The sequence below is a fragment of the Diadema antillarum genome, unplaced genomic scaffold (assembly GCF_040938485.1).
Source record: "Diadema antillarum isolate AM-2024a unplaced genomic scaffold, OU_Dant_1.0 seq00000078_RagTag, whole genome shotgun sequence".
In the NCBI taxonomy this organism is placed as follows: Eukaryota; Metazoa; Echinodermata; class Echinoidea; order Diadematoida; family Diadematidae; genus Diadema; species Diadema antillarum.
The window spans coordinates 93,754-164,180 of NW_027271171.1; the positions used below are offsets into that span (position 1 = coordinate 93,754).

Sequence of the window (70,427 nt, forward strand, 5' to 3'; positions counted from 1 at the left end):
CTCCCCACGAATCAAGAAATTGCAACCTGGCCCGACACTCTTCTTTGAGATGCATTGAGAGTCTCCTGGCATGTCTCCTTGAGTAATGTTCTTTTCTCATCCATGCTGATCGCTTGCCTGATTGTCTATTTCTCAGTAACATAGAGAGATGCAGAGCACGTTTCTTGTACTTTTTCCTGATCAATTCAAGGCGTTCATTCTTTTTCAAAGCTTTTTCAAGCTTCTGTTTTATGTCTGTCAACTTCTCATTTTTTCTTTTCAGTTTCTTTATGGTATCAAGCAGACTTTTTTGCGGACATTCTGACTGCAAAATTTTAAGCTGCCATGTCTTTGTCTTTTTAAGCCACTTACTGAACAGAGCTCGCTGCTTCCCTCCACGTCGTGACTGCTTTATTCGAGAAAAAAGTCCTTTAGGTCTGATTAGATACGATTTTATTGCATTCAGTAGACGAGGAGTTGAAGAAATATTCATAGAATAATGTTGACATATAGAAGAAAACACAATGTTTGAAACCTGTTGTGGACCCTTATGCATATGTAACTTTGTAACTTCAGTAACAAAAGCCAAATCTACATTTAAAAAAAAGTATGCCATAGTTCATGAATGAATCAAACTGCATAAAAAATATGGAAATGACGTGTGAGTGTAAAATGTCTCAATAACTTTGAAACTAAGAAACTGTAAAACTCTTAAACAACCCTGAAACAAAACGTTGTTGTGTCTTGACTTCATTTCTGTTGTTTCCACTCTTCTCGAGTTCCATACGACCTTATGAACCTCAACATCAGATAGTGCCCTCTCTCCAGGTGATGTTCTTGCAGGGTACCACTACGTTCCACAAATTCGGTAATTGGTCTCATTTTCCTGAGCTTTAGGTAAAGGCCCTTTTCTTTCACGTATGCGAAATCCCCTGCCATATTGGTTATTCTTACGTTCCAGTCGGGTCCGAGGATGGCATTCAGCTCATTCATTAGGTTACGGTCTTGAGTATTTTTACAAAGTGCAAATACTTCCTCGAACACCAGTGGATCTACAGGGACACGTGCCACGCACTCCGGATTCTGGTTTATGCTGATTGTAAGTTTTTCCTTTATGGCAAGCCTGAGCGCAGTCTTGACATCACTTGCTGTTCCGCAGCTGCCTGAAAAATCTTCTTTGGTGATGAGATCCGCCTGAAATTAAAAGTCAAGTTCATACAATCTCTCTGTAAATCAAAGATGATAATACTAAGCACCCATCATTTATTAGAGAAGTGGTAAGTATACACACGAAGGATAAGTAGGTAGAAAGGAATCATGTACAATGTATAACTGAATTATAACAATGGCTTTATCCCTTCGGCAGTTTAATGTTAAACATGGGTTACATGATTAGGAATATACGTTTTCCTGTTCAATTTCGTATTAGTGCATGGAAGAGTATAGAGAGTCATTCAATTTCGATATAGGGCAACAAAAAAAAATTCATAATGGGCATTCAGTTTCACATTAGAGCAATCTACAGAGTAAAAACATTATTTAGATTCCATATACCATAGGGCATTCAAGTAAGCACGAAAAGACACGTGACTGAAGATTCCTGATAGATTATTTGAATTATGTTACACAATTAAGAACAAGCATCTCTACCAATTATACATGTTGATTCCTGGTGACGTGCAATACCGCATACATCTCATTTTATTGCGTTACTTGTTCATCTTCACATTGTATACAATGTATGACAAATTTTCTAACATTTTTGTCAATCATATCATTTCCTCAAATCTAAGCTTCCCCCTAAAAACAAAAATATAAATATAAACAACCCTCCAGATCACACTCTATAAGGTGACATCATTTGTCAAACGCAAGTCAGCTAAACTAAATTCTACAATTGACAGTGGAATTTAACTTCCCAAGAGCTTTTGGAGCATAGGACTTTTTTAGGGACTTTGTACAACACATTCACAGTGCCTTCATTTTCCAAGAGATGGACAGCATTTCTGACATAGGAATTCTCTTCTATGCTGGTATTGTATATAATTATGAAGAAGTGATCAGCTCTGGGAAGACAACATTGCAGTATCTATTGTACGTTCCTGTTAGTTGAACTGATTTGTGTTTGGCAAATGATGTCCTCTCCAGACTGTGCTCTGGAGTATTTTTTATCTTTATTTGAGCTTAGGTTTGAGAAAATGAAAAAAATGTTTGAAAATCTATTCAAGTACATGTGAAGATGAATAAGTAGCACAATAAAATGAGATGTATGCAGCATCCATGCACATCAGCAGGAGTCAACAGGCATTTGGCTTTCCATTGACCATAGTTTAAATTTTGGAAAATACATCTTACCTTTTCCAGCCACTGATCCCACTGATCCCCCCATCCGGTATAGTGAACTAAAACCGTGTGATCATCTTCCTCCAGAATCTTTCATGTAAAAATAAACAGAGCATCAATAATTAATTGTAAGAACTAGAGTTTCTATGATAAGTTATCAAATGAAATGATGAAAACGATTTTCTAGAATGAGATGAACAATCTAGACAATATACTTAATAAGCTATCACCTTGTGCTATAAGTATAGTATAATACTCACGGAAATAAGAAAAAAGCTACCCACGCACTACTGTCTCTAAAGTGTTCGATATTATTTTTTTACTGGGACTTTTATTAAATACTGCTGTGCTTCAGTGCTTTAATATGGTTGACAGTTATTAAACACTAACGTCAGATTTACAGTCGATGAAAATGAAAATGAAATGATGAAAAAAAAAATTAATCCAATTTTTTCCATTTTTTCCCCCGGGTCGGGGGGAGGGGGGGGGGGGGGGGGGGGAGACAGGAAGTAACCATGGTGTTACGATTACGTGGTCGAGGACGTGATGCGTTTCATGAAACGGTAAACTTTTTGTCAGTGATATACACTGACAACTGTTGAAAGCTACTGAAATCCTTGCGTCTGATTGGCTGATAGCAAATTTGTCGGTGAAAACCTCCGACGAACTTGTTGATGAAACGCCCCCCAGATGGGCGCTCATATCACCCGCCTTCCTGACAACATGGTCCATGTTGGGGGACCTAATTTACACCCTAAGCCTGAGGCCTGCTCCCGAGACTGTAACTTGGCTAGAACAATTGAGGGACGTTATTTAACTGCCGCTGAATACGCAAGAAAAAGGCTCATTCGTGTTAATTACCGCTCACTGACCCTGGTGGACCGGGTTACGGTTGGTGCTGTTACTACGTTAATACTACGTACTACTAGTTACTATAGCTAGTACACTACAGACTAGAGTGTATACCTTACAGTAAGTGTTACCTTACAGTAAGTGTAAGTGTATACCTTACAGTATACCTTACTGTTAGTGTTACTGACTGTTTTTACTAGTGACTGTTTGATGAATGCATAAATAGTTTTGACTTTTACTAGTTTAATCCCCTCTATAAATTACACTAGTTTGATTCGTTATATTCTACATCGGCGCTAACAGTTACATGAGACAATACTTAAACATGCTTCAAAATATTAGAATGATGTTTAGTAGAGTTTAACGTTAGGCCTACCTCGACATCAAATGCTGACTTTTTGTTCCACTGGCACTGCAGTTGTTTTCTCCTGGGTCTCCGCGGTAGGCCTAATTCTGGAAGTTCTTGAAGTTTTTTGAAATGTCCGATGCAATATGAAGCACATCTTCTCCTTGGTCTTTGGGTTGGGTGTTCATTCATTGGTTCCAGAATGAAGTAGTCTCGTACTTGTAGAATAGAGGTCTAGAGCCCTACTCGATGAAGTCCAAATATGAAATAAGTTCTAACACTTTCTTGTGTTGCATGCATACGTAATATTACGTATACAACTACATCTAGTCACATTAGCTATATTACTAGTATAGCTAGCTAGCTATCCCCTCAGTGCATGCATAATACAGCTAGCTGCGCGCATCGCATGCTGGTATTTCGCGGAGCGCGACCACGCTAGCCAGCCGTCCAGCGCTAGCTCGTGATTGGCTAATATCTTTGACCTGTGTTTGTATGCAAATGAGGTCAACGCGTGATCAATTAATGAATATTCATTATACACTACCAGCAACGGGTTTCAATTGGTTGTATGTTAATGAAAATATGACATCATACCTCATTAAGAGTTTGTCCGCCGACGTGTGTAGACTTTTTGTAATGTGGGACTGTTTCAACTCGTTAAAACATGCAAAAACATGCATCAAATTGAACCATGCATTTACAACATCAAAATGCAAAAAGTTCTTACCGTGGGAGGGGGGACACCCCCTCCCACACCCTCCCCTCCCCCTTCGTTCGCTCCGTTCGCTCGCGTTCAGTCGCGTTCATGATATTCAGTGAAAAGAATTGATACAAGAAGTGTATTTAAATTATACAATTTTACAGGCAAATTGTTCAATAATAATCGACATCAAAATAAACTGCTACCTTAAACAAGTGGGACTGTTTCATGTCGATAAAACGCGCAAAAACATGCATCAAATTGCACCATTTACAACATCAAAATGCAAAAAGTTCTTATCGTGGGAGGGGGGACACCCCCCTCCCACACCCTCCCCCCCCCCCTCGCTCGCTCCGCTCGCTCGGGCTCGGTCGCTTCGCTCCCTCGCAGACTAACCGCCCCCCCCCCCCCCTAAGATGAAATCCTGGCTACGCCGTTGTCGTAACATATATTATGTATTCCAATTAGCTGTTTCTATTAAGCATTTCTATGCGTTTTGTATCTGCGAGCTCACTCAAGAAGTTAAAAAAAAATGACTGAAAAAATTTTCTTAATAACATTCCACCACAAGTGTGCACTATAGACTGATGGTTTTTGATATTGAAAGTGTAAAAAGCTCCCTCGTACGATCGGTGTGAGAGGAGGGACACACCCTCTCCCTTCTGCTCCACCTCCATCAACTTATATAGTATTGAGCACATGCGGATCAAGAGGTGCCAGATTCTATATGATGTCATTTTAGCCATTCCCAATGCATCTGGATATTCAGTTTTCTTACTTTTTTTAACGTAAAGGGAATTGTAAACATTTCGTCAAAGCTTAAACCCGACCGCTGAATTTCAATTCTAAAATAATTATTCAAAGCTCATTCATGTCATTTGCTTGGGAGGGGGACACCCTCTCCAATAGACCTCCCCTTAGGTTGATCCCCATAAAAGATGCATACATGGATCAAAAGGTGACAGCTATAGCTGATTTAGCCATTCACATCGTCTCTGAATAATCTTTTTTCCCTTTTTCTGCTTCTAGGATTGAAAAATTTGCAAGACGTATTCTACAACAACTTAAAAGGCATTATTTACCATTTGCAGAGGAAACCAAAATCTAGATTTAGTGCTCTATATAATAGTTCTAAAATGTGAATTAGGGATAGAAACAACTTATATAAAAATTTGAATCAGTGAGAATGTTAAGTATTGTTAAATATACAAAATGTGAACAATAGCTATGATAATAATGTTTCTATAGACTAAACCGTCCACAGTACGGTTTAGTGAGAAAAATAGTGATATCTCCTTATATTTTATGCTTTATTGCCAAAAAAAAAAATTACATGGTAGGATGTTTTGTGATACACCTGACCTATACGTTATGCATCTAATGTTATATCTTGAACATTTTTTTAAATCACTGCTCTCAGTGGAAACAGTACCTTTAATGTGAACGAGATCGTTCAATTTCAATTCTAAAATTGCAAAAGCCCTTTGATGTGGGAGGGGACACCTCCTCCAACACCCTCCCCCTTCGGTCCATACCTGCCATATGAGATGCATACGTGAATCAAGAGGGGACATCTGCCATGATTTAGCCATTCACATTGTCTCTGCATATATTCATTTCCTATACTATTGGATGGGAAAATGTGTAAATATTCCCCCAAATTGTACGCCAACTCGTTAAATTGTAAGAAATCAAATGCTCATTTTCCCCTTCAGTCCACCTCCATTTAAGATGCATAATAGATATGTAGGGCCTATAATACGCTAATCAAGAGTTGACAAATACCGCTATACTAAACGGCTACGGAGTGTATATTTTACAGTTTGTAATGGCTTATCCAGGGATGACGAGTCCAGTTTTCACATTTCGTCTTCATTTTGAAACTCAACTGCATGATAAAATTTTCTACAAACTAGGCGGGTATTATCGCCGGTGTGAGGGAACATTTAAAAGGACACTATGCCCCAAGGCCCCGAACCCCCCCCCCCCCCTCCTCCAAATTTGCTATGTTCCTCTTAGATATAATAGTAGTCTGCATGCGCGTGAAAGGGAAACTTGCGATGATCAGGTGAGCGCTAGGCCCAGTGAGATGGTCATGATGGGCATTTTTATTTATTCATTTTTTTTAGGCGGTCCTCTTCAGGTTTAACATGTTTCTTTCTAAACTCATAATCAGGTGCCGAACAATTAAAGGGTTTAGGGGCTTTTTCTATCTTTTTCTATTTACTTTCAGCCATACTGTTTGAATAAGTTTGCATTCAAACATGCATACATAAGACAATCATAAATGTATTATGACGAGACATCACGCGAGAATGCGTGGCGAGCGATGTCTTGCATGCTCAGTTTCATGTGGACTTTGATCGAGCCACAGAGATTCTGTATCCTAATAGAGTACGCCCGCGCTCATTGAAGCGGGCCATTTGAACGACCCGCCGCGCCGCCATTTATAATAGCAAAGAGGTCGAAAGACGAAGCTTCCGCGAATGTACCACGTCATGTAGTACCTACCTGCTATCTCCTGGACTTCAGGAACCAAAAATGCCCACAAAATGGGCAGCATTTGGCTGCTAAAACACAAGAGGGAACAAAATTTCCTTGCACAGATAAGATTTGCACTCTATTTGTAGCATTTTGGCAGTTAAACCAGGGAGATGGGACTTAAATCCCATCTCCCTTGTTTAAGTTACTAGAACTAAAAATATTATTGATGCAATCTGAGATAGAGTATGCGTGTTTACATTGTGGGACTCACGTTGTCAGAGACTCCAACTCTCCCACTTTCGACGGGAGTCTCCCGCCGAAAGCCCATTTTTGCAGAATCTCCCGTTCTCCCGCTTGAGATTTAATTTCTCCAGCTTGAAATTATTTTTTACTTAATTTCATTGTATGTTGAAAAATTAGCCTTAGATAGCGCGAGAGAGCATCTAGAACCCTAGACCGCAAGGGATTCGCGCTCGTGATGTACGCTTCGCGCACTTCAAGTTGGAGTCTCCCGTTTGCTAGGGGTTTCAGGCGGGAGAATCTCCAGATCAGAAGGTGCTTGGGGTTGGAGTCTCTGCGTTGTACAAAGTAGTAGATACATGATTGTACAATCTAATCAACTTTATTTGGCTACGTCTTTCCTTATCACCTTGGCCTTTACCACGATGAAAAATTGCCGTATATAATGAGGCCCACGAACAAAGACATATCACATCGGTTAAAAAAAAATAGAGCTCAGTGCGATGGCAAGATGGAATCTTGCGTTTCGTCGATGCACTCGCTGAACTAACTATACACATAGCGCTGTCGCGAAGCGATGTGCCAGCGCTTTTAGATAATTGCATGGAGTGTGTGGGGCCTACATGTGTGTACTGTTTCTAAGTGACACAGAAATCAGTGAAAGTTAGTCATTACTCCATATAATACCAGAGTATTTCTGCAATCTATTCATGCAGTTTCAATCTTCTTTCATTGAAGAATCCAATGTAATTAATATGTGGCGAATACAAATTGAGACAAGAACATTCATGCGCGCGGAAGAGCCTGTGTATTAAGTGTAATAGTATTGTGCCTGTGAGATTGACGTGTGTATGCGTTTGACAATTTTGTTGCTTCACGTTAGGGCTCGTATTTAACACATTAGAACAAGTTTTTTTTTTCATCAAAACACATTGACCATCTCGTGAATGTATCTCTCTAATAAAATCTGGCGGCATGTGGATGAATATTGATTTTCCTTAAAAATCAAAATGATTTTGCTAACCCACCCCAAATTAAAATCTGTGCCTTACATGATATCGTTACCAAAGATGATAGAGAGTCAAGCAAATCTTTGGCATTACTATGTGCACTTCCGGGTTCCGGGTTCGACCAGTCGACCTCGTTCGTGCGTGCGCGCCACTGTTCAAATGGCCCCGTTCTTATTTTTACGTACTGAATACTAGTAGTGTGCGCTTACTCTATTTCATACTATCATAGAACCTCTTTGGATTCAGCTTTCTTCCGTGTCAGCACCGCGGGGACACGTTATACGCTCGACCTAGCCCGACAAGACGCCGTGCAGCGACAAGGGCTGTGTAAAGTTACTCTCGCCTGTGCTTGCTGGTAAAGAATAATTGTATACACACAATTCGATATGGAGCGTGCATTACTCATATTCCCATTACTGGATGGCAGTGTAACAACAGCTCTACGCTCACAGAGCAAAGCTGTCTCTCATCGTGAAAAAGTTAAATTGTAAATACACCTGTAATTCGCACCCCAAGTGCTCTCTCGAATTGTCTGAGGCCAGTCTTATTCCACTAAAACGGCTTGTGTAGGCCCTACGTCGGCCTACACCATAAGTTATCATTTGTTTGTTAGTTTACACATATCCTTTTTAGGCTTTTACTCGATGATTATTCAATACCTAACCAGTCCAGATGTTTACACAACGGTGCTTAATTGATGACATCTCGCACGCAAATAAAAGCTTATTTTACCGACTGATTACTGCAGAGATCAGATCAGAGTGAAGTAGGTCAGCTACAATCACCTCCATGGTCGACTTCCTCGGAACCCTAACGGAGTCCAGTCTCGGACAGGTCAATGGGTTGACCGTCACGTTGACTCTTACAGTCCTTCTGGTCTCCATGGCAATATGGAGCGTCAGCCGACCAAGCAGGTTCCCGCCCGGGCCAAGAGGTCTTCCCATTGTGGGTAGCATCTACGGTGAGTTTACAGCCAATCCGCGATCAATATTGACTGTAACGGAGTCCATAATGCATTATCAATGATAGGGCGAATGATAAATGCTTCACCCCACGATAGAGCAGGAGAGTTATCGCACTACTATACAGGCCTAAATTGTCGGAAAAGCGCATCATCATCAGCTCACAACTCACCCATTGGTTCGCTGACGAACATGAGATACCACAAACACGTTTTTGGGTCAATATCATATATATAGACCGTACAATCTCTTCCGTCACAATGTCATTGCCAAATGTGGAATATTACAACACTACAATTAACAAGGGATGTGCTGGAGAAAGAGTGGAATCTCTTCGCAATTTGTGCAAATGTATGCATAGGTTAAGCTATAGCATGACAATTGAATGCTTAGCACTTCACTGGCTTTGATGTTCCATGCTCCACGTCGCTCTTCCATAGGAAATGAAGGCCAAAGAAGATGTTCTTGTTTTTAACATATCATTAAGCTGTATTTGAGAGGAAATGCTGAAATCCCGAGTGGAACTTGATTGTAATCTTGTGTAGAACACCTATCTTAATTTTTTCTTCATTTTTTTTTTTGTTAGTAATACCCCCGCACTGAAAAAGGAGTATTAGTATCTCCAAAAAAAAAAAAAGTTAACATCTAACCATCTTGCGCATAATTATGTGTGCCTAATATTGTTCGCCAGGTTAAACACTGTATGTTAAATCTTTCGAATTAGGTAATTGGCTAATGTGTGTTTTGGCTTGTTTAGTAGAATTTTACAGGTAAAGAAGAACAATTTTTACAAATTTTCTTCGCATGTCCTATATTCTTTGCACACTTAAACAATTGCTGCCGAAAATATTGAAGGGGACAGCGAATTGCTGCTGGCTGGGTGTGTTGTATTTCAGGAATGATGCATACTTAACAGAAACGCTGTCTTTTATCAAAGCAATTTATTGATTAACACCCGTGAGAGAGGAAGTGTAACTTCTCGGCGGCCTTACGGAGCATGTGTACAATTAAAAGGAGAGATTCTTGTTTCTTCTCCTTCCCTAATACCTCTCTGGATGAACTTGTTTGTTTGTTTGTGTGTGTGTGTGTATATATATATATATATATATATATATATACGTGTGTTTTGTTTTTATGTAGTTTTTTTTTTTCGTTTCCATTTCATCGAAATCAAGAAAAGATGTGAATATTTCTGTGCAGGTTAATAGAGACTCGTGAGGTCATTGTGATACCATGACCTCATCATGCTAATTTGCATACTGTGAGGATATATGACTCACCTCACGCATTCATGAAACCAACTACTCTAGCACCTATGCCAATCAATGATGAATTTGATAAAGCCATACTTCCGGCTCTCTGTCACTATTTTTATATTATGGAAAAATAGATTTTTGCCTCAGCTGCTCCATTTTGTCCTCTCTCTCCTGTTTTTGTCCTCTCTCTCCTGTTAGTTTTTCTTTCTGTTACGGTACATGTGTCATATAGCCTTATACAAATTTCTGTTTGCATTATGTAGGGCCCATGTATATAGGGGTTACATTCATGTACAAATGTGTATATCACTTATTGTTTACTGTTATAACAACAATCCGCATACGTCTACGAAAACCCTTCGTGAAGGCTGTGTGTGTGAGTGTGTGTGTGTGTTTTTTTTTAAGGACTGATTAGTGATTATTCGCGAGCATCATTAAATGTGTCTCATTTACTGGGTTCAATACATTTTATTTTCTCCACCTTTCCTGTTTCTAAGACATGACTGACAGCCCAGAGGTAGTGTTTGGTAAATGGGCCAAGAAGTATGGTGACATCTTTGGCCTCAAGATTGGACAGCGATGGATGGTGGTCTTAAATCGCAAAGACCTCATAAAGGAAGCTATAATCAAGAAGGGTGCGGAGTTCGCCGGACGTCCTGATTTCTACTCAGGTAGAGAAGTAGCCTAGTCGCTGCTTGTTGAAAAACTCTTAGAAACATGGGTCGTTTGAAAGAAGGGCGGAATGTGCATTACAGTGCTGCCAAATTATATCGCCACCTAATCCATATTACCAAACCAGAAACCCTCGTAATGTCCTACAATGTACTACTTGTGAGAAGGGAAAAACAATACGCGCTCTACCGAACTCTGAAGGCGGGAATGCATATTTGTTTATTAAAAGACCTTTGAAAAAAAATAATAATCATTAATCTGATCATTGTATCTATTTCATTAATTTTTCATACATCTAGTGTTATCGTCGCCGTTGTTACAATCATATTTTCGGTTACCGTTTTTACGTTTTCATAATCATCATGATCAGATCATGCAAGAATAAACAAAATTAGTGGTAGATGAATATTAGAAAAATAATCAGTGTTTATTTGTCCTCTTGTTATTTGTGGTTGTTTTCGATTGTACTATGTGAAGTGTAATATAAATACAGTTGTGACGTGATGTTCTTTACTTCTAGAGATGTGCCCCCAGCATGTTCAAATTGATAACATTGTTATCTGTACTTAGGTATATTAATGTTTGCTGAAAATACAACTGAACTGAAGTGAACAGGTGCTACAGCTCGGATTACAGCAAAAAGAAACCAGGGTTATGATTAGCCTTCCGTTTTAATTTCCGGTTCTTCAATGGGGGAAGACACGTGCTGGATTTTTTTTTTTAATGTGTGTGTGTGTGTTTACATTTCATGGCAGCTGAGCTCTTTACTGATGGATTTAAGGATATCATCTTCAGTACTTACTCTGACACGTGGAAGCTTCATCGGAAACTAGGACACACGGCACTCAGGTATGCAGGACGATTGACCGTTTACTATAATAGTATACTCTGTCCAGGCTGAAAAGTACTTTGAGGTGAACCTAATTTCTCCTAAACATCCAAAAATATTCGTATGTCTATATATCTGAAGCTATACGGTATACACAACAAAACATAACCCCCACATGCTAATGAAAATGTCGTAATTTTCTGACAAAAACGCTTCGAGCAAAATGATTTGGCAGGGGTTTATCGTCACTTATTGACTAACTGACTTGTATGTGTGGAAATGAAAATGATCTATGTAGATATGCATGAGTGAGCACACATCAAAGACAAAATGGTCACTTTTCATGTGTATCGGCGTATATTTTACATCAAATTATTCCATTCCTGTTATTAGTATGCAGTTTTCCTGTTACTGGCAATAGTGCGTTTGCATATCATTATGTATATTACTTGTAAATTTCTACATTTTCTACAATTACCATTGATATTACATGTATTTTCATTTTCAATAATAGTAGAAGTTCTACCATTATCATGATTATATAATTACTCATACCATCATCATGATTATTGCTTTCTGTCACAATTTTGTTCATTTTTTTCCGTTCTTATCAAGGCACTTTGCAACCGGCAAGCCCCTACAAAAGCTGGTCTCCAGCGTGTACCCGAAGGTGGAGAAGGAGCTAGCCGAGAATGACGGAAAGCCGATCGACCCTCGACTCCTCCTTACTCTGATCATGTACAATGTCCTCTCACAGATGTGCTTTGGAAAGAGGTATTACACAAATCATTAGCTTTGGATGATCTCAGTATAAACATACACAATGAACACATAAACACTTACATAGCAATGATGTGTGTGTTGACACAAAACATTGAAATTGGGTAAGTATCATATGATTTGATGTATTTTGCCATGTATAATTACCATAGTTATGGGTAAACTCGGCCTAGCGGGTAAAGTCGGCCCCCAGCGCGCACAGTACAACTACTTGTAATGCGCGCGCTGGGGGCCGACTTTACCCGCTAGGCCGAGTTTACCCATAACTACAGTATATATATATATATACAGTGAATGCAGAGTTGAGATAATGTTCAATGAAAAGAGACGCACATACGGACAGAAAAAGGATAAACAAGATAAGACTTTTCCCTTCATTATCTGTGCGTTAATCATAGAGATTTTTTTAAATATTTCCAGGAAAAAGGAAAGAGAAGATATTTCGTCTTTATTTATCCTCTTCGCGCAAGATTTAAATCCCCATATTTTCTTCTTACCCCTATCTAAACGTCGTCAGGATCTTTACTTCTTTATCACATAATAATTTCATGTTTTTTTTAATCATACTGAGTATATCTCGTACTCTCCATCATCAGCTATGCTCTTCATGACCCCAACGTGAAGGAATGGATGCAGTTGAATGACGAGGCCAATACCAAATTTGGTTTTGGTCTTGCAGCCGACTTCTTCTCCTGGGCCAAGTACGTCCCTAGCAGCGGACCCCGTATGATCAAAGATATCACCGCTAAGATGCAGAAGTTCATTAAATCCGAATTGACGCAACACAGACAGAAAACTTACGACCCTGGTAAGCTATGTTCATACAGGCGATTGTTACTATCGCACAAAAGCACAGCGGAAATAGAATTAACACGGTCCTCCGTTCTACTTCGTTATACCAACTTAGTACGTATCAAGGAGTTTTATATGGAGTGGGAGATACCGGGAAATTTCGCGTCCCATTACGAACAACTCAGTGTTTCAAGTGCGGTCAAATTTGTTCAGTTCAGTTCAGTTCAGTTCAGTTCAGTTTTTATTTCTGCATTTCAAAATCGTTCTATTTCAAATCGTTCTGCATTTCAAAATTCGTTCTATTACGGCCTACCAAGTTTCTTATCCTCACCGTGGCTGCCGTGGCGTTTTTTTTTTTTTTTTTTTTTGACATAACAAAAGTTTAATCCAACATCCACGCCAATCACTACCTGTCCCTTTGGCCAATCCCGTCCCCTCGTGTTGTCTCACGTCCATCCCGTTACGGTTTTGTCCACGGTTGCCTGAAAATTATAATGTGATTGCTGTGTACATGTACTTCCATCGCTGGATAAGAAGACTACAATGTACCACAATTAGTGATATCACTGTCGGACAACCTGACACTATAGCGAAAATACACTACATGTATTAAAAAAAAATCCACTATCATTTTTTTTATGTTTTCAGCATAATGAAAGAGCACCTGGCTTACGTTGATCAGATGGAAGGGGAAATAATTTTTCCCTCAACATAATATTTCAGTAACGAACTTAAAGGAATGTGTAAATTTCATTTAATAGGCCAAGAGCATTAGTTAGTTTTAATCTGGACATTGCTGGTTACAAGGTGATTTTTCTTTAAGGATAGCTCCAGGAATATGTGTCATCTAATATACTAAAAGTCCTCATAAATCCTTCTTGAGCGTTTTCCGCAATCCAAGATGGCGTCCAAAATGGCGTCCTGTTTTCCTCATAACTTTGCAATTAGGTTTCACCTATACATACTTAAAATGTCGAAATATACGTTTTGAGACACAAGGAACCAAATCATATACTTATTCAGAGATTCTGAAGCACACAAAAAAAAAAACCTAATAAAAGCGCATAATATGCTCTTTCAGAAATCCAAACTGGCGCCCAAAATGGCCGCCATTTCCGGTTTTCTCATAATTTTACAAATAGGTATACTCCAATACGCACTTTATGTCTCAGTTATGTTTTTGGTCTAGAGGAACTAAATAAAGTACTTACTCAGAGATTTTGAAACGCACAAGTACTAATAAAACCACTTGAGCTCTTTCCAAAATCCAAAATGGTGCCCAAAATGGCCGTCATTTCCTGTTTTTTATCATAACCCCGCAACTAAGTAACCCCAACATGCACTTTAAATGTCTAAATATATGCTTTGAAACATAAAGAATCCAATAGAATACTTATTCAGAGATTTTTAAGCACATAAGTACCAATAAAACCGCGCGAGCTCTTCCCGAAAACCAAATGATGCCCAAAATGGCCGCCATTTGTTTTATCAACACATTGCTGTTTTTAGCCTGTTTCAAGAGACAAAGAAATTGAAAAAAAAAATGATATTAGAAATTAAAAAACTCAGAAATCCATCTGAAAGTTCCAGCACACCTGCAATATGCATAACATGGGTGTGAATCCCGGGGAATGACCTGTATACAATCACCCCTCTCAAGTTTGAAAAAAAAATGGAAGGAAAAGAAATGTGACTGTAATAATTTACTTTCTTTTTTATTTATACTGCATGACGTTCAATCGCATGCCCGCCTAGTGAGAGCAAAACAGAGCTTAACAGTATTCTATCTTTTAGGATTTGTATACGTAATTTTCTCAAGCACTCGCTCGCTTCGCTTCGCTCGCAAAATATCTACTTAAAGCATGGTTCAAATGTTGAAAACGTAAAATACCATGCCAGTACGTCTGCTATGACGCGCGCCACTCGGGACCATCTACAAATTACCTACGAAAAACAACAACAAACAAACAGAAAACCCGCCAGAACTATACCCCCTCTGCCCCCCCTTTTTTTTCTGAATAATTAGGCAAACGATGATAACTCGGTCAGGAATATCTACAGGCACCCAGGGATGATCAGGGGCGTCGATCCTACTGGGACAATTACATAAAGGGGCAGTTGCCCCCCCCCCCCCCCTCCCCATGAAAATGTTGAGGTCAAACATATCATTTTGCCCCCCCCCATAATTCCCGAGATACGGAAAAATCTCGAACTTTTTTGTTTAATGGAAAATTATTGTCAAAATATTCAACTAGAAGTATATTCACCTTATCGTTGAATTGCAATCATAAAAAAGGCAAACCTCCCTCGTTCGGCCTCTTTCCATAGACTTTGTACCGTTTTGAGATCGACAAATTTCCGAATATGTCATTAAAAGTGTGCACCAGAACTTTCACTTTCAAAATGTAAAAGTTTCCTCATATTGGAGAGTGGTATGCCCTCCCTAACCCTCCCGCTGCTCGGTTCCCCATATAGATCTAGTACATGTACCCCTTTGATTAACAATTTCCCAAATATTCCATCAAATATGTGTAAACTATATAATTATTTTTATTTCAATTCGTCTTTCGACTCGGGCAATATATGTCGTATCCCCCTCAAGGCCAGTCCATATTTTATCAATATCTCACCAAAAGAGTGCACAAGATCTCTGAATTTCAAGTTTGAAAATGCCAAACTCTCCATCGTATGGGAGGGAGCATTCCCCTCCCACACTCCCCCCCCCCGCTACTATCCTTGATATATATTTTCCGAACTAAAAAAAAAGAAACACTTATCGAATGTTGTACTTTGTATACTTTATGCGTAAGAGCCATTTTTTTAATGAAATGGCAGCCCTTTTGGACGCCATCTTGGCTTGCGGAAAACGCTGAAGGAGGATTTATAAGGACTTTTAGCATGTTATTCTAGTCATATTCCTGGACCTATCCTGAAAAAAAAAAGATCAGCTTGTTATCAGAAATGTCCAGGTTTAAGCCTATTTTGACCTAATGCTCTTGGCCTAAAAATTTATTTGTGAAATTCAGATGGAAAGGAGCGGACAAAATTTCCCTTTTAATCGCAGTCACTCAATACCTATCGATAGGTATTTGGTCATTTCAAATGTACTACCTGATGTTTTGGTTGATCTACTTTCAAAGTCGAGAAATCAAGAACGTCATTATTGCTGTGTTCGAGACTGAGCACATTAATCGCAAATTGACATGATAATAAAGTAAGATTCATTCCATTGGTATCCGTTTTCCAGACAACATCAGCGATTTCTACAGCATGCTGCTGAAGGCCCAAGAAGACGCCAAGCGAGAAGGGGAGGACGTAGAGAAACTGACCGATGACCACATTCTACAGACCCTAATGGACATCTTCTTTGGTAAGGATACCAGGCAATATGATGTGGTTCGATATTGTCATCGATTTTAAAGTATTTACTCTTCCAGTTCTTTTAATCCTATGAAAAATTATAAACATGTATGACCTCTATCCGCTATTGACTCATGGAAGTATGCCTCGTGTTATGTAAGTAATTTCAACATTTCAAATTTTCTTTAATACCTAAATGTTCTCGGCACAATTATTAATCAATATCTGATGAGATCTGTTTGACACCACTCGCATCCCATACCGAAATGAAAATCAGTGTTTACGTCTTTCTTCCGAGAATTCAAATACAAGTCTTTGAAGATGGTCTTGTGGAGCTAAACACAAATAATCTCACTAGCATCGAATTTGACTATCAGTTTGACCTGCTGCATGTTACAGTTCTTTTCAGGTTTTTAAGACCATATGCACCTTTATCTGAATAGAAGACTATGATACAATTCATTACTTGTATTCGAATTGTCGTTGCAATCCGGACTAGGGCCTAAACACTTGGTACATCTCTTAAGACACGTGCCTACCTAAGGAAATTTCTAGTTTTACTTCTCTATCATTTCGCTCAATGGAAAAAGACAATTTTTCCCTCTGATCGTTCGATAAAAATCATGACATCCAATGATCTATTCATATCTATTCATTTTTATATCATTTGTTTTGGTTTGATTTCCACCCTTCATTGAAATAGTAGCATTTTGTTCAAAATTATGTTCTGAAACTATAGATACCGTTTTATTCGTTCCATTGTTAACAGGCAACAGTCCAGGCAAGCTTACAACAACGATTTCCAACCTTGCAGGTTGTTAACTTTTCATGCGCATCTCAAGCAAAATAAAATGGCAATTTGGAAAGCAAGACATTTCAGCTTCTCTCTCTTATATGCTGCCAGCTGGAACGCAGACTACCGTTGACACATTGTACTGGGCATTTGCCTTGATGTCCGAGAATCCCGGGATTCAGAAGAAAGTCCAGGCAGAGATCGATTCCGTTGTCGGCCGTGATCGAGTGCCAACCATCGAGGACCGCGGGACCCTGCCGTACACCGAGGCCACTTTGTATGAGGTGATGAGGTACAGCACGATCGGTCCTATCGCCATGCCTCATTCGACCATGTGCGATACCAAGATATGTGAGTATCGATCGATAGGCACGTCAGATACGTCAGTTGTTGCGTCAGTCACGCAGTTACTGAATCAATCTGCTCAGAGGAAAACCAATGATTAAAAAAAAAACATTTTGTGGATTGAGTATAATATATAGAGTAATGTACTTCATAATCATCTCTGAAATGGATACATTTGAATTTCGGAATTTCATTACGGAAATGTAACAGTCGTGTCCTATGAAAGTAAAACTTCCTGATTGTTACATTGTATTCTTAAAATAGTCGAAGTTACGATTTTATAGACATAAGGATGGTAATGTATTTTCACTGATTACTTGAACTAGGTGACTACATCATCCCTAAAGGAGCGGCGGTAGTCTTCAACCTTCATTCGATGCACTTTGACCCCCAGGAATGGGATGACCCAGACTCCTTCAAGCCAGGTAGGCAATCCTAGACCTGGTCTTTATAAGGGTATTCAGGACATTTATGAGCATACTAATTCTGCACGGAAATTAGGGAAATATCGTCATCGATGTTTCTCATTATCTCCAATACAGTATACAGTGTATTATGATGATAGATACATGTAGTGGGATGCGCCTATAAACTATTATGCCGAAATGTCCCGAGTTGTGCCGCGATATGCCGAGTTGAGCATACATTGCTGAAGCAGCTCAAAAACTTCAGAACTGTCTTGAGGACATCAAAATCTGGTCCTCAAACAATAAGCTTTGCCTCAATGAACAAAAATCAGAGATGATCCATATATATTCCAAACATAGAAACACCAATCCATTCCCAGATTTAGTTTCTGATAATGTTTCTACCAAGTGTAGTGAATGGGTACGCGATCTTGGTTTGATCATTGACAAAAATCTTACCCTTCAACACCACATTAAGCACATTTGTAAGGCAGCATCTTTTGGATTGTTCAAAATTGGGAAGATGAGGAAACTACTTGACCGACCTACAACTGCCAAATTAACTCACGCATTTATTTCTTGTCATCTAGATTATTGCAATGCCATATTTTCTAACCTCCCTCAGACACATATATTCCCACTTCAACGGGTACAAAATTCTGCCGCAAGATTTGTCTCCCTCTCCAGGAAATCCGAGCCCATAACTCCAATCCTCCGTTCTCTCCACTGGCTTCCCGTACATCACCGCATATCTTTTAAAGTTCTTTTGCTTACGTACAAAATTCTGAATGGGCAAGCACCCAGGTATCTCACAGACCTTGTTTCTTTACGTTCCATTACTTCCTCAAGATCCCTCCGTTCATCCTCTACAATGCAATTGACTCCTGGACCACGTACTTCCACAAAATACGGTGATCGTGCTTTTTCTACAATTGCCCCTTCTCTCTGGAATTCTCTACCCGCCTATATACATCAAGCCACTTCCGTTAATCAGTTTAAGATTTTGTTTAAGACTTATCTTTTTAGTAGATAGTTCTTTGGAATAGTCCAGTTGTGGGTCGGTCGATGGAGGTGCACACTGATTTTGATTTTCATTATTTATCGTAATTATACACTGTATCTATTTTTTTGTTGTTGGTATGTTTGTACTTGTATTTTGGTATTTTGGTATTATTCTGGTATAGATATTAATTTTTCAGGTAAACTGTGCGCTTAGAAACATCGGTATTAAGCGCCTTATAAATGTATTGTATTATTATTATTATTATTGTGACCACGAGGCTGAGAGTGTTAACAGTAGCGAAGTAGGCTATATACCACACAGTGTGATTAAAATAAGAAGTGGCGAAAACGCTCGCATTCAACATATTATAGGTACACCATGTACTGAATTACTACTTGAGAGAGTAGCACCAACTAGAGGAATTGTTGAGAAGTCTGGCCGTGCCATGGCACGTCACGTCATGTCACACGTGACTGACAGATGTCATGTCTTGTCACGTCATAGCACTGTGTCACTTTGCGTTTCTCATCGGTAAGGTATACTTTTAAGATTCGTATTAACCTGCTTACTGACTTTGATGTATTGAAGCATTCATGTAGTTCAACAGCTAAGCTGTAATTATTTTCCGGCCAACAAATATTTTAGCGTGTTCTTCTACTCGCTACCAGAACACTTCTTAGACGAGGCCGACACAGTCCGCCAGCACCCTCCCAGCTTCATGCCGTTCGGGGCAGGTCGCCGCAGCTGTCTCGGAGAGGCGGTTGCTAAGGCCGACCTCTTCCTCATCTTCTCCTGGTTCCTCCAGAACTACATCTTCTCCAAGGTACCGGCCAAAGAGAGTGAGAGCCTTATCAACCTCATCCCAAAGACAGTCGTCGGGCGTCTGCTGACACCATACGAAATCGTGATCAGCGAGAGGAGGAAATAAACATTATATATATATCACTTGTCATGAGAAAAACAACGTGATTTCGATCACGTTGAACAGTGTAACCATAAACGAGATTAATTGTTGTATCTTTGCTTATTACGATGGGTCTCGATGACAAAAAAAAAATAGTCGCATTGAATGCTAACAATGAAAATTTCATCGCTTAGTACAAATGCAATTGGAAATTGCAATCTGACAACCTTGAGAGTGGAAATACCGAGGTCGGGACGGAGGGACAGAAAGACAGTGAGAAAGAAAAGCAGAAAGGGAAAGAGGAAAAAGAAAGATGGTGGCTAGAGATAATACTTATGAGGATGACGAATTAGAGAGAAGAGAAGAGGGGAAATTATATCGTAGCACAGCTTTGTTTTCCAGTTTGCCGTATCACTGACACTTTCCAAGGAGCCCTAATGTAATTATGTTGAATCTTCACTTCATTGTCGTAACAGATGAAGCAAACATGACCATTACAGGGGCGGATCCAGGAATTCTGTAAAGGGGGGGGGGGGGTGGGGGCGTGACTAACATTTCTTGTTCCACTTCCGGGTTTCATTTCATTTTTTTTATTTTTCTTTCTTTTGTTTTTAACGAAAAATAAAGGGGGGCGTGCGCCGGTTGCGCCCCCCTCTGGATCCGCCACTGCCATTACCACATGACCACAATGCATGCTGAAAAAAAAATTGTCAATATTATTGAAGTATTTCAGTTCGTTATCATCAGTTGTAAGTTGTTTGTATTAATCTTATATAAGCTGCTGTATGAAAAAAAAATAAAGTGATTCTTATCAAGTGCTGCAGGTATGATTTTGATCATCAAAATGTGCTTAATACATGTAATATCTATAGAAATTCAGAGGTGGTATAATACGAGATTGGCGGCATTTTGTCTTCTAGCATGTCTATTGCAGATACTAGGTATAAGCACAGTAATGGATCGCTTTTCTAACCGTCACCAGTCGTCCATGTGAATATGATTATGAACGTTATGAGAGTATAAAGCTCCAACACTTGTAATATTATAGTGAAACTTGTAACTTTATTGGCATCGTACATTGCAGCAGTCAAAGTGACCTTTTTAATAGCGGCAAAATATGACACACGGGTTCAATGAACACAATCACAGTACCCACATTGTGTGTATGGAACGAACTCTGAGTGGAATCTAGTTTGGATATATTATATCTCTTTGATCTTACCAAGGAGATATCGCAAGCAGGCATCACACACCCAGCGTGACTAGACGCTCAGTGCTTATTCCATTGTGTAAAGATTCCCAGTTGTCATATCTTCACACACACACACACACACACACACACACACACACACACACACAAACCAACATCAGTATTCCTGAGATTTTATGTCAAAATGAACTTTGAAGTTTTTTTTAACTACTTTCATAATTCTCTGGATGACACACACACACAAAAAAAAAACCAAACACACAAAACAGTTCAAAAACAAAACTCGCTCAGTGTATTCTTTTAGCACTTCGGGGATCGTCCTTGTTGCGATTCCTCATTAGCAACTTGTGGGCATTTACGTTTGCATTTTTTTAAATACATTATGAATTGCGGTAATGCTACGTTGCTGTGCTTATGTGCTTGTGTTTTTCCTTTCTGTCCTGTCTGTCCCTAATGTCTGCCCTGTTTTGAATTATTTATATTTTACTTTCGTAACTAAGAAAGTCAAAGTTTTTGCATCGATTGCATGAGCTGTCCACAGTCGGCAACAGTAATGCCTTCTAGTGGACCTCTCAATGTTTTTTTTTAATCCTTTACAGAACATAGATAATGCAACAAATTTGGTAAGAAAATTATGCTTATACATGCTTTCAATACCTTTATCATATTTAACTCCACTTTGCATGCAGTCAACTAATGTGTACTCAAGATTATTTGTAATTCTCTTATGTTATTTTTCATGGAAGAAAAATTGGAAATAAATTGAATTGATTAAGCACGTTTATAACGTGACAATTTGGAGTCATGTGAAATTTGTTAGAGTCATTTGTGTGGTTTGAACTCAGACATATGACGATGTAAATAATGATAAAGATGACAACGACTACTTTGAGATATTATCAAACTCTTTTCATGTCATCGTAGCTCGCCTAACCAAAGAGGTACAAGGCGAGTCCGCCTGGTATTTCTTTGGCCTAACCAGCGTTCGTATTCTTTCTCTGCACTCACTTGACGCATACATACTACTTCAACATATTCATACTTCTGGTACTAGAGAAAAAAAAATGTTTCCTAGAAGACGATGCATGTGGAAATTCTAATTTACATTGTATTTCAGAGTCTGTTCGCTTCATTCATATATTTACGGAATCCAAACGTAAATATAACATGAAAGTTTGTGAACATGAGTCTTTGATATCGGTAGGATCACATATTTGGAATGGCAATGTCGACATGGATTTATTTATTCTTCCATGGGATCACGAGACTTATTGCATTAAGGGTACAACAGCGAGGACGTTCAGAGAAAAAGAAAAAGAGAATGCTGTGAAAACTGACCTTCCAAATTATTCCTTTAAGAGGGTACTTGATCTTACATTCAATATATAGCTCACGACAGGATCACACCGAAGATAAGAATTTAGCTGTGGGCGCCTCCCGTATTTTGAATACATCGAGGCTTTCTGACAACGTCATTGTCAGTGTGGGTAAATTATTGTGATACCTATTATCATGGCAAACAAAGGGTATTGTGGTAAGTGTTCGTAACATTTATTGCAAAGAATTCCTGATTTGCGAACGTTGAATTTCAAAAATTTTCATTAAATTATAGAGGGAATTCAGTCATCGATATGAACAGCATAAACGGAACATTAACTCTCTTTACATATTATCATTTATATAGGCCTATTTATCAGCTATACATTCATTTTGAAGCAAGATACAGAAAGAATTTCCGAGGCATCTGGTGCCCTATTTAGCTTGTTGGGAACTTTCTTAAGTCATCCAGCCCGTTCATGCTATAGTGTTCCGAATTTTGTCTCTGAATATTCATTTTTCTTTTAACTAAAAAAATGCCAATATTCCACTTAAGTGTGCACCAGTTCGTTCAATTTCAATTCTAAAAAAGCAGCCCCTTCTTGTGTGGGAGGGGGACACCCCTACCCCCTCCCCCTTCGGTATACCTCATACATAAACTTTAATACAATTGTACACTACACAGTGAGGAGGACGCATCTGCTGATCAAGAGGTGACAGATAACATGATTTAGCCATTCAAATTGTCCTTGAATATTCATTTTCCATATTCCTGGCTCTAAAATTTCATCAATATTCCATCAAAAGTGAGAGGATACCATTGACCCTTAATACTGCCCCCATGGCAGGTCCGATTTCGTGGCTAGGGGGCAGGAAAATTCATAAGTATAATCGCGATATGGGTATTTTGTTCTGTTTTCAGAATATTCATGACGAATGTTATTGTTACTTTCTGTAAGCCATTTTCAGGACAGAAAAAACACTGAAAGAAAAAAATAATTAGGCAATGTAATTCTTTTTAATAAATTTTGCAAACATCACAAAGACAGGAGACAAGAAAAACGGTATGGCACTTCAGTCTCGAGTTAGCTATCATGATGACAGCTCACTGAATTTTGTAATCAAGATAGTTAATGTCTATGTGTGCAGTGCAAATCAACAAGATCACAGAGAGGAAGAGGTTAGTGGTTAAATCTGTCAAACCAACATACCTCAACCATTTTGAACGCTCAACTGCAACTTACTTGATCTTGCCAAGTATTTTTTTTTGTTTTTTTATCAGCACTGAATAATCCATCTAGTATAATCTGAACGTAACCAATTTGTAAAGTTAGCGATAGTCCACTCAAGCGTAGATAGCACTGTGACAATGTGCCTCGGTCTGACTGTATAATAAAGGTCATGCTGACAGAATAGGAATGAGGTAGCGAAAGTACAAGCTAAGTAAATTTGAGGACAAATACTTTATAGTTTATGTGCTTATCGTTGAAGAATTAAAAACGCATGAAAAGCATGCCAAAAAAAAAATAAAAAAACGAGGGACAATCCACAAACTATCCAATGAATTACAAGTACTGAAAAATCGTCAACCACTAGATTTGTGGCCCTCGTTTGGTCTGCACGTAACTGTCTAGTGTTCAAATTCTGGTTTAGTCTCCCGCATACAAAGACCTTGACTTGGATGGGGTTCCATTATTTACATTTACATCACTGTACCATTACCATACAAAATATCTCAATAATATATAACAGACAGATCAGGGTTGTTACTATGATCTTATAATTTGAAATCATACTGGCGTTTCTTAATATTGTATATACCTATCCACACACAAAGACTTAATTTGCGCCCCGTTGCATAAAGGTTACTATTGTGGTAACTTTGCCATCCAGTGGTAACTACCATGGTATCAATACTCAACAGCCAATCAAAATCATGAAAGTTACCATTGGATGGCAAAGTTACCACAATAGTAACTTTTATGCAACTGGGCCCTGACCATGCAGAATATTCCAGAACTTATCTCTTCCCCTTTTTTTTCTAGCCTTCGGTTATTCACATCACTACTAGGATATGTATCGAGTTTTGGAGACATTTGTACTTTGTCCCGAACATATTGTGAGTTCCAAAAATACTCATTATTGGTGTGTGAAAGCAGACAATAAGCAAGCAAGGACATCACGAGCGCCATCAACGGCTGTCTCTATCACACTCCTCACTACCTGCTAGCATTCTGTGGCTGCAATTAATGCGAGATGTGATGTACCTGGTGACGCCATGTAGGGTCTTTAGCAGCAGTTAGGGTGCAAATTTGATGTTATATTCTATTCAGTCTATTTCTGAGGTTTTGGACTTGCGGGAGGGTGGCACATCTGAATGTCTAGGAGTTGATTACCCCCCCCCCCCCCGGTTGGTTGATACCTTCATACACAACTTATTTCGACATCATTGATATCAATTTCAATCTATTTTCTTATTTCTCAATGAAAAATACATCAGATGTACGAAAGTACAAAAATATATTGTATATACTGATAATCAAAAACAATGTTGAAAAATAAGGAGCAGCAAGTTTATTTGTTCATATTTCAAATAAAGAATTTCATGAGCTTTTCCTGGAAACAACTATTTTGTCTTTGAAGGTCTCGATTGTTCTCTGTTTAATTTAGCCCGGGAGTCAGCCATAGGACGTCAGAATTATTTCAAATCCAAGTGCTATTATACCATTATCCTATTTGGAGTCAACCTGAGTTTGTACCATTAGTGTAGAAAAACAGGGTATTTCGAGTTGCATGAGGTCCTATGTACGTGACCCATGAACGGCTTGACAATGACAACGACAACGAATGACAATGACAATGGATTTTATTTCTTAAAACGGCCCCTCCCGGGGCATGGAAGAAATACAATGAGTATAAAACACACAATAAAAAAGATTAAATCTTTGGCAGTCACAACACATAAATACATGTAATATAGTATCGGCAAATAGAGCACACTGTGTCAACTGACACACTTCACAGTTTTGGCACTACTAAAAATGATTCTAGTCAAACTTCGACATAATTATCTTACAAAATCTGGACAAATTCGTCAACTTTTTAATACTCCTACTATTTGCTTGATGAAAGTTAATAACGTTTAATAGGACGGCATGAGAAATGCCTCTTAATATAATGCCTTATACGTGTTTCACTGAAGAAAGGACAAACCAACAAGTAATGAAATTCATCCCCTTGAACCTGCAAATTACATAAAATACATAATTCGGGTGCTTGATCAGGTAAATATTGACAATTTGCAATAGGCAGATTGTGGTTCCCACAACGAAATTTACACAGAGTTGTTCTATCCACTACATCCACATTCTTCTGTTATTTGAAGCCACCATACCACGAAACACATTTCGTATGCAACCCTCATAGCTAGCTCAGCTCATCACACACTAGCTACACCTTCGTTGAACACTCCACTGATGGCATGAGATGACAGGTGCGGTTTCGTGAAGCTGCAATGAACAAAAGGTGACGAGGATTTCTACCCAAACCTACTGATAATCCATAACCATGGCATCGCCAATGTCGAAAGAGTCGAGATCTATGAGGTAAGAAGACTTCAACTGTACCCATTGTAGCGTTGTTATGTGTAAGAAAACTGCAACCAGTTTTTTTTTTTTTTTTTTTTTTTTCCCCACGTTGAGAACGTGCGAGTCATCTGAATTGAACGGGGTGTGAGTGAATGACGAATGTAGCGCCCTGCGCTGTGGGTTTGATGTACCAATGGATTGGTAGATCGTAAGAGGCCCGTCCATTCATTCAAGTCAGTCAGCTCGTCTCGCGATCGTGCGAAGAGCACCGGTCGTCCACATCATTATCTAACTAATGATCTAATGCACTTCGTACATTATTGTATGCCATTCGGCTACTGAATGGGCGCTCAAGCAGCCAGCCGTAGATTCTATCAAGGTCTAGCTAGACCTCTAATGACGAATGTGTGGTTTCATGTCTCAGTGTTATTACACATGAACAAATGAATGACACAAAATTTAGTAAACTTATCTAGCTTACAGTTACTGTAGGTGTCCAAAAGTAGCCTTCATCATAAGAAAATCAGATTTTCACCGAACCATGAAATGAGATCAATTATCCGTAGATTGATATGTAACAATACACGGAAACAGTGTTTAAATCAGTCCATCTTTATCTTTTCATTTTCTTGGAAAAATCTCGCATTTTAATAACTTTTTGCATACACGTAGGCCTGTCATAGCGGTGGCTTCGATTCGCCCATCATCAAGTAGAGAGCTCGCTAGCGCCGAGCCAGCGCGCGGCCGCCGCGCGGCGTCCGTGGGCAGCCGTAAATCACACAACACCTATAGCGACTCCCGTGGGAGCAACCGCGAAGCTCTCCACGGGCTGCGCGATCGGGCAGCCAATTTCACTGAAACAGGCATTGCAAGGTCCATTTTGTGTACCGTTCTTACCACATGGGCTTACTTGGGGTCGATAAATCTTCCTTTCAAAAAATCAGAAAACACTTCAATTTTGAAAAAAGTTAAGTTTCGACACTGCCATATTTTGCGCAATGTGGATTAAGTACAAAATACACTCATGTCTTTTAGTAATCATGCAATAATGGTTTCGTACCAGAGCCGTCGCCGTACAGCGTCGATAAATATTGTACGAAACCACTGACTGCGACCAGCAGCGTGCAGCCCATTGTATGCATAGCTAACTGCGACCAGCAGCCCCATACGCATAGCGTAATGGGGCTTCGCATTGTAGCGTTCAGGATCATGACAGAATTAGTATCGCGGGTAAATGTCAACTTAAAATCCAAAAATTTCTTTGATTTGAAGACTTACCAATTAAGTTGAAGTATTGAAAACAGGCTTCGAACAATGTTTGGTTCTGCCAATAGTCCCTTTCTTTTCGAATTGATGACTGAATGTGACTCGGTCAAGAGGACCTTGGGAGAGCTACATACACTGACTACTACGGCCAGCGCATGCGCACACAAACATCTTATCCGTTGATGGCTTTGAAATTTGTGCGCATGTGATGTGTTCGCATGCACTGGCTGTAGTATTCAGTGTATGTAGCTCTCCCAAGGTCCTCTCGGCCGAGTCACATTCAGTCATCAATTCGAACAGAAAGGGACTATAGGCAGAACCAAACGTTGCCCGAAGCCTGTTTTCAATACTTCACCTTAATTGGTAAGTCTTCAAATTGAAGAATTTTTGGGATTTTAAGTTAACATGTATCCTGCGATACTAAATCTGTCATGATCCTGAATGCTACAATGCGAAGCCTGATTACGCTATGCGTATGGGACTGCTGGTCGCAGTTAATTGCATGATTACTAAGACATGAGAGCACTTTGGGGCGAGTAAGTCTCACAGTGTAAATATGAAAGGTACTTTAACCTGAAACACAAACTAAGACAAGGAAATTCAAGGAAACTTTTGAGGTACCAAAACTTTTTATTATCTTTAAGTGGAACTTAAAATTTAAGATTGACTAAATATTATGGTATGCTGTGTGTGTCTTCAATGTTGCCCAACTTTCTAATGAAAATGAAGATTTTGGAGACTTTTTTCATATAGCAATTGATACTTCAAGATAAAATAAATAACAATGGAATTATTCTGTAAACATTACATAATGATAATTTAAAGTGGGTGTTGATTAGGCTAATGAAACTGAACAGGGAAACCAGCTGCATACCATAATTTTTAGTCAATCTTGAATTAAGTTTGACTTTCGTGAAACACCCCCCCCCCCCCTCTGCACTAATTTAAGATTTGTATTACTGTATCTGCATCATTTCTGCATAGCGCAAATTAACTGATGCATCAATGCTTGACCGAAAGGTCGGTCTGTATCTGGTTGTCTAGGATATGTTCCATGGAGACTGCGTCTGGCTTCACAGAATCCCCTCCTATGGAGGAGAGCCGATAAAGTAAAAAAATGATAAAAGACTCCTCTAGACATACAGATTATTTTTTGTCTACGTCAATGCATGCATCATGATCATGTGCATGCTAGATAGCGAGTCGGAGTACTGCACTGCACTGTCTGTGACTGTTTTATTTACAAGCACAGGGCCTGTGCAACGTGTCTGCTAGTGTTAACTTTAGTAATCTGGTTCAGAGCTCACTACAGACATTGGGAGATTCAGTAGAACAATTATCAGTTTTTTTGAATAAACATAATAAAGGCTCTCATGCATCAAGATGATATGGCATTAGTATTTGTACAATTTACATTTCCCCCCTGTCCCTCTAGGGTACACTGATGTCAGTTCATTGATTTTGTATGGGAGCAAACACAAGGTGATTAGTGATACTCTTCATAAGAGAGCAAATTAAAAAGGACAAACTGGATGGCCAGCTGGCTTTGAACACTTCACACATATGGCTTCCTGCCTAACTGCAACCAGCCCAAATGTGAAGCATGCTTGGACTGCAGATACGATAATGATTTGGTGTCCCCAAGTAGTTGCACATTGTGGTATTGGACATTGGCATATAATAGACATATAAGTGTACCTGCCCCCAGGTTCCAGATCCTTCAAGTGAATCAGTCGGTGATTGACCGAATTAAGAAAAATTATCCATTTGGGACAAAAAGAGACTCTTCGAGTCGTGGAGGAACCAAATTTTGCACGGCATGAGTGCCAACAATGAACTACAACGTCTGTAAGTATCGGTATTCAAGTTTAAAATGAATCAAACTTGAAAGGTGAATTTCATCTTCAATACCACCACATATGAGACAGTTCCTTAAATCTGCAGCCTGAACGCACTTCATGCTTGGGTTGGTCGCAATTACTTACTGTCATATTGGGGAAGGGGCACTACCAAATGAGCATTTGGATAATACACATTTCCTTCACGCATGGACTAATAAACTTTAAATTCTGTCAGTGGAACAATCTGGCTTCTTTTCACTTCAGTAGGTTTTTGATGACACCTGCCCAGCATTGCAGGCAGGAAGTGTAAGTTACCAGACTGAGTAAGCCTGTCACTCTGGTTTTAGGACCAAATAAATTCCAGTAAAATGATTTTTACTTGCACTGCATCTAGTATTACATTATGTACAGGTACACTGTACGTGGGCACTAGACATGCCAGATACACTATGTAGAATTTACAACAACAGTGCAGTGGACTGTGGCCTACAGCAATGAAGAAGAAGAACTAAAGAAAAAGTAGGTAATACGTAATGCCGCTAGCTGCTTACACCGTATAAGCTGGCTGTTGGACAATAGTTAGTTCAGCCGAAGCAGGTATGCTGCTACCTACCCAATAAGCCAGGCTTAGGTGATGGGTTCAATTCCCAGGCCAGTCCCATCTTCTTTCCACATGGTCTATTAGTCCATGAAAGAGGTTGTCCAGAGTACACTTGGGTAGGTGTCTTTGTTTGATGTCTTTACAGAGTAAAATGCAAAATCCTCCCTGAACCAGGGAATTAAATTCTGGCATATTGTGTTGCTTGTAATATTCAATTTCCATACTGTAAAAGTGGAAATTTTCGCACATTTCGTGCAACCAGAACCTATATAAAAATAAATGCACACAAATATTTTTGCTCGCCATATTGTTCCTGTGCGTGATGTCTCTATTCTGCGGAATTAAAAACATGCGGAACTCTCCTGAACCGGCCAAGCGCGAAAAAAGTATATGGAAATGGGTACCAAATTTTAATGATAGATTTTCATAGAGGGAAAAGGGGTATTGATATGATTTAAATCTGACAGCCCTGTGAATTTGAGTCAAATTAAAGTTAAATATCAACTTGATAGTGTATTGTCATTGATATCTATAGACTCATCATTAAAAGATGTGTCTTAGTATTAAAGTCTAGTTCCTTTCTTGACCTTTTAAAACCTGTTACTACAATGTCAATGTACATATATTCCCTAGTATACTCAGACATGTGCACAGCTGTATTTTAGAAGTGTGTCAAAGCAAAATCAGCTTGTCCTTAGAGGGGTAAAAATGTTGCATGAGCACTCCATGGCCCCATTTCGTAAAAGATGTTAGGATGACAACTCTTGCTGGAATGAAAACTTTCCACAGCAAACAGCCAATCAGGAAGCTGTATTCTTGTCATTACCATGACAATAGTCATTCCAGCAAAGAGTTGTCATCAAATAAACTCTTTATGAAATGGGGCCCATGTCTCCATGAATCATGGTGAGGACAAACATACTTTTAGGCTTGTGACTGTAATGTCTACAGACACAGAGTATCCACTTTGCCAAGCTCAAGCACCTACAAATGTACGGTGGAAAAAACACTTTGATAGGGCCATTTTAATATCTTGAATGAAAAATACAAAATACAGAACTTGGTACTACACGTACACTATAACCATGAATAGGCCTTTATTGAAACAGTGCTCTACACTTGTACAGAGTATGTATATTGTATCATTTACCATGGCTGCTGACAGATCTAGGGAGAGGATTAGCATTTTTCATGAATATTGATCACAGACAATGGTGACAATCAACAGCTGTGCTAGTCTTGTGATATCAGACCCTTTGTAGTTTCATCTTTTTCTATATACAAATAGTGAAGGGATAGGCATATTGTATGTTTAACCCATTGAGGACGGACTGATTTTACTACACCATGCATTTCCCGTTATAGACATTTGCCCAAGTATCTCGGGACTCATCCTCAACGGGTTTAAATGTGTAGCTCTGTACAATTATGCACATACATGGTACAGTACATTTGTTAGGAATTCAAAATCATTTTGTTTTATTCTAGTCTGCAATGTATGTGACTTTGATATTTCACCTCCAGCATCGATCCTAAATGTTTGATCGATACTGATTTCAAAATAATGATAACCTTCTGTATTTCAGAGGATGTTTATGTACATATTGTATTCATTATCCTGACTGTATGGAAAAAGTCTTGAATTACATGGTACACTTGTACAAGGTTCACCCATTTTTCTGGAGTGTCACTTTTACGAGGAGAAACACTGTCTTGTAATGACAATGTAGGGTGTCATTTCTCTGGGATTTTTGTCAGATCAATGGTAGCAAGAACTAGAAATTTTTGAGTCATGAAAATATGTTATGCAATACAGTCCATACTGATTCAAATGTAACTAATGTGATGTAAGTCCATTTACTTCTACGAGTGTGGAAGAAACTGAGAAAATGTTACAGTGTGATGGAGCAAGTGGTATGATACAAGTACAACTTGTCCTGTACTTCTAGTGCAGAAGAAACTGAGAAAATGTTATAATGTGATGGAGCAAGTATGTACATGTAAAAAACACATTGTGCATACATGTACTTCTTGGTTGGAGACCAACTAAATGATGACATTGTTTCAAGAACACAGGTTTGAACAGGTTGCATGTCATGTCTGTTGGTGTGATCAGCAGCTGGTGAGGTGAGGAGGTCTAGATTTCAAGTCTGTCAGGGGTTATTGATTATGTAACGAGGTAGTGTTGACAGCTACATTGTACAGTGTACATGTGTATTAGGTAGCCATACCCTTGCATACATTATTACAATGCTAGTGTTACTCAAGTGGATGTGGAATATAATTTATTGTGTAAACTTGTATGTTTGTGTGTGTGTGTGTGCTGTTCATTCAGATGTATATTACTTCAATTGACTTCATGTAATGAGACTTTAGTGATAAAGAGTTCTACAGCACCAGTACAATTGTATGTTTTTGTTTCTGATATCCTGTGCATTATTAGCAGACAGTGTACCACTGCTATTGTAACTTAGATTTGCCCATATAGTGAGATTCTGTGCCTCTGAATGTACAGTATATACACAATAGCTATACATTTTATATGTTTTTGAATACAGCCTGTAGGTAAGTGTAGGTACACTTTGGTACCAAGTACTACTGTATGTAAATGAAAGTGTAAGGAATGTGGGTTAAGACAATGGGTCCAAGTAATCACTTGCAAGCAATGCAGTATACCATCACTTTAATAAAGAGTACACTTAATGAATGTTGTGTCTAGTTTTCAGCCGATCAATGCTGGCATTTCCTTTGCCTCAACAGCCGAGTAATTTTTCAGTATTTCGATCTATTTGAGTGCAATGTGTAAATAGTTGCTGGACTCAGTGGGTGCACATTCAAGTTTGTTCACCCGTGTGACAAGTGAGCATGTGGGTGTGTAGTGCCTGGAAGCATTAAGATTTTGTGTGTTAAATGCATGATACATACTGTACATCAAACAGTATCCTGAATGCTTGTTGCTTCATTATCTACACTTGTAGATTTTGTCAAATGAAATGGTTTACTCCTCTGCCTGTTACACATACAAGTTACTTGTAGAGTCTGGTCTTCTGTAGGGTCCAGTTTAGCTTTAAATGCCCCCTTCTCTTTGCGCAGAATGAATGAAGCGGATCTTTACATGCATGAGTTGTGACTCTCTCATACACGGGATGTCCATTTTATGTACTATCCGAGGGAAGGTGACTTGCACAAAAAGTCAAAAGTGCATGTAAGGTATGCCAGCACAGCATCCTACTGCCCCACTTCAAATGTTTAACCCATGCAATCAGTGGAGTACTTGAACAATCCGGGATTGGGGAGGAAATAACCCTTCTGGCAGGGAAATTAAATTCTCAGATTATCAGAGGATTTTAGTTATCATTTTTATATTTTAAGAGACAATGGAAACATTGAAGTGCAAGTATACTGTACATTGTACATCTTGATAAAGTGTTTTGTGGTTCTGAAAAAGCAAAAACAACAAAAACGAAAACAAAAAGGAAACCACGCCTTTGATTTACCTCCACATGAAGAAGACATCTCAGTCATATCATTTTATTGTAAGACCTACATTTTGTAATTTTGAAGGATTCACGGCCGAAGGATTCATTTTTCAAAGCAAATATAATTGTCCCTGCCAATCAATATGCAGGCGCAACTGAATTATCAAAACTCTAGAAGGCCATGTGCAAATACAATGTGCGATGTATGACCTTCACTCACGCCTCCCTTCCCCTCCAGCAAACAATGTGCATGTACTGTACTGTATGTATGCTGCTTTATCCTGGGTAAAGAGTTCACCTGTGGCTAAATACCATATAACCTGTATAAGCAGTATTAATACATGTACATTGTATGATCATAACACAGACATTCCTGTATTACCTGGCCAAAATGGATGCACGCAGTGATGACATTAGTTTGAACTTTGCATTATGTTTACAGGCTCAACGTCTCACCACTTAAGCTGGTATCTCACTGAGCCGCGAACGTTTGCGAACGTAGCGAATTTGAGATTCGCCAACTTTTCTGACGAATGTTTGCGAAAAATCAAAGTTCGCTTCTGCCATTAGCGACAGTTAGCGATGTTTAGCGACAATTAGCAACACTTTAGCGAACGTTTGCGAAAGTGTTTGCGAACACAGGTGGCGACTATTAGCGAATGTTAGGCCAAGTAAAAAAAGATAGTAGTTTCTCGTCCGGGTTTTTTGAGCAGGGCGATGAGGGAGGTCCTTACTATTTGATATCTTACTATTTTTTCGAGGATTGTCAAAATGAAAGTAATATGTGTTTCTCGTCCGGTAATTCTGAGAAAGGTAACGAGAGAGGGCTTTACTATTTCTATATCCAATTTATGAAATGAAATATCACTCTGGTAGCTGTGTTATGAGAGACCAGGTCTCAAGCGTATGTCTTGCCTGCACTCTGTGCATTTTCAAACAAATAGATTATGTACCATACTTGAAATGAAACTTCATGCATGCAGAAATACATTTGCTTTTTCTTTCCACTACAGATGTCAAGGGAAAATGACCATCTTAATACTGGTATTTAGTGTTGTAATGGCATTTCTGATACCAGTGTACTTGCAGTTCTGATGTATTGTGCTATTAAATGAAACAGGTATAAAACATGTCTTTCAGCAAAGAATGTACGACTGAAATAAATTCCATGATATTCAAAACACTGCTTTATTCATCATTGGTGTTTGTGACTTTTTGTGTCCACACAGCTGGTATGTATCTGCATTTCTTCACAGTACAATAAAGTTGTAGCACATGCAACTGGAAACTGGCTTGTACAATTGCAGATGGATGTCAAAATGATACTGATATGGCATTATAGCATTAAACATTTAAAGATGTTTCTTAATGTTCCAAAAAGACATTTGATAATCACTCATCATTTGGATGATGAATGATTGTATACCACACTACAGATGATACGACTCATGGCCGTGTCCGTGAATTTACATCGTAAAGAAAAGTATCCCGCAGAAATACGAGACAAACCAGAATCCGTGGAAAAGTTATTTATTTTGCAGATACAATTGTACACCCATTTGATAATTCTACATTTGCTGGAAAAGTGCAGTCATTTTACTTGGGTACCTAAGGGGGGGTCACCGTGCATCCCCCCCAGGACTCCTCGAAACTTACATTTTGGGCAAGTCCAAGATAAGGTCCCCTCAGAAGGCAAAATTTCATCTTTGCTCAATATTGACATGTTTGGTATCATTTTGAAGCTTATGAGTTGAAGTTTTGATTTCCGTGAAGGAAAAAATGATATTATGTAAATTTATGCAAATTTCAAGGGCTTCATTTGCATAAATGTGAAACACAGCGTTACGTATGGGACATTTATAAAAATTCATATTAATTCAAAGGAAAGCAAATGATATTTGATTAATATGTGGACATAAGAAGTTCATCACATAGTTTAACTTGGTATGAAAATTTAGGGATTATGCAAATGATTATGCAAATTAGCTCGTGTCCTATCATGAGATGTCCCATACGTAACAAAATGAGGTCATTTTTTTAGGTTTTTTCTGAAATTGCTAAGGTTATTTTAATGCCCTTTTGGAAAGTTCTAATTTATTGTTTAGAGAAATTAAATACCAGAGAAAAAAGAAAAAAAAAGTAAAAGAAACATTTTTTATTAGGCATTGAAATAATGTTACGTATGGGACAAATGTGTTACGTATGGGACATTCTCATACATATTGCATGTGAATGCATGTAGCTAGTAGCTGGGAAGGTCTCTCAGTACACAAATGGTCAATCATCCTGAAGAAAGCATCCCAACATTGCAGCTACTTTTTGAGTTATAGACACTTGAAACAATACATGAACTTGACTGAACAATTTTCAGAAAGGGGGAGGGGAAAATGGCAAAATACACAATGAAAAATCAGCATATAAGGGATGGTATAGTTTTTTGTAGAAATGAGGATTCAGTTTTCAACATTTAATGAGATGATTGGAAACCAATTATATGAATTACTTAAGAGCATACAATCTTAAGACTAGAGGAATTCAAAGTTTATGTGATGGAGTTCCAATTTGAAATGGTTGTGATATATATATAAAAATAAAGTAAAATGATTTTTTATTTATTGCAAGTGATACACAAATTGTCCTTATTCAGTTTTCAATAGTAGCCACGACAAAATTCATGGGTATACATACTGAGGTGTGACTCGAATCAATGACCTGACTGCTAGACAGACATCACATATCTACTCGATCACTGGGGTTCCACGCAGCAGGTATTGCTTATTTATTAAACTTGATATTTCTTGTGTCAAGTTGTTTTTTATTGAAACTGAATGGCAAACTGCCCTTCATCAATGGAAGTTAACACTTAACTATTCAATTTTTCAGTAGTAACTATCCTGATGAAAATAGGGCATACAGTACATACTAAGGTTGGTCATAAAAAATATAGAATATGATCAAATGTGATTATGATGGCAAATATCTGGGGAATATTGTTTCCTTGTCAATCTAGATCAGTATTTGAGTAATTTCAACTGATTCCATCTCAATAATTATGCAAAAATTTGTTTATGGGTATTTTGCAAAATTATTTTGCAAAATACCCATAAACATGGTTCTCCACACACTAAACGAATGGGGGACAAAGGGCATGCATACCCAAGTTGGTCATAAATATATAAAAATATGATTGAATATGATTATGATGGTGAATATTTGGGGAATATTGTTTCCTTGACAATCTGGATCAGTATTTGAGTAGTTTCAACTGATTTTACTTCAATAATTATGCAAAATACCCATAAACATGGTTCTTTACACACTAAATGAATGGGGGACAAACTGTCCCATACATAACTGTCCCATACGTAATGCGTCATGTCTGTCTTTAATTAGAACCTGTAATTAGAGCTTTTTGCCTAATTACATGAAACTTACCTGTGATAATCTTGAGTGTTGTGACTTTCATCACAGTGAGTTACAAGTTGTAGAATGATATACTTTCAGAGAGTTTTGAGGTTGAAAAAAATGTTCAAAAAAACAAAATTTTTCTGGTCCCATACGTAACGGCACATATTTTCTCTTCTAGAATATAATTGTCAAGGTCATTTTTCTAAATTTTTTACATGATTATACTTCTCCTAGATATCAATCACCATGATGAAGTTCAATATGATCAAAGGCCATTAACACTATTTTTCAGGTCATAAAAGTCTCTGAATGTCCCATACGTAACATGCGCGTTATCTTGGACTTGCCCTTTTCAGGATCCTCATGACATACCAAAACATAATCAAGATGTTAACAGGAACGAAAAGTGGCTGTTCTAGGTGAAATTTAATGTATTCTATTGTTTTTCATGATTTCTTATGTATTTCTTTGTTTTTCAACTTTTTCAACTTTTGTTTTTTCTTTGTTTTTCTATTGGAAATTGTCACTGACCACTTTTCTACCATAATTAGCACAAAACTAATCAATGAAAGTGATTAATTGTAAAAATAATCAGGTTTTCATGACCTTCATGACAGAGCACCTGTTTTCCATAGGAAATGTACACAAAATCACAAAATTGTGCCCGTTTTGGGGGGACATCCCCTTACAATAACGGGCGTGACTTCACAAAAGTATACGCGGATGTTGCAAATTTGGTCTCGAAAGTTGCGTGAGACTTGAACAAAACAAAGTCAAGTAAGTTTTGAGGAGTCCTGGGGGGGGTGCACGGTGACCCCCCCCCCCCCCCCCCCCCCCCCCCTTGGGTACCCTACTATGTAGGCCCTACATGTAAGCACATACAGTCAAACTCGGATACCTCGAATTCGTCGGGACTGAAGAAAATGGTTCGAGGTACGCGAATTTCGAGGTACGCGTACGTCGAATTTTCTTCGACTTATCCGAAGTTTATCGTTGTTCAACATGGTATCTGTTGTAGTGCCTACTGATTGTTTGCATGCTTGTCAATTGGAATTGAATCGACTTTTATATGAATGAATTGAATGAAAATCGGAATTGAAATTAAAATTTCAGAAATAAAGATTTTGGTGGCCCGATCGCGCCACCGAAAAAATTCGGATGTTTGCCTTTACTAACTTTTGAAAATGAATAGCGGTAACAATCGGCTACGTAAGATGCTAAAATAAATGTCAGATGTTTGTTTTTAATTTTGGAAATGAATAACGGTAATATTCGACTCTGTATGATACTAAAATAAATGTCGGATGTTTGCTAATACTTTTGGAAATGAATAACGATAAGACTCAGCTCTGATGGTGCTAAAACTAATGTCAGATATTTGATTTTGCGTTCGAAAATGAACAAGGATAACATTCGGCTCCGGAAGACGCTGGAATAAATGTCTAATATTTGCTTAGACGTTCGGAAACTAATATTCAACTCCGTACGATGGTTTGATAAATGTCGGGTGTTTCCTTATACTTTCGAAAGGAAATAGCAGTAACATTCGGCTCCGGAAGATGCTAAAATAACTTTCTGATGTTTGCTTTTAAATTTCGAAATGAATAAAAGTAACATTCAACTGCGTTCAATGGTAAAATTAATGTTTGATGTTTGCTTTGACGTTCGTAAATGAGTAACAATAATATTCAACTTCTAACGATGATAAAATAAATGCTGGATGTTTGTTTTTACATTTGAAAGTAAATTGCAATAACATTTAGCTCCGGAAGATGCTAAAATAAATGTCGAATGTTTGCTTTGATGTTCTGAAATGAATAACAATACAGTGTAATATCAAACTCCGTTATACGATGATGAAATAAATGCCGTATGTTTGCTTTCACGTTAGGAAGTAAATGGTAATAACATTCAGCTCCGGAAGTTATTAAAATACATGTCGAATGATTGCTTTTACGTTTGGCATGTTTGGAAGTGAATGACGGTAACATTCTGCCCCATACGATGTTAAAAAAATATTGGATATTTGCTATTACATTTTGAAATGAATAACGGTAATTAAGCTATGTTTGATGGTAAAAATAAATGTCTTATGTTTGCCTTGACGTTCGAAAATGAAAAACAGTAACATTCGGCTCCGTACAATGATAAAATAATTGTCAGATGATTCATTTCACTTTCGGAAGTGGACAGCAGTACCTTCAGCTCCGGATACGATAATGAAATAAATGTCGGATGTTTGAAATGAATAACCGTAATATTCTGCTCGGGACGATGCAAAAATAAATAACCGATTGTTGCTTTTACATTGGGAAATGATTAACGGTATTAATCCACTCAGTTAGATGCTAAAACAAATAGCGTATGTTTGCTTTCACGTTTGGAAATGGATAAGGATATAAAAAAGAATTCAGCTCCGCCAAGATGCTAAAATGAATGTCGGTTGTTTGCTTTTACATTTAAAAATAATTAACGGTTATATTCGGCTCCGTAAGGTGCTAACATACTAATATATGTTGGATGATTGCTTTTGCAGTAAGAAATGAATAACGGTAACTTTCGGATGCTAACAAATGTCAGCAAATCCTCCCACTTTCTCATTTCAAACGTAAGTTTTAACCTCCTAGTATAAGCATCAACTTTTATAATAATCTCTACGGCTATGCAAAATTTGCTAAATCTTAAAACACAGAATACGATGATTGAATATTCTATTCACTTCTTTAAGACATGGGCATCTGCATCACTTCAATAATGCTTAATATTAATTTTTCTATATTTAGTAGGACTAATTTAGTTTTTCTAATGTTTTTCCCGTTTTGGGTTTTTTTTTTTTGCGTCAGCAGATTTTACTTTTGACCACCAAAAAATAAAAATCAATGACACTGGTGACCCGATGAAGTCAGTGTGGAGCCCTGTCTATTCCATTCTTTATTATGCTCGGCCTATACTTCCAGATCATTATACGACACTACATGTATTTTCATAATCGCATTGCTGGAAAAACAAAAATCCAGTGCTTGCGTTCTCGGGGAAGAATAAATGAAATAAACTTCGTGAAAGGCCGAAAATAAAAGTTAAAATATAGGCACTACGCAGGAGATTGATGTTAGAACAGTGGACCGTGATTAACGTCCAAGATATAACTGTCAACACCTAAGCAGGTGCGCCACGACGGTTAAGAAATCTACGCGCACGGTATGACGACTCGGTATCACCCACGATCAAAAATCAGAACACAGTGGTTAAAGAAAAGAGCGTAGTGTTAACGTAAGTACTCCATTGGCACGGGTGCTATGTGCATATCGTGTACGTGTGTAGTGGGTAGGTGTTGGGGTTTTTTCTTGTCATCTGTGTAGGCCTACCGGGTATTTCTTTGGGCGCGCGATTGTTAAGAATATTTACAGTCAAGTGTGAAAAGATTTGTGACATGTCTCCGCTGTCCACGCGCGCTTAATCGGAGATTCTGATTGACGTTGCAATTCGATTCGAGCTACATGCTGGGAAAAACAATAAGTTAATTAAGATCAGGACAGTAGATTTCACTTCGAGGTAACCGAACTTCGAGTTATTTTCTTCGAGCTACGCGAATTTTAATACACGGAAACTCCATGGGAACAATCGGGACTTTCATTTTGCACCCGAGGTAAGTGAAATTCGGCTTATCCGACGTCGAGGTATCCGAGGTTGACTGTATATATTACATACATACGTGTACATAAGGACGGAGGGGGGGGGGGGATCCACCCCCACCCCCCCCCCTGCACGACACTGCACACACATGCACATAGTCACAATGACATGAAAATGTATACAAACTCGATACAATCCTCACAAGCATTTTTACAGTACAATTCATCCGCTTGAAATATGAGAAACGGGGAAAAATACGAACAATGCGCGAAATATGCGTGGAATATCAGCGATTGATTGCAAAAATGTTGCCGCTATCGCGTTCACGACGTACCGAGTGCGCTGTACATCACAGCTAGCCCAGGCCCGCCCGGGCGCCCGCGCCCATCCAACTGGTACAGTTCGACTGCTTTGTGGGTCATTCCTTCTTGCCGAGCTCGCAGTGTGAAATGCATGCGTTATTACATACGCACTAAGCTACAGCTGTACTACAGCTAAGTAGAGGACGCAAGGCGTAATTAGAAATGAGACATCACGATTGGTAGGTAGGTGAATTGTCGATTTCTTTTTTTCGGCGGCCGAAAAAATAGTAAATATAAAAAAAGTTGATGCGGCAACTGAAAATCGATGCGGGCGGGGAGCGGGCTGGGATGAGAATTATGAATTTCTTGGTATTTTCAGCGCCATTTTGAAAATAGTAAATAGTAAAAAAATCGATGCGGCGGCCAAAATCGATGCGCGCGAGGACGAGAAACTGGTTTCTTTTTTTACTTGGCCTTAGCAAATGTTAGCGACAATTTTGCAAATGTTAGCGACAATTTTGCAAATGTTAGCGACAGTTTTGCAAATATTAGCAACTGTTTGCAAATCCTTTGCGACAATTTTGCGAATGTTCTTGGACCTAGAAAAGTACCAGGCGATTGTGTATAGTAAGACCCATAAAACGACATAAAACCTTCCACTGAATTCAGATCTCTTGTCACAACCGTTCAAGATGGATTTCCAGGATATGGAAATAAATTTCTGCCAAGAAGGGGCTCAAGGTGTTGCTATCCTTGAAGAGCTGCTTTGTCAGGCTGCTGCTACATCTATTCTCTCTAAAAAAGAAAGAGTGAAAATGTTCACTCTTGAAGAAGTGAATAACAGAAAAGAGTGAGTTTCAAGTGAAATTAGAGTGATTTTGGACTGAAAATGTTCATTTTCACTCATTTTGGAGTGACTTCAGGGATCACTCCAAGATTTTCGAGTGATCCCTGAGGTCACTCCAAAATGAGTGAAAATAAATATTTTCACTCAAAATTCACCCCAATTTCACTCAAAACTCACTCTTTTCTGTAATTCACTTCTTCAAGAGTGAACATTTTCACTCTTTCTTTTTTTAAGAGTTGTGCAGCATAAGAGAAATAAAATAAAGAAAAACAAGAAAGGAAGAAGAAAAGAAAGAGAGTCAGAGAGTGCTTGTTGCAGAGGACAGACTTTAGTCAATATGAAAAGCTTTTGAAGCAATTACAATCATGATGGAGATGTCAAGAGCTTCAAGAACTTTCTTAGAGTGGAACCTTGTCTGTTTCAGAAGCTTTTATATGGGAACCATGTGGTTACTTGTTCGCTAGCAGTGGCGAATCATATAAAAACGTTAGCGACACCGTATTACGACCGTTTGCGAATTCTTACGAGTGTTGTGCGAATGTTTGCGAGTGTTTTGCGAATGTTTGCGAATGTTTGCAACTGTTAGCAAAAATACAAATTCGCAAAGGTTCGCAAAGAAATTTTGAACATGTTCAAAATTTCTTTGCGACAAGAAAAACTGTTTGCGACAAGAAAAACCGTTTGCGAACTTTCTTGCGAATGTTAACGAACCTTTTGCAACCGTTTACGAACCCTGGCGAATTCCCAAATTCGCTACGTTCGCCGCTTAGTGAGATACCCCCTTTAATGATTGGTGTGTGATCCTCATGCACCCTATCCACCGCTTTTAACACAGATATGATTTCCAGTGATGTTCAGCATTTAGCACAAATATGGTGTATGCGATCTACTTCAATGATGTACAGGTGTATTATTGTGGTCAAACACATTACTGTAAAAGCACTTGGATATTTTCATGTGAGTAATTTTTCGCATTTGACTGGGGAAGATGAATTTCAAGGGTGTTTTAGAATTCCATGGAGTCAGGACATTGTACTGGAACATATGGCATGCAAAAATATTTGCCTGCTTTTATTTTTACGCTAGCTTCTGGTTGCGCGAAATGCGCAAAAATTTCCACATTGTGACAATTTCCACTTTTACAGTACTTAGCAGCAGTGCATGTTCACAAGGTTACCATACCATGAATGATTGTAACCACTCTAGAATAAGATACATTATGTAAATTTCTTTTAAACTGCAAGCTCATTCATGCCAGCTATCATTTACATGTAAGTCTCATAGGCTGCTTTTATCAACTTCATTCCATGGTTTAAAACGCCTTTCAGCACTTGACCCACTGTTTGCAAATGCATTTTGGATTGTGTTTCTTGAGTTGTTGCGTTTATCCAACTCTCGTCATGAGTTTTGCAGTTTGACTTGAGGAGCAGAAATGTGTAATTTGCAGTGATTGGCATGGGCAGATCCCAGCTGCAAAATGTTTCAAAACGACTTTGCGATTATGAAGTCTACGGAAACGTGCGATTGGCGTTTCAGAAACGCATTTCTAACCCCATAATCAGAACAGTTTTATGTTTATCAACTGCCCAAAACTCCTTGAAAGTTGTTTGGAAACCTTAATTTTGCACCAGAAGTGTGTCGATAAACACTCCCATAGTTTTGTCAACTGGTGTGCATTGCTCAGTAAAACATGTACAGCCAGCAATGTTTGCAGTGCTCCTCATGCAGTGACCTTTTTGTTCACACATTGCAAGCATTTGATCAAAAATTTTTGATCTAATAGCAGAAAAGTGTTCTACTTAAGAATGATGTCTGTTATCTAGCATTGTCATAAAACATGAAACTTAATGTATGACAGTAACCAAGATGAAAGAAATATATTATTAAGAGGGGTGAAGGTTCAGATGCGAGTTTCTTCACTTTGTCTTCTTCTACAAATTAAATTTGTTAAGATCGCAACTGCTGATCTGTAAATTAGCAATCATGTCGGAAAAAAGGAACCAGTGGGACTCGTCTGTCATCTACTGCTTTCCAGGCAGCGACACTACCACCAGGCTGTCCCTGGTTGCCGGCAGTGACACGATGAACATGGAACAAATACCCAAGCTCCGAAATTCCGACATTGTTGTACATGTATGTAGTCCAAGGCGGACAAGGCATATATTAAATGAAAGAAATATGTTATTCAGAGGGATGAAGGTTCAGGTGCGAGTTTCTTCACATTGTCTCCCTCTACAAATTAAATTTGTTATAAAGATGTTTGTTAATTTACAGATCAACAGTTGCGATCTTAACAAATTTCAAATTTAATTTGTAGAGGGAGACAAAGTGAAGAAACTCGCACCAGTAACCAAGATGTTTGTTATATGGGTTAATGATTCTGGTTTTTCACTGTATGGGGGATGAGTGCTGTCATCAAGCTTTCCATGACTTTAATATGTACAAGGAGATGTCCCCCTGATGCTACAGAAGGCTCCCTGAAAATTTTGACTGTCTTTATGTCCAGATTTTATAAGAGGAATATAAGCATCTCCCTTGGACCTGTGTTCGACTGTCGCTAGTAGATATGAGATTTTAAAGTACAGGCTTACATGTACATGGCGCGTTGTTTGGTTTGATTCCACAGCTGTCCTGGCAATTAAAAACAAACACATGTGCATATGAAGGATGAAAAAGGCTTGTACCACATGTTTTGGATTCAGCAAATGCAGATGAAAAGTATATATTATATGAATGAAAGAATGATGAATATCAGACAATCTAAAATCAGAAAAAAACCTCCCTGAATTGAAGTATCTACAGGTGTACAACTGTATACAGTTGTACTTACTATTGAGTAGAATTATGATTTGATCTGTACATTGCTGCTATGGAATTGATTACGCTTGTAATCGAAGAGTTTGAGATCTCATCCAAAGGACTAGGCAAAGAGAATTAACCTGTTCCATACTGAATTCTGAAATGCCCATAGATTTAATACACAGACCACCAGGTTCCCCTACAGAATGGGTTAAGAGCCTTGCCAAGGGAATGAGTACATGTCTACCATGGGGCTCTATACCAGGGACCTTGGAATCGGAGTCCATATAGTGTCATCTACTGAGCCATAGCACCTTCTCATATAATGCAGTATGAAATGTGGATTGGCTTGCTGTTCCATTTGTCATCATGTCACACCAAACTCACAGCTCACCTTCATATTGCATCTTATTGGAGGAAAGCTGTCAAAAGATAGTACCTGTGAACACACCAACTACAACTGTAATATGTCGTACAGCTGTACATGTTGTATTATGACAGATGATAATGATGATGATGATGAATTTAACCCTGGTACCAGTGATTAAACAGTATTTATATACAGTGTACATGTATGTCTAGTGCCATTACATAATTTGTATTCAAAGGTGCCTGGCTCCCACAATGTGGCACACATTATTGACAACGCAACGATATCTTACCTTATTCTGCAGTATCTGTGTGTCTGTGCAGGTATCGTGCACATGTATACATTATGGGAGTATCTTAATAAAAGTTATGTGTTATCATCTGCCTTTTTTAAAACCTGTTTTTCTTTCTTTACTGCAGTACGGCGGGTGAGTCCCTCTATGCTCTCTTGAATGTGCCCAAGGACGCCAAAGAAGATGATATCAAGAAGGCCTACAGGAAAGTAAGTAACAACAACAACAGACAAGTTTGTGCGGATGATGTGATTCCAACATACTGGCTATAGAGAGAAGATTCATAGCAAGTACAGCATGCACCATGAATTTTGTGGCAGTCAAATTTTCCATATTAAACATTTTAAAATGTTCGTGATATTCATGATAGCGAGATGCCAAAATATGGCCTTGCGAAGCACAAATGCAATGTGCCATGTAGGCCTATATTGTGTGTGGAAGATGTCTGTTCAGAAATTTTACTTTACGTATCATACAATGTACATACATATGCATAATGTATTATAACTGTGAAAGTAGACATTTTCACTCATTAATTTTCATGCTACCCCAATTTCAGTGAACTTTGTTTCTTGTTTGTTGTCGATGAAGGCTCTTAAATAACCAAATCTACTGTATCCCCAAGTATCTTTTTAGATGGAATGAGCACTGTACCGGTATTGAGTCTCTCTATCATGAGTGTTCTGTTATCCATACTATACTAAATACTGTGCTGAAAAAAAAATCCACTTTCACAGTACTTCTTTGTAGTGGAGGCCTCTATCAAAGATAATGCCAAATGTGGAAATAAATGGACAGAATGATCCATCAATGAGTTTGGTTTCTAATTCTGTTTTAAATAGGGACTTGTGATAATCTCTGTGAATTAGCGTTCAAACCCCTGAGGTCAAATTATTCTATATTTATTCCTGACAACAAAATTTCATTGCTAGCTTTATGACATGGGCTTTTCAAGTCACTTTGAGAGTAATGGATACCCTCAACTTGACAATATAGTGGAAGCCTTTTGGCATCATCTACAAGTCCATGGCTATCCTACAAGTGTACTACAATTGTAGAGCTACATTGTACGCACGCGATCATACACAACGTTAGTTTCTGTGCCCCTCATACAAGTATGTGTAGTTTTAACCCAATAGCACACCTCAAATCTTTTAATACACTCTGCTTCACTCTGCTAGTATGGGATGACATTCACAACAATCCTCCCTCAAAGCTCTGCCAATAGGAGCCTGTATTACTAGTGATTTGCATCGAGGTTCATGTTTGTCTAAAGGCTTACTGATATTTGACTATTAAAAGCCATAAATTGTTAGGAGTGTTGTCATGATTTGTAACAAGCTACATGTATGTTCAGTGAGCCATGGTAAGATGTAGAGTTGAACCATCACCCAAATGTTCAGTTTGCACCAAAGCCTGGAGCCTGGTACACTGTCCAGTGTTCAACCTTTCTCTTATCTGTTAGTAACCTATTTATTTCTGTTCAGAGATGACATGAAAAACAGGAGAGCAGAAGTTGTTAAAACATGCTGACAAAGGGTAAAAGATGATACACGAGAAATTATAACTGAACCTGTAGCCTGCTGATTGTACGTTCTAATGCATGAAATAAGAAGTGATTTCACTATGGAAGTAAGCAATTGACATCTTCTTGCCGCAGAGTATTGCATAATGTAGATAGTAATACACTGGGCAAAGCCATATTAGACGTGTCTTCATCAGCCCGAAGTTTCAAAATAGTGCGCTAATTTGCGGTTATGAAACTAGCCCGATGTCAAAATAGCGCGCTATTTGTGTCGTGAAGACGCAAATAACGTGTTATTTGGTCGGGAAAATATCCCAAGAAATCTTGGGCTAGTTCGTGAATTGGCGCGCTAATTCGTGAACGAGCGCACTATTTTGGGTGCGTCTCCATCAGCCCAAAATTTTCTCGATCCCTCTCCACGCTTCTGGTTAGCCAGCTGGCTGTGGGGAATTATTGGAAAGCGCATAACAAGCTAGTGATACGCGCACAGTGTATTCAAGGTTCACATACATCTAGTGCATACTAGGCTTACATTGTACTGTTGTTGATAATGCTGGCTGTTTCATCCTTGTTCTTGTACTTCTTCATCTGGTCCACTCTACCTAAGCTGAATATTCTTGCAGATTGTGTGTATTTAAGACGCGTTTAAACTCTGCAAATCGTAAATTTCAGAAGATGTCTCACTGGGCAGAAGAAAGAGTAGCATTATTAATATCCCTTTGGAGAGTATAGGAGATTTTGCGCGGGGAAATCCACTTTCGAATCGTGAGCTACGTGTATTAAGCAGAGTGATGATGCAAAGTACGCATGTGTCAAATTTCGGGCTAATTTCCCCAAGCGGGCTGTTTGAGCTGATGACACACATTCGCTGTATCGGGCTATTTTCCCAGACCGCAAAATATCCCGCTAGTTTGAACTTTGGGCTGATGAAGACACGCCTACAGATTGTGTACTGTGCACTGAGAATTATCCTCCTAGGGCAATGCACATATTGATGGAACATCAAAAACATAGAAAAATGTGCATATGACACAATGATTACCAAGTCAATTGCAATCTATTAAATAGGTTTGTATGTCTGGTTTTGAAGAAGTTTTGATGTTTGGTTGAGATACCTTATAATTAGTCCCATGCATGATGTATAAAAAGGACTTGACATGCCAGATATATGGAAAATCAAAACGTGTCATAATGAAGTGTTATATTTTTAATACACTATGGCAATTAACCAGTATTCAACTGTTAACAAATTTTAGTAATATGCATGTCTGGATTCTATACTGTTTGATTGTTTGTTTTGCTTTACAGCTTGCATTGAGGCTACATCCAGACAAGAACAGAGATGACCCTCTGGCCACAGAAAAGGTAAGATAATCAAATAATCTATCTCAACGGGAATGCAATCCCTACCAGAGTCAAGGGTACATTTCCACCAAAATCTGTTCCCAGGACCATTTCTTTCCCAACTAGCTGACAAAGCCCTCCATCAGAACCAGTACACAGTGTACAAACTGCCGGTAGGCACGTCCTGTCCTACGTACATGTAGGCCTACCAACCCCTTGTACCCGTGGGGACCTGTACTTTGTCTCGTAGCACAAGAACTTGTGTGGAACACTGGACTGGACGGACACTGTATGACACCTAGATATTTTATTTAGTGACTCAAGAAGACGAAGGACGTGAAGGCAGAGCATTGTAGAGGCTTCCTGGCAGCTCTGGCTCCCATAAAGATGTTAGCAATCATTGTACAACATGGATCAGCAACGTTGCAGTAATTACAGTGCTCAACAAGTGACAAGTGTTCACAATTGATTGGTTATTTCCAGTGTATTTGCATAGTAATTGTTGTATCTCAGTGGTTACAAGGCTCTTTATGAAATAGGGCTCAGAAAGACATTAAAAAGAAAGATACCAAACCTTCTATGGGCAACACATGTTTTCCTTTGAAATCGGCAAAATCCTGATAACCTACAAATGTATAATGTAATGATGATGATGATGATGAAGGGATGTATGTTCATGTAGGAATTAACATACAATTGCATCTATCTCTCTTTTTCTTGAATTGGGCTTTGTAGAAATCATCTAATATTGACAGAATCATGTACAGTAAGTCTCATATCTATGGTGGCTTTAAGTGTGTGTCGACAAGAGCCATACTAAATAAGCAACTTCCACATTTTCCTTCTTTTCTGGGAAATAATTGCACAGATAATTTTATTGCATTTTTATTCTGATCACATTTGGTTTGCTCAGTCAATGACAAGGAGATAAGACCTAATCTATAGTATGGAATGACTGAATAAGAAAGATAGAATTAAAGGGAAGATAAACCCCAAGAGCAATGTGGATTGAGTAAAAACAGCAACATTAGTAGAACACATCAGTGAAAGTTTGAAGAAAATCGGACAATCGATGCAAAAGTTATGAATTTTTAAAGTTTTGATGTTGGAACCGCTGGGTGAGGAGACTACTAGAGGTTATGACGTATGAGTGGACAACAATACCAAGAAAATATAAAGAAAATTCTGCAAAAATCAATTTTTCATGAAAATTACAAATTCCATCAACTTGATATTGACAAAGAGGGTAGCAATTATTCCCCCTGCTTTCTGAAAGCGGTTGGTCCATTGCTCTTTCATGATTCTAGAAATGTGAATTTTTGTTGAATTTCCTTCATATTTTCTTTGTATTGTTGTCCACTCATATGTCATATCCTCTAGTAGTCTCCTCACCCAGCGGTTCCAACACCAAAACTTTAAAAATTCATAACTTTTGCATCGATTGTCCGATTTTCCTCAAACTTTCACTGATGTGTTCTACTAATGTTGCTGCTTTCACTCAATCCACATTGTTCTTTGGGTTTACCTTCCCTTTAATATGCTGGTTCTGCATGTACAGTGTACTGTACATACAGGTGTTTGTTTGTGTGTGTGTGTGTGTGTGTGTGTGTGTGCAGAGGATAGATGAGAGGATGAGGGAATAGACCATGGTGTAGTGTACGAACGTGTTTGCTCTTTGAGAGCCAGCCAGTAATCAGGAATTCCATCAAAGGCTAGCACCACTTAGCAAATCTGTGATGCATGAGTGTGTTTACAAAAAATGTGATTCCCTGAAAAGAGTTGTCTAGCCCGTTAATTGATGTCCATAGAGCACACAGCTCAAGGACTGTACCTTGAACATCAAATGATTAGGGGCATAGATCGGAAAGAGATACAACGTACAACAGTGTACAGAGAATCTGATCTACAATTATTGTGGAAGAGGGGTTCATGGAATGATATTTTGCATGAGGTACTTCATGGTTTGTTGCATTAAATATTGTATGATGTCTCCCTCGTGATGTACGTAGCAATTAGGAGCTGTCTAAAAAGACCAGGGAATTCTGATTTTTTTTCTTTTTTCTAGAAGACCATCAACATTTTCCTTTCTTGTTTAAAGTTTGAACAAGTCATGTGTTTAGTGTTGTTGTTGTGGTATGTATTAAAAGGATGTGAACACATTGTAGATTTAGTCTTGTCAGATCAAGGTTGAAAATAGGGTAAATATGTATTTTTTAACCCGTTGAAGATGGACTAATGTTGCTATTTCCGTAGTGTACCTGCCTGAGTATAGTCGGAACTAGTCTTCGATGGGTTAAGTCATTTATTGTGGCTGAAAAAATGGCGATATACAATGTACAATGTACAAGCCTTGTACATATATTGATGATGCAGTCCAGTTCAGATGATGCAATTTGCACTTCATTGTCTGATAAAAAGTGATCAATAATTTCAGAACATTCATGAAATGCATTTGTACTGTATACGCCATAAATTTCGCGAGTCTGAATTTTTGCGAATTGAGACTTCTCGACGATTTCGCGAGTGATTAAATTCGCGATCGTGGAGTCCTGTACTGAACGGAGAAATGTGTATGCGTACTTGACATTCATATGAGGATCGAGTCAATATTTTCGCGTGTTTTAAATTTCGCGAATAGCAGCTGACTCGCGAAATTTTCGAAAATAAAAACCTCACAAAATATTCGGCGTATACAGTAATTCATTGCAAATTTTGGCTGAAAAATTAAGCAGATTTAAGCATTGGCTACAGATACTCTTTGAGAGGTTAAATATTCTGTAAGCATTTTACCAGAAACCCACACTTGCTTTTTGGGATGTGGTAATGTATTTGTACATAAATATACTTGTAAGTGTGTCAATTTTCATTGTAATATATGGCTGTAATGGATGAATAGCAGGAAGTGTCACGAGTAGATACAATGTACAAACTGTACATGAAAGTGGGGCTTAACCACAAAAATTACATTCAAGAGGGTAAAGTGCATGTACATGTACGTACCTTGTAGATTGGAATGGCAACCTACTAAAGTCCTGCAGTATGCAGCTTGAACATGTCATGTGACTTTTCTGTTGATAGCCCCTGGGTATCATGTGATTGGTCTTGTGACAGAAAACTGTTACTCTTGGTTGTTCAAGGGAAATCCCCTCCATCATCCCCCCATGTTCACTCTGACTGGATATTGATGGAGTATGGTCAAAGAACAAGGTTGTGATAGAGGAAGAGAGGTTTGCATTATCACCATGACAACCTGGCTCCAGCCACTGAGAGGAAACTAACTGGTGTTACCGCAAACCTCTCTTCCTCATTTACATCACCATACAAACTTTCAAACAGAATAGTGACATTGCAACTGATTTACAAATTACCCTACCCCGATATACAAGTGCAATGAAAGCATCTCAATGGAAGAATTTCATGAATTTGAAAAGAATTTGGCATTTACATAGATTGTTAGCATTTCTCAACAAAATGCACATGTAAATGTAGGAGATACATCATGTAGTCAACAGCGTACACATATATAGTCAGTTTTACGGTAAAGGGTGTAACTTTCAATATTCATCAAATACTGTACATACAACATGTATATTTAGCAAGGCTACTTTTCCGCAAATCAGGAATTTCTGACAATTTCGCGAGTAGCTAGATTGGCGATTGTGGAGTACAGTACTGAATGGAGAAATGGATGTGTGCACGTTGCATTCATGTAGGGATCCAAGTTGATATTATCGCATGTTAGTTTTGAAATTCGCGAATACGCGTAGCACAGACTTGAGAAATTCGCGAAAATAAAAGCCTTGCGAAATATTCACTGTACCATGCAGTAATCAGCCAAGTCAGTGAAAATAAGAAAGTCCCAATTCATACAGTATTTCATAGCCTTAGTTGTGTATTCCTCTGTATGTGCACAATCTTGGTTTGCCTGTCAAAGTCAATTTGATGCATTTTTCACAGTCCCATCAAGGTGGACTTACATTACATGGAGTTTACTTTACACAAGTAGGTACATGTACATTGTACATGCCCAAGTGCTTACCCTCAGAAGGTGTACGTTTGGACCAGAATTAAAAATAAAAACAACAACAACAACAACACATAATGTAGTATTTGTTGAATGAAAATTTCATCATGTGAATGACTGTGTACACATGATAGATGCGGTGTTTCGCCAATGAAAATGGTGTGGACATCCATTGTACCAGTTTTATTCTACAGGAATTAATGCAAACTATGAATGCACCAAACTATGGACCACCCAGGATCCTGAAGCTGGGTATTCCCAAAGATATTGATCTGCCCTTTTAGGTATGAAATAAAAGACTAGGTATGAAATAAAAGAGTAAAGTTTCAACATGCGATGCATCTTAAGCTGTTAGAAGAGCTTCCAGAGAGCTTTAAAGTGCGGGGAAAATTCCCGTGAATCCTTTGTGTGCCAGTGGAATTCAACCATTGAATAAAAAACACAAAATGCCTACCCACATATATCTGAATGGCATGGTACGGTACATATGATACTGTATTCTTTGTGTTTTTTTAGATGCATTGCGTGCAGGAGAAAGAGTGCATGGCTCACATTAAAGGGTTCAGTCAGCTATTTATCCTCAATAACGGAAGGTTAGAATTCTTATTATGTGTACCATTTTTAGTGAACAGGATATTGGTGCTCATACCTGTTTTGACGGATGTCAGTATTTTTCGTCTGAAGTCATGACTTCAATATTTAATGCATGTGCTTCAGCACTTTATATGTACCATCAAAAAAAGGGAAAAAAAAGCTGAAATAATATCTGAAGCACTGAAGCATTCAGATGGTTGCACCAGGGAGGTGGAATAGATGGAGATGGCACTCTGAGAGCTTCCCTCAGAGAAAAAAATCAAGTGGTCTTACACCGATTACGTCTTGAAATCCAACCCTCATTCTGTGATAAATATGTCAAAATCTGGCCTTATCGGTCCACCCATCACCCTCCGGCGCACTAGAGTGACGCAACATGATCTCCTTTCCAGGCCTTCCATAAACACACGCTCGTAAAAATCGGGCTTTGAAGCGATGCGTGGCACCGACAAAATGACGTCATATTCAACATTTTGGCAGTCTATTACATTCAGTGAAAGACGTCCCCCTTCGAAATCTACAACTTATGGCTCAAAAATTGGGTAGCGTGGTATGTCTATACCTTTCGCTGGTTCAGCAGACTGTGCTGAGGAGATTGCCGTTTGAACCAGCGAAATCGGTACACAAACGACGGAGTTACTGAGCAGTTAGTTTTGTGCGCTAGAGATGTCATCATATTGTTTCTGTATCGATTATGAGAAATTCCGCACATTTCCGCATTTTTTTTATAGTTAGAGAGGTAGGCCTGACCTTTATCTTCAAAATAATATAAGTTACATGAGCGTGTTCGAGCGTGTTTTCAAACAGTTCGAGTGTAAAAGTAGTGCTTCATAGAGACCGAAGCGGGATTTTTTTCGTCTGCACCCGAGCGAGCTGGGGCTTTTCAGCGTACTCGTCGGGTTGTTGTAGGGCCGCCGCGTAGGCGTCGGGACAGCGTTCGTTGCCGTTGTTTCGGTGAATTTGAGTTACTAGTAAATACATATTGGAATGGAAAGTTGAGTGTTAAAAAGTGTAAATTAGACATATCAGCTTTTATTATAATAATTTTCCGTAGAGAATTAAAGATGATATCTACAAAAGCCTAGATGTATGATGCTGTAAGTATATTTTAGGGGGGAAACAGAGCTTAGTATACAGCGTTTCGCCTCACTCTCCCTCGATCATTCATCGGTAAATACCGGTAATCGGCTTGACTCTACCCCATGCTAACGTTACAAAAAATTGAATTAAAAAGTAGTAGAGTACACCTCTGGAGCTAGTAGAATCTAACGTTTAACAGTGGTTAGATTCTAGTTTGTGAAATACTAGAGTCTACTAGCTAGGACTAACGTTAGGTATGCTTTTGCTAGGCAGCATACCTGAGGAGTGGAGGTGACGCTGCGCTATTAAACAGTGTCCTGAGCCTTGCCTTTGCCTTGGCCTCCAATTTCCAAGCCAAAGGCCAAACTAACTTTCTGAGTTTCAGTTTCAATTGTAAATCAAATTTCGTTAAGTTGCTGTGTCAATGTGATTTTGAATTTGCTAAAGAAGCAATTCCTCCTCAACAAACTCGTCTCCGTCAAAATCACGATCGCCAGAACCACCACCACTGCTTACACCACTGCTTACACATAGAGTTCTGTGCTCACACCGTAGGACGCCATTTTATTCCCTGACCACAATGCATTTCGCGTCGTGAGTTTCCGCCACAAGATTTACGACTTGCAGTGCGCCGAGCGTGAGTAATGGGATTACGGGAGGGGGAAAAAAACGCTGTCGGGGCCACGCATGACTTCAAAGGAAACTCAAAAGAGCACACTCCATCTTTCTTCCACCTCCCTGGTTGCACTATATACAGTTGTAGTCTATACCACTAATTCAGATGGTTGCACTATACCACTAAATGTGCCCCCACCAAAGATTGTGCCAAATCTATTTGACCTGCTCTGCCCGTCACGACAAGTAACTCTTGACTAAAGCCATTTTAAAGGAAAACTTCCTTCCATGTTCAAGTTGACATTTCCAAATGTGTTTACAAATCTAGGTTTCATTTCACATCATATGTATGACAAGAAAAAAATAACAATCTGCTGTATAAACTGTCTCATATTTTCATGAAAAGAAAGATTATGATCAGTTGCCACTACACTGGATAGAGATAAAAATCTTCCATGTGCTTGAAAAATTATCATGCATATATATTTTAGCTTAATTGCAATTCTGGGATGCTCAAGGTGCTTGCAGTTTATTCTTTCATGTCTTCAGATACTAAAATTTCCAACAAGCCCATAATACTGATCAATGAAAGCCTGCCATTGTACTTACAAAGTAGGAAGGTGAAATGCAAAAATGGTTTATTGTGACCATGGAAGAAATATTGTGATAACTACAGGCTGTACACTATTGGTAAAATAGTGTCAATAGCAAACAGCCATTGTGCCTTCATAAAGATGATTTTAGCGCTGGAAATGTGCATCTTACCATTCTTGGCAAATGTACCAAATGCAAACCTCAAATATTTACTGCTTGAACTCTATTCAGCTCATTGACCCTATATGCCAAAAGATGAAAAAGAAATCCTACAAAAATCCCTAAAAATTCCCAGATCACTACCAAAATTTAATCCTCTATATTCCTTGTGTAAGTGTCAACTTTCCTGCAAATTTCATTCAGATCCATTCTCAACTTTTTTGAGTTATTTTGCACACAGACAAACAGACAAACCAATGCCAGTGAAAACATACATTGTGTAACTTCCTTCCTTGGTGGAGGTAACCACGTAATGGAGATGATTTTATTTTACAAGATTGAAAATGACAGAATTCTTTCAGTTATCATGTCTGAATGTATGCTGTCTTCATAATCTTCATAGTGTAAAGTACAGAGGAAATACAAACAGTGTATGTTATGGAGAGTTGCCAAAAGTTGGCTGGAGTTCAATCAAACAGAAGCTCAAAGTTGTGACTGCACACTTGACTGAGTGTTAATGATCATGCAGACACAGACAGTTGTTGTTGGCAAAAGGGACTGGGGACTGACTGTATGTCAGCTGTTATCAGATGATGACTACTCATTTGACTGGGAAGCAAGCCATGCAGCAATGAGTTGTTAAACTTTATACACTTTAGGAAATGATAGTATCAATGATTGTGTTTGGTAGCCTCTGCCTTTGATTACATGTACCAGGGTTTGTGTGGTCATGGAAAACCTAGAAAAGTCATGAAATACATACATGTGTATTTTCTGAAAATTTTATGTTTTTACAGGCCTGGGGAAAGTCATGGAAATTTATAGATTTGTATACTTTTTGCCTTTTAGTGATCTTCTTTCTTGTAATGCAATATTGTTTTAAATAATGAAAACATTTCATTGATCGAATCAACTCCATCACAACATACAGTGTCCTTTACATACACACCAATATTTTACATGGACACTATATATCTAATTGAAATAGTAATTTCCATGTACAGGGCTGTAACACCAACCACTTTATAGGTTCTTATGAAGTTACTGTCCAAAAATGGGTTCTGGATTTCCAAAATTTTACATGGAAAAGTCATGGAATTAAGTTTTGTAAACGGTGCAGGAACCCTGATATTGTACCATCTACAATGTACTACAAAGGCTGCACAGGGTTTACTCAGTCTATTTAATATTCCAAATATTGAAAGAATCTTAATTTTCATGGGCCAGCTACAAGTCTAAGGTGTTATGGCAACTGTGTTTTGTAATTTGTAACCTGTCATCCTTCAAATTATGGAATGAAAATATTTCAGTTAGTATTTTACTATTACTAATGATAGAAAAGTCTGTTAGCTATTTGTGTTCCTTTCCTTTTGTTGTTGTTTTTGTTTTTAGCTCTGCCATATGGCCTCTGGAAAGGTGTCATTTTAAGTGCCAAACTCAGATACCCTGGTATGCTTGCAAAATGTGTGTGTGTGTGTGTGTGTGTGTGTGTGTGTGTGAGAGAGAAAGAGAGAGAGAGAGAGAGAGAGAGAGTGCTAATGACATCAGTGCCCGTGGACAAGTGTGTGTAAACCGTGTACAATGCACTATCAGTACACATGTGTGTGGTTACTAGTAACTCGACAGTGTGTAATGTTAGGGTTGTAAGCATTTGATTGATTCTTTTTACAATGTCCTTTGCCAGTTTATGTCCATCACTTTCTCTCTCTCAGTCTGTACTGAGCTCTGTCTACACTGTGTCACGTGGACCATGAAAGTCTGAATAAACAGGAAGTTCTTTTTCCCTTTTTCTTTTTGGCAAAGCAAAGATATTATTCCTATCCTCAAAATGGCAGAGCTGTGAATCAAATTATGCAAAAATAACAGTGCATCTTCCCCTTGCTGGTCAATATCCATGCCCCGTTATTCTACCATCTGATTCTTGCCACATTGGTCACTCAATTGATTTAAAAGATAAAGTCAGTCAGTGCATGGACCTACTACACGTGGACATTCATCGCTCGTTAATTAATTTGTGCACCTGTTTCTGTCAAAAGCGTCACAAAAACATTTTGAGCATGCTTTCCTGCTTTGATCCAGTGTTGTCCACCGACAGCCAGCCTGGATAAAAACAAGACGGCGCTTTGAGAAATCTAAAAACTACGTGCGCAGAAGCTAATAACTCTCTTAAATCAAGAAAAATGCATGTGCAGTTGTAGTGTATATTGCAAAATCATCGCTAAAGCAATTTCATTTGCGAAATGTAAGTACTTTTATACAAGAAATTGCAACTGATTAAGCAGATTGACTGTGATTTGTAATCTATTTTTCCCCATTTGTTGCACATTGTTTTTAGAGTAAACATGGACAGTAACAGTAGACGACATGCTTGTCTTGCCATTCAGGGATGTTACATGCATGGCCGCAAGTGGCCGCTTCAGTAATTACCAATTTTATGACGCAAAATTTGGCCTTGTTTCAGGTTCGGTGCTCCCCATCATTGGTGTTTATTCAAAGACAGTTGTGTCTGAATTTTAAGGCACCTCAGCCAAATAGGACCGAAATGAGGGAAACCGGGTTCTTTTGTCAGTGATGATGCACGATTACACAATCGTCATTGTCCAAACGTCTGAATGTACTCATTAAGATGCACATAATCAGGTGGCATCTGGTGAACATTGGATCAAAGAAAGACCCCCGTTGATGGTCCATATGTGTAGTAGGTCCATGGTCAGGGTTTCTGATGATGAGCTTCTTTCAGGGAACATCTGAGTGCTCCCATTATTAAAAATTAAATAAAGTTTCTCTTGAAATACGGATTGTGACAGGCCGGATGGCATGAAGTGAAATACAAGCTGTCACTGTGACCAGCATACATGTACATGTACATGTATATACTTTCAAGTCCAGAGGACCATACTGGAAAAGTGGAAATATTTGTGGTGTTGTTGAAATTTTTGCGCTTTTTGTGCAACCACAAACAAGCGTGTTATAAAAGCATGCAAATATTTTTGCTTACCATATTTTCCAGTAGTTTATATCTCGATTCCATGGAATTATAGACACGCAAAACTCTTCTTACCCGGCCGAGCACGAAAAATTAGTCACGCGAACATCCACTTTTACAGAACGTTACTACATGTATCTTCTCTTTTTGTCTCTCATGCAGTTCAAGGAGGTCAACCGAGCACACAAAGTACTAAGTGACGAAAAGAAGCGACAGATATACGATGAGTATGGCTCGTTTGGGATCTACATCGCTGACCAGATTGGTGAAGACAACGTTGACCTCTACTTCCTTGTCAACAGTAAATGCTTCAGGGTAAGTAAGATTCAGGAAGCAGCGTATTCACCGTTTATATTTTCATGAGCATTTCATTTTACGGTTGCAAAGATTCGTGATTGAGGACCACAAATACAGTGTACGTATCCAGTTCTAGGAGCAAAGTTTGCAATGTCTACCTTGGAAATTATACTGCATTTGAGTTATGGGGGGGGGGCAAACATTTGCTGTGTTGTTACTTTTGTGAATATCATTTAACTTACAAAAATTGACAAAAAGGAATATGTGGCATTAACATTTTGTAGCTCATCATCACAAAGAATTGATAAAACCACTAGCTGTTGATTGTGTTGATTCTTATATTCTTTATAGATATTGAAAAAAATTTCAGACTCTGAAGTTTTTTTTTATAAAGCTGTATGTGCTCTTGAAATGTGAAACTCTGACTTACCATCGAAAGAAAAATAAAGCTGGCTGAGACCACAGGATGGCCATTGTGAGACACTTAGCTTTAAAGTTATCATCATCATACACTTTGAGCTCATTGTCTTGTTCATATCAACAGAAGTGACTTTACATGAATTGATTGTGCAGCTCTTTTGAAAAGTGGACCATGAAAATTTGCCACCAACTTCACTTAGATGGACACTATAATACTGTCATGTAATGTTTCCTTTATCCCAGAATATGTAATCTATACATGGAATATATGCGTGTAGCTGTTCAGGGAGTCACTGAAAGTTGCAGCTATTTTTACAGTGATTAATCCATTGTCTGTTTTGAGTGCTTGTCTGCACAGAAAACCCCATAGCATTGTACACACTGTCCAAAATCCCTGGTACAGAAAGGGTTAACATGGTAGACATACATGTGCATTACAATGATTGTCATATGGTAACCAAAGAACCTGTGTCTGTCCATCTTGGTTGCAGATAACTAGTGTCATCTGCTTCTTCTGCACCTGTTACTGCTTCTGTTTCTGTTGCTGCCTCTGCTGCTTTGGATGCTGCGGTCGATGTCGACGAGGAGAGGAGGACGATGAGGACTTCGAGATTGTCATACCTGACGACGAGGTGAGTGACAGAGGGGACGAAGAATGGATGTCATCTGATGAAAGTTATATGATTAACCCGTTGAGGATGAGTCCCGAGTATACTTGGGCAAGTGTCCATGGGAAATGCATGTTGTAGCAAAATCAGCCTGTCCTCAACAGGTTAAAGAACAACTTCTCTTCTCCTTCACAATGCATGCGTGTCTTATATAGGGGGAGGAAGATTAGAACAACAAGAATGCAAAATAAACCAAGCCAATGAAAAGTCCGAACACCTCAAATATAGAACCATCATAATAATTTTCTGTCATTTCTTATTTCAATCGATAGAAACCAAATGTACAGGCATACCTCTGCATAAAGGATGACATCAAAAGAATTGTACAGCTGTACAGTGAGAAATGGTTGAACTAGAATACAACCCATATACCTGTCAGTCAAGTAGATACTATAAGGGGAAAAAAAATGTATAGAATGTGGCACCTAGTCAAAAACACCTCTATCAGTTGGGAGGATTTCAAGTTACATAATGTTCAGCAAGAGCTAGATAACAACTTGTAATGGAGAAATATTAACCCGTTGAGGACAGGCTGATTTTGTTACAATACGCATATTCCATAGACCCCTGCCCGAGTATACTCGGAACTCGTCCTCAATGGGTTAAGGAAAGAGATGTTTAAATCCATGGCAATTAGAGAGAGAAAGAGGAACTTTAGTCCTCTAAAATATGTTGATGCCATTGTTAGAATCAATTGGGATTTAGCCATTTAGATGAATTTGAATTGTGAAACTGAAACAGTGACAATCATATGAACAACAGAGGGCACAAATTGAAAGATTTATTTATTTATTTTTGTTATTATTACATGTATTATTATTATTTTTTTTTAATTTTTACTATAATACCGTAATGAAAACACCGCTGGTGAAGAGGAAAATGTTGTTTTTATGATTTATTGGATAAGAGATGATGAAAAGCCTTGTGTAATATTTGCTCCTGTGCATCACTTAAAAAAAAAAAAAAATCTCAATTCTCCCTGACAGGAGGAAGGTGAGGAAGGTAATGAAACCACACCCGTCACCAGCCAGCCTAAATCAGAGGGAGGAGCCTCTAATGCACCCATCGCCATGCCTCCCCCTCCAGAGAAATCAGCCGCCGACGAGCCTACTGAGACAACGGGGCTAAACACTGGGGAGAAATCACTATACACTGAGGGATAACACCCCCATCCCCCTCCCCCACACCCCTCCCCTCCCCCACCTCCCCCTCCACTCATGTCTCAAGTTATGATTCCAGAAGGGAAGTAATGGAATTCAGTTTAAATGCAAGTCTGGAGGAAATATTGTGGTAGATGAAAGGAAGAAAAAAAGTGAGTGGTGTAAAAGATTACTGGTTGAAGTGAAGACTCTGCAGAATGCTCATGTCTGCCAGGAAAGGTCTGTTAATGTTGTCTGTGTGTCTAAAGGTGGTATTTTTGACAATTCTCAGTATGTATCATACAATGTATTAATCTTATAGCTTAAAACTGGTCATATGTCCATAATATATTTGTATGCCTGTTTTTAATGGCATATTTCACTCTTCGAGAAGGTAGACATTATTTTTTTGCCTCGACTGCAAAAAGTTGGAGAAACATCATTCCCACTATTTCATATTTCCCTGCATCAGTGCAGGAATGGCCTTATACCATAGGTATGCACGGCGCGATGGAAAGAAAATGTGGCTACAAGGGTTATGTTAAATTGACATTACAATTTGACAACCAAGTAGACTATGTTTGTACAAACAGCCCCTTCAGAGTGTCAAAAGCAACTTGTATTTGCTCCTTAACATGGGAGACAACTAAATATTTTTCTACCCATACTTAAATAACAAATCATTGTCCCAGAGCATGCTGCCAAATGCCTATTGTAATATTTTACTGATGACAAAAAAAAAGAAGAAATAGGTGATTGCGAAGTGATATGACTATTGAAAGAGTTGATTGTTTGAAACATTTATAGTATAGGTGAAAAAAAAAAACAGCAAAAAGTTCCCCTATACAGTGTTTAGAAGTGATGTATTCGATAGTTACATTAGTTTGCATATACATTAATTTGGGACTCATGGTACAAGAATACTACCTTTAGAATTGGAACTGGCTATAGACTTTGCTGAATAGTTTTTTTTTTTTCTTTTCTATGACATGCAGTATACTGTGTTCTGTCGTAAGAAATATAGGCATTTGACCATATTTCTCGCACATTCACTAGGGATGTAGGATAATGTTCATTTTTATTGTACTAATGTATTTAAACTTGGTGAATTGATTGATGTACTGTTTTCTGTTGCTACTTTTTAGTAGATGGTCCCCAGTTCTCTTATTTTCTTTATGGACTCTTCATCTCTATGTGATAGAATATTCTGCAGTTCTACTTAGACACTGCATTGCATCCTGGGAGGTGAAAGGTCATATTCTTTTTTTTTTAAAGAATGTAGGAATCATTATGTAATCTATATTTGAGACACACTTGCAACATGATGTATGATGTGACACCTAAAGTATGGATTTGTCAGTTTGAGCACTTGATAATTGTGTCTGAATGTTACGAATTAACTGTGGAAGTTGGTCATACACAAGAAAAAAAAAAAACCTTTCTGATACAAACCAAAGAAACCACCAGAAAATAGAGCCATGGGAAAGTGTTTACCAAACTACATGTATACACTTTCCAACAACATTACAAATAATCTACGTCAGATCACAAAGATATTCCTTACTGTGAGGTGGTGTGTCGGTGAGTGTGTTTTCTGGTTTCCTTGACGCGAGTGTAAGAGTATAGGGACATTCCATATTGTGAGCTGAACCTAGTGACATTCTTTTAGCAAGATGTAAACTTGCTTGCCTTTGTGTTCTTTGACACCACCATACATGTCTGCACGTTGCATCACATTTGTAATACACTGTAGCAGAAAATAATTGGTGTGTGTTCTCCAGCAGTGGTGGACTGGTGTATGTGAACCCACTGCTGGACAGTCAAATCTAATACGTAATTCTGTATTCATCAGTGTTGTAATGGAATAATGGTACACACGCATGCACACACACACACACACACACACACACACACACACACACACACACACACACACACACACACACATACAGGCAAACAGAAATGTAGATTTTACATCACTTTGTGTGCAACCACAGGGAATGTGTTTTAGCTGTTTACTTGATTGAGCTTTGTGTTCATCTCTCGTACACAGTTCATCATTCAAAGCTGAGCCAGAGCTTTGCATCATACTGGGAATTATGACAGAAATTGACAATCTGAGCTGGTTTTACATAAATTTGCAAGGTATTCTGTATTGATCAGGTGACAAGTGTCAAAATCATAATATTCCCAATAGATATCATGTAATGAGAGGAGCCATAGACAGAAATACTGTACCATCATTATTGTTAAAAGTGCTAATCCACTTCATGTTTTATGTTGACTTTGGTATTAATACAAAGTGGTAGAAATTTGTTTGAATTAGACATGCAATGAGAAAGTGGTGGAGTTTGAGCAATTTTCATGCGTTTGAGGAAAAATGTGCAAATACGATGTTGGTCATGATGTTGTTTCCTTAACCAGCCTCCCTTTGACCTGAACACAAATCTTTGCTAATGTTTATCGTTCTGAAGTGAAAATAATATTAATCATCTATGTCCCTCACATTAGGGTGGTACGAACAGTATTGCTGACTTATACAGAGAGGGTCATGTATCAGAGTCCAATGGTAGGCATCTCTTAAATGGGCGATTCTCCTGCCTCAACCCCTACAAAACTGAAGATTCTGATATGTCAACATGGGTGCAGTATTATGTTGTGTGTGTAGTGCAAATCACAGGGGGAGGGGGCTGATATAGGGCCTGCTTGAAGGCCCTGCAGCTCAAGGTTTATACAATATGTAGCTCCTCTGTAGTGCTACTGTCAAAGTTGAAATTTTCGCGGTGTTGAAATTTTTACACATTTTGCGCAACCAGAAACTAGCGCGAAAATAAGAACACATGAATATTTTTGCTTGCTGTATGTTCCAGTAGTCTTGATTCCGCGAAATTTAAAATGCCAAACTTTCTGTAAAACACAATATTTAAGCGAGTTGCCTCTAACATTCAATGCATATAGTGTAGACAAGAAATTTCGCGAGCATTTTAATTTCGCAAATCTTGGCTCACGCGAAATTCGCGAAATTAAAATGCACGCGAACATTCCTCATTTTACAGTATCTTACCTGGCCGAGTGTGAAAAATTAGTTGCGCGAAAATATCCACTTTTCAGTATCTTAGCCCTATTTCTGAACATTTCTGTTGGCAAAAGGAAAGTTGAGCGGGAGAACGCAAAATTTTAAGGGGAGAAAATACATCTCAATCAGGAGACACAGCCTGAGAAGGAAAAAATCATTTTAAGAAAATGGCCTCAAAGTGGCAGAGATGGATTCTTAACTGTATTTGCTAAACTATTGACCAAAAATAATCGTTTGTATAAAATGTTCTTAGGTAAACCCCCCCCCCCTTCCCCATAATCATCTACTCCATTCTTGTAATTGTGACTTTTTTGTACAGTTTCATGAAATGGTAAGAAATTGGAAAATTCCATCATTTTCTTGTTCTACCTCTGAACCTAATGAAACTTATACCATTTTATTTGTGAGACGGTATTCTATTAATCTATTAAAGTCACATGTAAAACACAGAGTGGCTTTCCACTAGCAAGTTTGTATTTTGTTGGTATTTTAATGTAGTATTAGATTGTAGAGAGACAGGTAAGGATAATGTCATTCAGCCTGATATTCACAAGTGTACTCTAATCTCTTAAAGAATAGTCATACGTTGTACTTGCATGCTGACATTAAAAGTGATCTTATAGACAGTTTATTGAAAGTATGAAACATTTTCCGTATAACGTCTTGTGTTGTAAAAAAAAAAAAATAAGTAATTGACATTAAATGCTATAGTTGGATTTTTTTTGTATTAACTTGTTGAAGACTAGTCTGGAATATACTAGGGCTGGTGTCAATGGGAAATGTGTGTTATAGCGAAATCAGTTTGTCCTCAATGGGTTAATGATGGATAGGGAGACCAAATATGAGAGAAACATTTCTGGAGTACAAATGAAGGGGTCAGTGCAATATAGTGCTAACCCACACTTTTGTCAAAATTGAGTTACATGTATTTTCATAATCCTTATTCTTCATTCTAACCTCCGTGAAAATGTCATATTTGAATTCAACCAATAAGATGGTAAAAAATGCATGCATTCATGTTTTATTAATGTACAATATATGGACTTTCCAAACATTCAACAGCGATTAGCTCAAAATGACTATTGTGTGGGTTAGCACTATATTGCACCGACCCCCTCAAATCATCCAGAGAGAAAATTAAAACCTTCATGAAAATCTTGAGCATTATTAATACCTTGCACAATAATGGAGTAATGTCAAGTGTGCAGACATACTTAGCAAAGGGTTTGTGCTAAATGTAGTGAAGGACCTACAAAAAAATCTACCTACATTTAACCTGTATTCTTGGATACCTTGCTGAAGTTTGCCTGGCTTCATTCAAATGGTTTTGGTTCAATTTCACTTTCCCCACAGTGACATGGTGTCATTTTAGATACAGTGTATATCTCAGATACGTAGGTTTTAAAATAAATCAGTGGCCGTTACATGGAACCAGCAAGAAAGGATTTCCAGAAGCGGGTATATTAATACAGTAGCAATTATGTTATGATGTTGATAACTATGATGGTACATTGTGCATCTAATTCATTTCAAATGTCTTAGAAATGCATTTGATATCACAGAGAAATGTTATGTGATATGTTGTCAAAAAGAGATGATTTGTAGCATCATTTTGAAATATTCTTTGAGAACAAAAAAAACCAACAACAACAAAGCAAATGAAAACTCTCTGTTCCCTGTCTGTTAAGTGTGAGGACATTAGGCTTGTGTTGAAACACAACCCCTCTCCCCTCCACACACACAAACATGCAGATGTTTTGCTGTGAGACAGTAATGACATTACCTTAGGCAGGGCATTGACTGAATCCCCCCCCCCCCCCACCCGCATGTGGTCCTGCCCCCACCTTCCCCTCCACCCCCACTCCACTCTCCTGTCATGTAAACCATCAGCATGACCTTCAGAGTTCAATGAGCTTCGATGTATTATTACTTTTGTTTGCTCTTTTGGAAATGCTATTATGATAGACACAATGCAGTGTCATGTATTTATATTTTATCCTCAAACCTGTAGATTTCCGTTAGTCTTTTATTTAGTCTAATTCCTCCCAAATATCTCATTTTAAATTTGTGTAATAAAGGATTTCATTTATATTTAATTGTACTAATCAGTAAGAGAGATACAAAAATGAACCCGCTGTTTTCTAGAGATTGGTGTTTTGTATATTTGGTTCTTTTCCGATGGCATGAAATGTGAGAAACACGAATGTATTCGTATATCTTTGGAATTATGGCGCCATCATTTGGCAAAGTGATTTTTAATCTGTGTCTCATTCTCATGTCTATCCCTACACTCTTTGGACTCCACAAAGTACTATGATTGTTATACTTGTTATATCTTCTGTGCATAATACCAGACATGTATAAGTGTTATTATTCTTATTAAAAATATGCAATAAACTGTGATGTGTAATGAAGACTATGGCTCTTGATTGTTTTGTGTCAATTGAGTGAAAGCATCATTGATTTAGAATTAAGCTCACCCTCATGTTGACAGTGGCTAATGGAGAGAATACATGTTCATCTTGATCAAAGGGTCAGGACAATGTAGGATGGAATTAGTAGTGGAATCGAATTTCGTTGTCCTGCATTTTCCACAAAAAGTGATTATCTATTTAAAGATGCATTATGCAATGTAGAAGAGGCAGTGTTGTCATAATACAACTCTCCCATTGATTTCTTTACAGAACATCAAGAAATTAGTCTTAAAGATAGCTTTAATAGTAGCTGTTGCCTTCTCCCCGTCATAACCATGATTACCAAGTTGATACAATCCTGGACGTTATGTCTTCTGTGTTTTTGTGACACAAAATGGGGAATTTTGAGATTTGTTTGCCGGTCAGTAGAAGACTACTTAGGCAGTCATTACTCGTCTAATTTGCATTCTACACGATGACCCTGAAGGTAATATTGCCGTTAAAAACAATCCAAATTCCCAATCCTGTCATTTTGCTTCTCTGTCCAATTTTGATAAAGTTTCGTTTGATTTTGTGTAGTTTGGAGTTTCACTCTCATATGTAGACATGTATTTGCTTGTAACTGAATGTGCTTGTAAGTGAATATGCCTGCATAAATCTGTTTTTGAATAGTGAATATGCCTGCGTAAATCTTTTTTTTTTTTTTTTGTTGAATAGTGACACTATTCAATAACAGATTTATGCAGGCATATTCACTTACAAGCACATTCAGTTACAAGCAAATACATGTCTACATTATGACATTGTATGAGAGTGAAACTCCACACTGTTTGAAGCTGGTGCAGTGTGGAAACTGGATGTCTGAAGCTTAGTTTCCTTGTGAAAACTGAAGAATTTGAGATAATCGAACGCGTGCATTCAAGAAATACAAATTTATTTCTGTGACACCGATATACGAAAATTCCATTCATCTCAAAATATTTAAACATATGAATGATGATTTTATTATCCAAATACAAGAAAAATATGGAATTGATTTCGTGGCGTGACGTGCTTTTATTGACAAGCAGGTAAAGAGAGATTTGCTGATTTTAGATTGGAAATGCAGTTCATTGACAGCGTGCATGGAGACTTGAGGATGGAATCTTATTGATATGATATATTTTACTTTGCGTCATAGGTGCTTTCTTTGTGTGTTTGTGTAATTTTGATTTTGTTGTTTATGTTTGTTTCCATTTGTTGTGTGTTATATCAAATTAATATGGATACCATCATACTCTTCTTTTCATCCTTTGGCGTATTCGCGGAATGACAAACATATCTGTATAGGATCCTATGGCCAGTACTATCTACGTTGGCATTGTTTTTGTGCCAGTTCCCACTTACGGCTTCAAAAGAAAGCAGTCATGATGGCGTGTTTGCGTCATTTATGACTTTCTTTTAGACACGCACTTTACCGCAGAATGAATGATGAATACAAATCCTCGCTCCATTTCCAATTTATCACATTATTTATCGTACACGATCAACAGGACAGCGGAAAAATTATTTCACATTCTTCACTTTCGTATTTACATGTACATGTACTACTAGTATTACACGTAGTGCTATTTTAAGACACTGCTGGCAGCTTGCGCGTCCACTATTATGACGTATGCCACTACGCGCATGTTACTCCCAATCTCCTGGTTACGCAATCCCCACCAACACCTAGCTACTGCATATTGTTTGATATCCTTTGGTATTCAACAATACTATTTTCCTATCGCTTTTGCTTTTCCTGGTAATTTCGGAAATTCAAAATGTCGATTGCGGAGATATTTCTGCTGGAAGTCATCCTTCTCATCTTCAAGAAGTTCTGTAAGAACTTTCTTGGAGAGGGGAGACTTGTGGCTGAAATTTGGTGAGTTTTTGCCGGACAAAATACTAGTAGTCTGCACTGCCCTTCAATATCCGTATTAACAAGTGTATTGACCAATCGCATGCAGTCAGTCACATACTGTCATAGCGCACGTGCGGTGCGAACGTTGCAGCATTCCATGATCTATAACATCTCATTTTCTACATGCATTCCTTTCCTTTCTTGAATATTCTGATTTTTCTGTGACCAAGAATTTCAAACAGAAATTGACAATTCGTATACTGTGTTGCACTTAATCTTCTTTCTTCTTCTCTTTTTTTTTTAAAGTAGAAAGGATGGAATGTAGCAAAGATTAGTATAGATATGTCGGGAATGACAAAAATAGAAATAGACAAAAACTTACAAAGTAATGATTACAGAATGGGGAGGGGGCAGTTGGTAAATTGTTGGTGTGAAGTTATCCCTCTTTCCTGTGCCTCTATGTTTTACTTCTATTATTTTTGTCATAATTATTATTGTTATTATCATTATTTTTTATTGCTGTTATCATTATTTTTTTTTTTTGTCCGTGGTATCTCTGTTTTTCTAATACACTTCAGCCAGCGTTTCCCAACCCTTGTGACCTTCGTCACCGGCTCACCCAACTTGGCTTACACAGAAAAGAAGATCAGAGTTCGACAGGTGAGATGAAGAGAGGGGGAGAGATAAAGAAAATACGAAAACATGTTAAATTTGAGATAGTAGCGAGATATTACATATATTTCACGAAGATTTCTATAGATCAGGAAAATGACAGCAGAGACAAAAAAGAAAACTAATAAATGCTTTCATATCTTCAGACTGACATATGAGTTGGATGGACTTTGAAATCCATTACCTTGTGTAGTATCAGGTAAAACGATATGTATGTAGATCATAAGTTTCTGCTTTTTTAGAAAATACAATAATGCAGAATTGGAATATAACGGGAATATTAGAGAAATTGGAGAGATATACTTAACGTCAATACATTACTTTGCAACTGATGGACAAATTGCCCTGCATCGACGTAAATAAGCACTGAATTGATCAGTGTTAGTAGTAGCCATGATAAAAAATCATGGGCGTACATACTCGAGCGGGATTCGAACCCACGATCTCCTGATCACTGTCCGGTGATCAGGAGGTCGTGGGTTCGAATCCCGCTCGAGTATGTACGCCCATGATTTTTTTTTTTTTTTATCATGGCTACTACTAAATACTGATCAATTCAGTGCTTATTTACGTCGATGCAGGGCAATTTGTCAATCAGTTGCAATGAAAGCATCTCGACGGAAGAATTTCATGAATTTGAATAAATACATTACTTATTTACAAAGAGAACGAGAGAGGGAGGGGGAGAAAAAAGGAGGGGATAGAGAAATGAGGAAATTATTCTGAATATAATATACTGTAAAAACATCGATGTCTCTGCAGCAAGAGAGAGAGAGAGAGAGAGAGAGAGAAAGAGAGAGAGAGAGAGAGGAGAGGCAAATAGATACTCAGAAAAAGAGGGAGAAATAGTATTGAAGACGTGTTAAAACAGCAGTGCTTGTATGAGTTTCGAAGAAAAAGGTTGACATGACACGAGAGAAAGTTGATATTTGCTTGAATGTCAATCCCCCTGCATGCCTTGCTAAACCTCCAGTCAGTTCTACCAAAGCCTACTATATAACATCCCTTACAAAGTATTAATTACACACGCAAATAAACATAAAATAACCGATATTGTGGATGTATTTACCTCCCCCTCTCTCTCATAGATGCCCTTAACTTTCTTTAATGTTAGTGGAGCATGGGTGAAAGTCTTTTCAACCATAGGACATTATCATTAAAAAAGTTGTCTACTGACTATTCATCAATCTTTTATAGTCTTTGTGATTCTGACCGAGTACGTATGAGGACGGATACAGATAAGAATTCAAATCGAATTAGGAAAGAAACTATGTTGTAGAAATGCAGTACTCTAAAATCCTTGGCAGGTCACGTAAAGATTGCCTAAAGATATTTTTACAAGCAAGGATATACTCTTTATATTAACCCGTTCCATTCGGGAAACTGTGTAGCCTGTAAATAAAGTCTATTGGTGTTTCAGAATTCAGTATAGAGAACGGGTTAAAAGGAGAGCACTCATAACATTAGTGAACAAAATTAAGCGACATGACTATTCATACATTATCTTGTACGTCCTCTATGGACATTCAACAGAAACTCTTGACAGTGCAGAAGAAGAGGCCAAAGCTTCTTCACCGAGCCAAGTCTGGGAGTGGGCAAGGGGTCAGCGACCTCTAAAGATTCTTCATCCAGTACAGCGCCCTCAGGAGATATCCTGCAGTCAGTGCGCCTAGAGATTGCTGTTCAGTCATCACTCATTCAGTCGTCAGAGAAACCAGTTCTAGCCGTCTCGGTGTCCTCCTGGCGTCACCGGAAAACCACCTACGACTCTGACGATAGCGATACCGATGATGACGATGATCTCGGAGCACTCGGTCGACCTCAAGTGCCACGGAGATATTCCCCAAAGAGTGCTGCCAAGAGTGACATCAGCAAGGTGGCTGATCAGCTGCTGAAGTTCGACGTTTCGGAGAAAATCACCGACGG

The 70,427-nt window shown here is 38.4% G+C and overlaps 2 protein-coding genes across 2 annotated transcripts; both read left to right on the plus strand.

Moving 5' to 3' along the window:
• Window positions 1-8,746: 8,746 nt before the first annotated feature.
• LOC139726070 (steroid 17-alpha-hydroxylase/17,20 lyase-like) lies at window positions 8,747-20,084 on the plus strand. The gene is made up of 9 exons (XM_071637153.1): window positions 8,747-8,918; window positions 10,673-10,846; window positions 11,603-11,696; window positions 12,292-12,450; window positions 13,053-13,264; window positions 16,496-16,618; window positions 17,513-17,752; window positions 18,073-18,171; window positions 19,825-20,084. The coding sequence occupies exons 1-9, from the start codon at window positions 8,747-8,749 to the stop codon at window positions 20,082-20,084; spliced, it is 1,533 nt and encodes a 510-aa protein (XP_071493254.1).
• Window positions 20,085-26,055: 5,971 nt separating this feature from the next.
• LOC139726066 (dnaJ homolog subfamily C member 5-like) lies at window positions 26,056-60,482 on the plus strand. Its single transcript, XM_071637148.1, has 6 exons — window positions 26,056-26,192; window positions 45,140-45,221; window positions 47,846-47,902; window positions 58,096-58,248; window positions 59,142-59,282; window positions 60,305-60,482. Exons 1-6 carry the CDS (start codon window positions 26,155-26,157, stop codon window positions 60,479-60,481), a joined length of 648 nt encoding a protein of 215 aa, XP_071493249.1. The 5' UTR covers window positions 26,056-26,154; the 3' UTR covers window position 60,482.
• Window positions 60,483-70,427: the final 9,945 nt, after the last annotated feature.

Coding starts and splice junctions, on each gene's coding strand:
- LOC139726070 (XM_071637153.1), top strand. CDS start 8,747: ATGGTCGACTTCCTCGGAACCCTAACGGAGTCCAGTCTCGGACAGGTC. Junction 8,919..10,672: donor CATTGTGGGTAGCATCTACG/GTGAGTTTACAG, acceptor CCTGTTTCTAAG/ACATGACTGACAGCCCAGAG. Junction 18,172..19,824: donor CCCAGACTCCTTCAAGCCAG/GTAGGCAATCCT, acceptor ACTCGCTACCAG/AACACTTCTTAGACGAGGCC.
- LOC139726066 (XM_071637148.1), top strand. CDS start 26,155: ATGGCATCGCCAATGTCGAAAGAGTCGAGATCTATGAG. Junction 45,222..47,845: donor TCAAGAAGGCCTACAGGAAA/GTAAGTAACAAC, acceptor TTTGCTTTACAG/CTTGCATTGAGGCTACATCC. Junction 58,249..59,141: donor TCAACAGTAAATGCTTCAGG/GTAAGTAAGATT, acceptor TCTTGGTTGCAG/ATAACTAGTGTCATCTGCTT.